The 70,939-nt window shown below is 43.6% G+C and overlaps 2 protein-coding genes across 7 annotated transcripts; one reads left to right on the top strand and one right to left on the bottom strand.

Moving 5' to 3' along the window:
• Window positions 1-273: 273 nt before the first annotated feature.
• Window positions 274-44,980, top strand: SESN3 (sestrin 3). Of its 5 annotated transcripts, none has more exons than XM_058853091.1 (11): window positions 274-499; window positions 23,482-23,547; window positions 25,862-26,059; window positions 26,740-26,922; window positions 27,303-27,539; window positions 29,120-29,267; window positions 31,507-31,622; window positions 33,986-34,176; window positions 35,408-35,552; window positions 36,459-36,582; window positions 36,910-44,980. In XM_058853091.1, the coding sequence occupies exons 1-10, from the start codon at window positions 398-400 to the stop codon at window positions 36,543-36,545; spliced, it is 1,473 nt and encodes a 490-aa protein (XP_058709074.1). In that variant the 5' UTR covers window positions 274-397; the 3' UTR covers window positions 36,546-36,582; window positions 36,910-44,980. The 5 variants fall into 5 exon arrangements, with proteins under 5 accessions (XP_058709074.1, XP_058709082.1, XP_058709064.1 ...); XM_058853099.1 differs by having other exon boundaries at window positions 38,265-44,980; XM_058853105.1 differs by adding an exon at window positions 7,496-7,629 and having other exon boundaries at window positions 391-499; window positions 36,459-44,980.
• Window positions 44,981-48,107: 3,127 nt separating this feature from the next.
• Window positions 48,108-60,134, bottom strand: ENDOD1 (endonuclease domain containing 1). 2 transcript variants are annotated; one of them, XR_009276254.1, is made up of 3 exons: window positions 59,449-60,134; window positions 52,397-53,833; window positions 48,108-49,206 (listed from the first exon to the last, which is right to left on the bottom strand). XR_009276254.1 is itself a non-coding variant. In XM_058828032.1 (2 exons), the coding sequence occupies exons 1-2, from the start codon at window positions 59,740-59,742 to the stop codon at window positions 52,700-52,702; spliced, it is 1,428 nt and encodes a 475-aa protein (XP_058684015.1). In that variant the 5' UTR covers window positions 59,743-60,134; the 3' UTR covers window positions 49,508-52,699. The 2 variants fall into 2 exon arrangements, 1 of the variants encoding a protein (XP_058684015.1); XM_058828032.1 differs by lacking the exon at window positions 48,108-49,206 and having other exon boundaries at window positions 49,508-53,833.
• Between the last annotated feature and the right edge of the window lie 10,805 nt (window positions 60,135-70,939).

A 70,939-nucleotide genomic window follows, 5' to 3' on the forward strand; every position in this document is an offset into this window, starting at 1 on the left:
CTATTGGCCAGCGAAAGGCACGCGCCGAGGCGCCGGCCCCGCCCTTCTCTGCCCAAGGCTGCCCAGAGACGCCACCGGCCCCGCCCCTCCGCGGAGCTGGCCCCGCCCCTCGCCCCGCCCCCTCCCGCAGGCTGCCCGGAGATGGGAGCCGGAGCGGGCGCTGCCCATTGGCCGGCGGCGGGCGGCGCGCCGCGATTGGCCGGCGGCGGCGGCGGCGGGCGGGGCGGGCGGCGCGGATTGGTGGGGCCCGCGGGGGTGTGCGCGGGGGGCGGCGGCGCGGAGCGGGCGCTGGGGCCGCGGCCGGGGATGGGGGCGGCCGGCGGTGCGGGCAGCTGAGCGGCGCGGAGCGTCCTGGGCCTCCCTGTCCCGCCCGGCCGTCGCCGCCATCCCCACCACCATGAACCGCCTCGGCTCCGGACCCGTGGGCAGCGCCGCCGCAGCTGCCGCCGCCGCCGGGCAGTACCGGGTGTGCGGCAATTGCCGGAAGGTGCCGAGACAGGTACCGGGGGGCGCCCGCACAGAGGCGACGGGAGCTGCGGGAGAGGCTTGCGGGGGGTGCTGGGGGAGCGAGGGGCAGCGGGATAGAGACTTGGCGGGTGGGACACGTACGGCCACAGTGGCGTGAGCTGATGGAAATGGGCAATAGGGCAGCCGCGGGGCGGAGGGAGGCGGTGGGGTGGGGGCTTTCCAGGAGGTGAGTGCCTGGGGAGTACGGGCTGGGCGGTGCTAGAGGGGTGCGGGGCGAGGGGAACCCAGGGGGTGCCGAGAGGTGCCAAGTCCCGCGCCCCCATCGCCCCTGTCCCCCTTTAGGACGGCTGTCACTTGCCCTTGTCCCAGGCTGCCCCCGCATCCCGAGGGTTGGGGGGCACTCGGCCGCCCCGATGGCGTCGGGGCGGGGGGCTTGACTTGGGGCGGCGCTCATAAAGTTTAATATCCACATATTTCACCGGCGAAATTCATCGCCGCGGTCTCCGTCAAGTCTTTGTGCGGGCGGGGGAGTCTGAGATCAGAGCTTTAAAAATGTAAGAAAAGCAGCAAAGACTTGTCAGCCCCCCGCCCCCCAGTCCGCCAAACCACATCCCTGCAGTGCCCGGCCGCTTCCCGGCGGATCCCCCGTGCCCCCGGAGGGGTGCGGCGGCTGCACCCCCTGCTCCCGACATCTGCCTCACGGGGAGCATTAGTGGAGGTGCTTTTTTGTTTGTCCAGTGCAAATGAATTAAAATTGCTGAGCTGTTCAAATGCGCCGAGTCTCCGAGCGCTCAAGATGAACGCGATGCCGGTTTTGGTTTTATTTTAATTCAATCTCTCCCAACACATTTTTCTCCAGGTCGGTTCTTGCAAATGCTAAGAAAGCCTGTAAGTCAATGAGCTCAAATATTTGCGCTCTTTGTCCAAAAACTGTTTTTCTTCCTCTGTGGGTCAGGCCAAGTGCCAATCAAAGTTGTTTTTCAAGCCTCTCTTCCCTGCAGTAGGACTGCTTTTTTTCTTTCTTCCCTTTTTTTTTTTTTTTTTTTTTTTTTGGGTTTGGTTTTTGGAGAGGAGGTGTGTATTTAGGGGAGGGGGAGGAGAAACGTTAACAATCGGTCAGAGAGAGAAACAGATCTTAAAAATCGTGTTTCTTGAATATTTTAATGGAAACAAAATCTTATTAAATGTGCATGCTTGGTATGTGCAGTTATTTTTTCCATAAACTCTTGGATCATATTACAGTTGATACTTGGTGCTCAGCTCTTAGCTCAGCTTGCGAGAAATGTAATGGATCAGAGAAGCACACATCAGCAGAGTCTGACTTTTAACCATTTCATTGCAGGACCAAATCCCTTCTTGGCTTTAGCTTGCTGCTGTTCCCACTTTAAGAAAAAACAAGTACTTAAAACAGAGAAGTTCTGCAGGGTTAAAGCCTGAAACAGCTTCAGACTTGACATATGTCTAAAGACATACAAATTAACCAGTGCCAAATATGTCTGTAGAACAAGCAGGGAGGGAGCTTGCTTTGTTCTGCCAAATAATCAAAATGTTTTGTTGACAAATAAAGTGGTGCTTGGCAGCACTTGTAGATCTAAAATTAAATTTAAGTTACTGAATTTTTTTGAAGCAATATTCCCATCCTGCTGGGTAAGACTTTTTTTGTATACCACTTTAATATCAGTGGGAGGTAGGTGGGGACAGGGTTAGATGGTACTTTTCTGGTAACGGGAAACTTGCTGGATTTGATTTATTGTTGTATTTTTATTTTATTTTAAAGTGGTTTAGGGATGGTGGTGAAACATAGGAACACATTTGGGTCTGTTGAGGAAGGCAACTTAGTACTGCTCTGCTTTGGCTGTGGTCATTTCAGCCATATAAAATTGGGGAAGAATAAAGAAACTGAGTGACAGCCCATGAAACCCTCTTGAAACACAGGTGATCTGTGCTTTCAGTGGTGGTACTGGGACATCATCGTTCCATCTCTGTTGTAGGCTAGACAATAAAAATAGAAGTGCAAAGCTTCTGACAGTATCTGTCATTATTAAAAAGTTGATGTAATAAAAATCACTGTAAATTTTAACCTTTTGCACCTCATTGACAAGCATGCAAGTAGAAAACATGGGGGAAAAAAAAAAAAAAGAGAACGCTTGATAAAAACAAGATGCAAATTGGACCTGAGTCTCAGAGTAATAATCTTCAGATACGTGCTGCCTCATCTGTTCTTTTGATGGTAGTGGTTTCTGTTGGGTTTTTTTTAATGTTCATGTGATAATATACTGGAAAAAATGATTGTCCTTGAAACATGTCGAATCTCTTCTGCCCTCCTCTGTTTTAAGTCTTTATTTGAAATCATTTGAATGCTCACTGTTTAAGTAGAGCTGCTGTCAAAATCATAAGGGGTAAAGCTTTCAACTCAGTGGCATATAATGAAATTTGAAATAGTCTAGCAGGTTTTGGATTCTCATGGGTGAAGGTAAGTTTCTCTTTCAGCTGGGAAACAGGAAAAGCTAGATGCAGCATTTTATGCTTCATCTGATTTCAGATTAATCAAAGTTATGTTTTGTTATGGAAAGTTCTATGAGGGCAGCACTGAGAATCTTGCTAAGGATTCATGGGTTGAATTTGCCTATGAAGAAGGTTTCTCCTATTAAAAGGATACAATTTCCAGTTGGGTTTATTGTTATGGTACTCTTTAGATTATCAGATCTACTCGCAGAACAATTGCTGCTAATCAGAAGGGCTTAGACAGTCATAGATGCAACAACTGCATCATTATTTGACTTAGGAGAAAACAAAAAAGGGCAACCAGTAATAGGTGATGCTGTCTTGGGTTTGGTGAGTGAGCTTGTTGAACAGACAACCAAGGCTAATGCTTTTAATCAGTTTAAAATAAATGGAAGAATGCCCAAAACAAGATGAGTAGCTCTGGTTCATGGGATGGATGGGCAGCCTCTGTAACAAAACTGTGGCATACCGGTGGGGAAGAGTGCTTAACAGGACATAGGAGTGCTGTTGCCAGGTCTTTCCTGGAGGTGGCTGAGAGTTGCTGCCACTTCAGTAACCAGGACAGCTCCAGCTCTCCCCTTTGAAAATGCAACATATAGGGGAGTCCCTGGGCAGGGGAGCTCCAGGGTGTTATCCTGGAGCCTGATGGAAACCCAGGGTTCTGCTGCCTAAACAAAATCAATATCCCAAGCAAGAAAGAATATTATATAGGAAGAGCTCAGTATTTCTTTGGATAAATAACTGCTTCAGGAGGGCTTTTAGGAATAAGGAAAAAGGGATAGAAAAATCCTGATACGTCAGAAAATGTAGGAACAGAGAGGACTTGCCAACTGTTCAAGTTTGGTTGCAAATTGCAAAGCATATGAAGTAAAAGGTTCTTTTACATGTACATACAAGTTGGTAGGAGAGAAAAGTACAAACGTGGTTCCAGGATTAACTATTTGGTTTGTGTTAGATTTCAGTGAGGGAGATGGAAGGGCAGTGGCAAGATGGATGATGGGGGAGTGTGGTTTAAAAGCAGCCTTCAGTGTTGGCAAGGTGGAAGTGGACTCAGCTTAGCTGATCCTCCTGGCTTGAACCAGTGTCTGTGCTGGAGTGAAACGTAAAGGCATATGAAATTCAGGACTTTCCTGATATTTATAGACCTACCCATCCAGGGTGATCATGTGAGAGGGGAAATACCCATAAAAATGATGGACATAATTTGCTCCTCATCCTCCCACGCCTGTCTTCTTCTTTAGTACAACTCTCAATACCATACAAAGTTACTAAAGCAAATATGAAAAAAATATGTATGACATTATATCACCAGAAGTAGGTCATACTAGACTAATGTAGTGGTCTTCTATTGATAAGACAGCTGCTAGAGTGTCCTCTTCCAAAAGCTTTGGACTAAAACTGCACTGTAGTCATTAAATGTCTGAAGTAACATCAAAGGTTGAATTTGACACTGCAAGTCAATGCAAATTAAATGTTTGTATTTACTAACATCAAATGTTCTATATATCAAAAAGTTTAACTAGGTTTGAAAACTACTTGGGCAAATTCATAACAGAAAAATTAAACAGCACATGTAAATATGAAATAGCATCACCTTTCAGTATAATTTCTGTATGCGTTCCTTGCTGTTACATGTATCCTATTGTCCCCTGGCAGTGACAGGTTACTGCGCAGGAGGGACCTTTGATCTGACACAGTTTGTCTATTTTTCTGCTACTTTTAATTACAGTGATTGGGAACTGATGAGAATGGGAATTATGGTGGGCCATGCTGGAAGGAGAAATCACGGTGCTGAGAGGACAACACAAGTGATAAACGTTGTTGGTCCAGGGAGAGAAGGACATTTCATGGAGAGCTGGGAGATCTTGAGCACTGGCATAGTTAAAGTGGTGTGATATGTGAGAGTTACAGGCTTGGCTGTTTGCTGTGGATTACTTTTAATAAGAACAGCTCCTTGGAAGGAGCAGGGAGAAGGATGTCGATTCAGGAGGCCCAACACCTTACTGTCACCCTGCAGGGCTGGGGTGTTGAAGAGGAGGGAAGCTGGGAAGGATAGGCCCTAATTAAACAGGCACAGAGAGGAGCTGGCTGGGTGCAGGGAGAAAGGGCGTACTGGTTTTGCAGAAGGAAACAAAAAAAATTTTTTTTTTAATCCAGCAGAAACAAAGGCTGTGAGGGGATATGATCAGTGTCTATAAATACGTCTCATGGTAAGAGCAAGTGAGGAGAAATTAGCTCAAGAGTAGATGGATGTAATATGGTCATAAATACATTTAGGCTGGAAAATTGAAGTGTCCACAGGTACGAGGATCTGGAAGAGTTTGTTCTAGGTCTGATGCTGCCAAAAAAAGCACCGGCTTTTAAGACAGAAAAATGTGTGAACGTCATTAAATGATGCCCTGCTTACAATAGCACTAGCCTAAGCTCAGGGAGTTGAAGTCATATCCAAAAAAAAAAAGAAAAAAAAAAAGACACACTTTCATTCACATTATTGTTCTGTGTGGGTGAGTGAGAAAGTAGCCCAAAAGTGAACCAAAAATAGTTTAATGTCAGGTCTCATAAGCCTGTGTAAGCTAAAATATGTGTGTCACTATGAGTCATGAAGATGCATGGAGATGCTGTTACCTGCACTGTAAAAATCAAGAGGCCTTTCAAGGATATCTCAGCTATTTTGAGGGAAGTAACCTGGTTCAATCTATTCTTAGTATAGGCAAATCAAAGTTTCTATGCCTTTGCTTGGAAAACACCCTGGGTTTTCCACAATGCAGCATCTCTTTTTTTTGTTGCTGTTGAGTTGCATAGTCTAGTTGGCTTTGGAAATCTCATCAACAAACCTTGGCTGTCACAGAGAATCTTAATTTGTAAAATCAAATTATGTCTTCTACAGTTTGATGCCTCTTAATAATAATCTCCCTTCACATTGTAAGGGATGTGAGGAGCTGCCTGGATGGCTTTAAATCTCCAGTGTGTTTTTTCCTAAAGGAGTTCTCAAAATTATTTGCAAAGTCTGTCATGAAAAATCAACTCTGTTTGCATTGGTTCTAATTTTAGCAACATTCTGTTGTGTAAAGCATTGTGTCTGCCTTCAGTGTTTGTGTCTTCCAGTCCCCTGGAGCACTGGTGAAACATGGTGAAACCAGCTCAGGTCACTCCTCCAACTAATCCTGCATGCACACCTGAAGGGACAAGATGGAATTTTTAGGATCCAAAAATGTAAAGCTATAAACCAATAGCAACAAACCAAACTTTTGAAGGCAGTTGAAGTTGACACCAACAGGCCCCTCACTCTCATAATTCATTCTTTCTTTTTCTTGAAAGATTTGATAAAAAACTCCCAACAAACTAAGAACAAGGTTCTTTCCTGTGAAATAAATGCAGTGAAAATCCAGAGTTGACTGGTTACTCTCCTTCCCCATCCTCAGGAGTGTTTCAATGATTTGTATCTTTTCAGAATCTGATCCATTTAACTGATGGTTCTCCCATCCCCCGTGTAGAGTGTTGGTGTCCTGAAATCAAAGGGCTGTATTGCTCTTTGCACATGTATGCTGGTCCTGAGGCTGCCTGGGTTCTCCTATTTTTGCCTTAAAAACTTGTGTTTTCCTAGTTTTACTGGCTGAAAATGAGATGGCAGAACTATTAAATTTTCATTAGACCTGTAATGAGAGTGGCATGAGTGAAATGAACCTCTGGTGCATGACGCTGTTTTGCAATGAAAAGCTGTAAGAGGTGGCCTTGTAGCAACCATGCTCATTTAGAACAGTCATTCTATCTAAAAAATCAAAAGCAAAAACACAGTCTTCCCTGAATTACAGGGAGGGAATGAAGGTAAGAAAGGAGAGAAAGTGGGCAGGAGGATTTTCTTCAAAAGAAACTTTGAGGTTTAGTGTTGGGAGTGGGTTAGCCAAGTGTGGAGGTTGTCCTCTGCTAAGACTTACTTCTGTTGGTGGGAGCGGAGCATTGCATTAGCCAAATCACAGGCTGTGGTTTGGAGATGTGGACTCTGTGAACATTTGCTTTAAATTTATGCATATTACTTAATTAGGGCTTCAAATCTCACATCTCTTTAAATGGCAGTGTTTTGAAATCTGAAAAAAATAATATGGTTCATTAAGCATCCTTGGTTTTTCCTCTCTCCCACATTGGGGAGGGAGCTGCTAATACTCATTTAGTTCTTTATTTGAACCGTTTTTTTCTGTCTAGGGAGATTTGAGAGAGAGAAGATAGTGGTATAATTCTCCCCTGGCTGTGCATAGCTGGGGTCTGGAGATTTTATTATCAGATTTCCATTTACAGGGCTGGAGAATAATGAGGGATCTCAAGCATAGTTTGCGTGTCCAGGCTGAATATTGGCTTTTGTCTAAGTGGGTCAGGATGGACCGGGGGGAAATGGGGCATTTTCCATAGAAAAAAAATTTGTATTGTCAGGAGGGAGACCTCAGTTAATGAGAAATTGCACCTCATCATCTTTGGAACAACCTGTATGGAAATAATTTATGCTGTTTAATTTCTCTGTTCTTTGCAGGTGTTCCTGTTTGTATGCAGAGGTGCTTCCCATTGTTGTCTCTGCAGCCCAGCCTGGTAGTCTTTGTGCTCTGAGTAGAAGCTATAGGGAACGTAATGCAGATGAGTCAAATTGTGAAATGCCATTACAGGGAGGTAGGGATATTCTCCACAAACAAATTTTTTCTGATTGTTTGCCTATCAGTCAGTCTATGAAACATATTACAGATCGTTCAAGAAATTTTATGCTGTTCTTGTTATGCCATCCTGGGCAGACCAGTGTTACTGATAATAGGGGAGGCCATGACCAAGGGGTATTAATTTTAAATGTCTTTCTTAATCACTAGTTTTAAATTTTTATTATAGGATGCTTCTTGCATATCAAACATTAGATAACTATCACTTGGGGCAAAATACTGGTATAGATGGTAGTTAATAGTATGTTTATGAAGTTGGAAAACTATTTTTTTCCTGTTACAGACCATATCAACCACTGATTTATTCAAATGTCTTCATTCTCGCATCTTTCTTAAATTGAGAGGAAGGTGTTTGAAGCATGGTTTTTTTTCTTGTAGGTCATAATCTTTGTGGCAGTCATGGACTTAAGTTAGGCAGAGGGTGAACTGGGTGTAAGTGATGGTGCTCAGGGTAAGAGACAGAAGTCTGTTCTTAATTTAAGAAGATATCTTAATTCTTTCCTGAATGTGCCTGGTTACCTGAACTAGGGTAAGATAAATAAACAGATACAACCTCCTGATTAAACACCTTTTGTTGCTGTTAATGACTCATATTACTCTTAAGGTAAGCACTTTGTTTTGTTAAACTAGCAGTGGATTTCTAATGCATACTGAGCTCAGTCCCCAACCTCTTGAACTTGGTAATAGTGTGAGGCTACCTGCAGTCCCCTTCCTCAGGGGATTAGGTGGTAAAAAATAATAATTGAGTGGAATATGAAGTATTCCTGGCTTCATATGTTGGGAGTAGGCTGGAACAGAAGTAATAAGACTTTATCACAAGGGAATATGGCATGGCCAGTGTGTGGACCACCCTTTGGCTGTGGTTTAGGTCTTCCAACATACACAAATGTTAGGTTAATGTGTATGAAAGCCAGGAGGGATCGCATTCATGAGAATTCTTTGGAGTCATAGATCTCTGTTTCCTCTGCGAGTGCAAAAGACATTTGGAAGAAAAGTAAAAGGTAACTTGAAAATCAAGTTTTCATCTATTCAAAAGGAGCAATAAAGTCATAAATACAGTCAATATGTCTCAATTGTTGCAGTTTGAAATAAAACCGTGTAATTTTGTTTCTGTTTTAAAGCATATTAAATTATGAATCAGTTTTGTCGTGAAACTGAAGAGAAATGTAAATTCTTTCAGAGTCATTTGACACCTTATAGGATAGATTAAAATTGTTCCTTAGAAAGGAGGAATGGTTGCAAGAATGACTCCTCACTTAACATTTTCAAATAAAAAATTCATGCTTCTGAGCAATTGCACATAACGTCAGTAAAACAAAGTTATTTTCATGACAGTGAAGGAATATAAGCTGTCTTGGTGTAAACCATTCTAGAGCAGTACACAGCTGCTTACTCAAAATCATCATTTATTTGTCTCTGGGCAGTTTATTATTGCATTGGATTTGCTCTGGCTGATACTAACAAAACAATTGAAAGCTAGCATATGTTCTCTCCTCCATATGAATTCTGCAGTTAAAAACTGTTTAATAAGACAGTGTCTTAATAGTGTTGAACCTAATTTAATAGCACATGCTTGTAAATATGTTTAATATCTCCTGCTGTAGTGTGTGGTAAAGGGAATATAGTTACATTATTGTCTAAATGTATCTGGAGGGGTTTTGGCCATATGGTTCTAAATCTGTTTTAAAGTAATTATGCCTATTAACTAAAAAAATAAAAAATATTCCCCTCTGAGTTGATTGACATTCCTCTCAGTAAAGCACCCTCATTGCTGATTAGAGGTGTGGAAATAGTAATTTGTTCTAGCATTTAGAAATTTGATTAGACCTCTAATGAAATGGAGCGCCTACATGCTGTCTAAATATTCTACCTGACACCAGCTGGATCTCATCCAGTGTGGAAGAACACTTGAAATGTTGCTTTACTACAATATGTTTTGTGTCTTGAAGTCAACGTGCTGCCTGCATGCAAATACCCATTGGCTATTCAGCAGGCAGAGCAAACCTTGTGCTTCCCTGGAAATCAGCATCAGGATGTGATTATTCCAGTGAGCACTGATTGCCTGACTGCAATATCTGGCTTAGAGTTAGAAAATTAAGGCAGCTGTTTATAGAGAAGCACCCATACTACTAACTCTGTAAGCTGGACTTCAGGTGGTTGTGCACGTGTTCTACACAAGTTAATGTGTATATGAGGTAGAAACATGCTGAAGTTCCCAATTTGTCCCTGTTGTTGTCTAGTAATAAGGTGACAACAACACACTATAAATAAGAATTTAAAGTTGAAGCACCACATTTCTCTCCCCATTATGAACGGGCTGGGTCAGTCCCCTCCAAAAGCTGAGTGCAACACCCATTTCACCCATTGCAGTGGCAGCTGTTTGAGCACCCATGTTTTTTATGTCCTCTTTAACTCAGTTGTAGCCATTTTCACTCTAGAAATGGCTAGATTTTCTATGGCTAGATGGCTAATTTTCTATGGGTAGAAAACCTTAAACTGGGACTCTGTGGTGGAAATTAACAGTCCCTAGTGGTAGGAGACATATCAAAATACTTTAGGAGCATTTGAGATGCTTGGTGTTCATTAGCCAACAGTTCATTTTGACTGGTTGCCTTCTCCCTATGAAATGCATCTCGCTAGAATCAGACATGGCCTTTTGTGTTCTTTTTTGTGTTTTGTTTTTTGGTTGTTTTTTTCAGTTCTGTTTCTCCACCATATTTAATATTTCTATATTTTGCAGTTGCCACATTTAAACAAATGCAGTGAAAAGGTTGAACCAGAAAAATTCCTGGCTAGATTATACCATATTAATGCTTCAGAAAATATTTTCATCTTCTTTTCCCTCCAGAAAACCCAAACAAACTGTTCAATTACATTAATATTTTAAGTTTTGTGTTACTGGGGAAAGACTGGATGAGGCAGTAACATTGGGGGTTATTCAAGTAGAATCTGCATTGAAATGAGTGACTTTTACTCCAGCAATTTAAAACTTGTCTCACTTCTGTGCTGGTGCTTGACAAGTAGTTAGGAGGAAAGGTGTGTTGGTTGAAAAGGTGAACTTAACGTAATTAAAGGTTGAAGGAGCCTGCAGCCAGCATTGTTGTTCTTCAGAAGAAATGGAGCTCGGTGCCTCTTCCACCAGGGCAGAGGCCAAGTGGAAGGAAAGCAGGCTGCAGCCATGGAGGGTGTGCTGGAAACATCTTTCACACATGGCTTAGAAAAGGAAGAGGGGAATCAAGGTGGAAGCAGGGTCTCCCTCCATGCCCCTGCTCCTTAGGCCACTTATGCAAAAGGTATTAGATAAAGGTATTTACTTGACCTATTTATCCAACAGAAACTTGCCATACAAGCAAAAGCAGTTTGACTATCCAGTGCTGTTGCTGTTTTGTATGGGACACTCCTTTGAGTTAAGCTGTGCCTCATGAATACATAGAGGCAGCATCCAGCCATCCAAAATTATTAATTTGTCTTGTTTGAGAAGGTAGGTCTATGGCGTCAGTTCTTGTTTCCCAGAAAAGTTGGACAAAAAATTGCATGGTCACATCTCATATAGAGGTAAGGCTGGTGCAAGTAAGGGCTGTGAATGTGTCTCTTAGGAGCTGGGCTTGCTCTGTTGAAAAGGTCTCAGTTTGGGTTTGGTGACTTCATTAAGAAAAAGGGCAAGTCAACTGGAGGGCAGTGGAGAACCTTATTCGGCAGTGTGTGTTAATCACTCTTCCATAGCTACAGAAGTCTTTATTCAAGCAGGGTATAAAATAAGTGAGCTTGTTATTTCCTTGTTACTTTCTGGTTGGGTTTTTTTTTGGGTTTTTTTTGTTTTTTTGTTTGTTTTTTTTTTTGGTAGAGTTGTTAAATCACCAAACTATAGTGAAAGCTCTCAGTAAAAGTGTAGGCAGTACTCTGAGAAAAACAGTAGCACCTGCCAGCAGAGGCTGGAGGTAAATTTTAACTTCTGTCAATCTGCTGGCCTGGGTGGCTGGAGAGAGCAGGAGTAGCTGATCTCTGGACAAGTCCTGTATTTACATGCAATAAATCTTCTCTAACAGTTAGGAGTCTTCATTTTTGAAAATCAGCATATCTTTTAAGCTCCATCATGAAAATACATTTGTATCTTAGGTCTTTGCTGCCACCAGCTCAGCTACATTAAGTCAGTGTGTTTTGGAGATTGTATCTCACTAATGACTCACTTTGGTAAGATGTAGCTTAAGATGCAAAATGTTCTTAAAAAAACAAGAAGAAAAGGGAAGAAGAAACTGCCTGACTGCAAGAATTCTTATGGTTATTCCAGCAACTCAGTGGCTTGTGAATGTGCTACTGAGATGATGCCTTTTCCCTGTCTGTCTCTTACCCAGACTTTCCCAGACTAATCAAATGTAAAACAGCACGTCAGCTCCCTGCTCATTGTAAAACAGTCTCCTGCCTTTGCAAACAAGACTCCTTGGAGAAATAATTTGTTCTAATTGGGTGACTATTTTTGGATTTCCTATCGGGTGAAAAATCAAAAGGGCTCACCCATGGTTTTCCATCTGTGGCCCTAGCACCTGTAAGATTCTTCTGGACTTCCTTCAGGGAGACTGTGTAAGAAGACTTGCTTCAGTAAACTCAGAGGCATGGGGTGGATGCCACCTCCTTCTGAAAAATGCTTACAAGTCAACTAATCAAAAGAGGCTTAAACTCCTGGCTTAGACAGCAAGGCGCTTGCTCTTGGAAATTGTACCTTTAGGCTAGAGGTAAAGCGTGTTAGTCAGGGAGATTTTATTTTCGTCTGGCACATTCTCTCTGTTTGAGTCATCAGCCAAAGAAAGATGGCAAAAAAAAGGTGCTTCTCTTAAAGCAGGAGGATATTGCTCCTTTTGGATGTCCAGGAGGGCTATCCCTTCCCAGGCAGAGTGAGGAGCATCAGGGTGCCTTACATTATTTGAACTGTTGCAAAGATGGTCAGTGATCATCAGTTGTACATAAGCATATGTCCAAGAAACTTGTGCCAAGGGGGCTTCTCATTTTCTTTTAAAAGCTTTTCAATGGATTAACTTAAAATTTTAAGGAACATCAGCCACAAATTTTGCTATAAATTAGAAACCTTATAACTGGCTCATGTTTTAATATTTTGATGTTGTCATGAATGTTAATCAAACAGCTTAGTTAAAGTTCTTCATGGTGAGGTAGCATAGCCAATGTGTGCTTATATTTCTTCAGTACCATCTGTCTAAACAAACTGAAATGTAATGTACTTCAGATTCTGAGGTAAATTATTTGATACCACTGGTGCTGAACAGGCAGTGTAGGAATGTGCTCACCCAGGCACTAAGGAGCTGCGTAACATGGCCTGCATCATCTACACTGGATTAGCACCATGCTTATTTCTGCAATGGTCTGGTTTAGCTAAAATGCCTCCTTGTTTGGGTGGTGCCTATTCCTATCTCTATTAGAAAATAGGTTCTGTTTTTTAATAGGACTTAAAGAGTAAGCAATATTTTTCAACCAATCTCTTGCAGATATATGATAGCATTAGGGCAGATACAATGGGTCAGATTGAAACTCAGACTCCAGTCTCTGACAGTGGCTAAGGGAAGATATTGAAGAGAGGAGACACAAAATGAAACAGTTTGTTATGCACTCCCACAGCACTATCTCCCAGGCTCCATGTATTTGCCATTTGAAAACTTCCTGAGCTGGAGGTGAATTTTACATATTTAATAACCGTTCTTGTATTTCTCTTCCATGAACTTGAACACTTCACATTGAAACACACTCCATAGCATCTTACAGCAAGGATTTCCACAGCTTAGCTGCACGTTGTGGGAAAGGCTAAGTACCTCTCCTTGAGTTTGTTGCCTGCTGGTTGATTCATAATCTTTTTATTGGAGGTGGCAGAAGCACACTATGCATAGACTGTGACAGGAAGGAGGCAATCAATTAAAATTATTTGACATGCTTGTGACAGCAACATCAGCAGTTCAGAGCTGCTGTTTCCAAGGCTCAAAATACTGTGTTTCACAATCCTGCATGAAAAAGATGGCAGAAAACTAGCTGGGGGAGCTCCAGTGCTGAGCAGAGCACATTTCCCTCTTTAATCTGTGTGAGGGGATTTTGTTTTCTGAATTTTGGTGAGTTACTTCCATGATACTTAAGATAGTTTCTGTACAAAGATTCAAAATAACTGCTGTGATCATTTGGTACAAAAAAGGTATGGAAAAAGCAGTTTGAAAGCCCATGCTTATGCCATTTGCTTGACTTTCTTATGTCTCTGAATAGAATTTGGTTTTATGTAGTACTTGGTTAGTCAAAGGTGCTTGGGAGTGTATGTCTGCAGCAGCATTTAGTACTGAGCAAAGAGATGGTGTCCTAGAAATTTGTATCGAGCTGAAAACACTACAAGGACACAGACTTATCAAAAGGGAGTGTTGGCAGGTACACATGCTAAGTTCATTTCTAGAGTGTGGGGCTTCTGCTCATGTACCTATTCCCTGAAATGCAACAATGAAGCACCTGTGATACGCCCCAGATAGCAAAATGTGTCTCTGCACTGAGTTTGCTGCTCTTCTGATAAAATTCAGACTTCCCACTTGTATGTCCTCCTTCAGTGGCCAATCAGGGGAGAAGGCAGAGTGCACCTCCTACTGAATTTCAAAAGAACTACAAGAGGAGTAAGCTGTACAGTGACATTGCAGGGTGAAAAGTAGTGGCAATGCCTGGGAAGCTGGATTGTGTGATCTAAAATCTCATAGTTACAGGTCAAACAGGTTTTCACACTGAAAAGGTCCTCAGCCTTTGAGGACTTGCCTTCTAGAGTTAAATTCTGTGGTCGATTTCCACCACACTTAGTTTGTGAAGACTTTTCAGTGTTTGGTAGTCTGTAAACATGAACTGTTTGACATTAGTCACGAACATTGCTTGAATAACACCTCAGGCAGCAAAATACTTTGTGGTGTGCAAAACTGTGGCTAGGAGACCAGTGCAGGAGACCTTGCTGCTTTTGATTGTCTATCATGCAGGTAAGTTGAAGCTGGGAAGTAAACTATTTTAGTGAGCTGGTGCAGAGGTCAGAGCCCAGCTTCCTCCCCTGCAGCTATGGGGGACTGAGATGCTAATCAGGGGAGGATATTGTTATTATTTTTTCCATTAAAGTGCAAAGGTAGGACTCCATACTTGCTTTGAGCAGATCTCCTTATGTTCACTCCAACCTGTCAAGCTTCATCCTTTCAACTGGAAATGCAGCAGTGGCTGACTTAACGTTTGTCTGGATTCTCAAGCCTGTTGTGCAGCAGAGCTTCATGTGCCTGCCTGACTTAGGAACTGTTAACCAAGGACTTCTTCAAAGCCAGTGAAGCCAGGAACTTCTTTAAAGCTGACTTGTAGAAAAGCAGCAGTTGTGCTAGCAACTGCAGTGTGGGCATAACCTCAAGAGTCTCACCTAGGTACAAATTGAAATCCTAATGTTTTAGGGTACACTGTGCCTAAAATGTCTCTCTCTCTGCTCTTTGTCATAATGAATGCAACACCAGTAACAAAGAAGAGAGATGAGGGAATGCAGCCTTGATGATGGTCCCTAGTTAAAAATTCACCCAGTCTGTTTTTATAGTTACATGCTGCTAAATACATTTTCTTTTCTATAAACCCTTGGTGATGATGGTCTCTGCTGAAACACTGTAGCACTTAAGGATTTTCTAGCATGAATTGCAATGGAGTCCTTTCAAGACTTTCCTTAAAAAATTGTCCGAGTGCTGTGTAGTGTACTGCCCTTATATTAATTTACTGTTTCAATCATTTAGCGTCTTTGAAATACTTGGAAAAGCCAAAACCAAACAAAAAACCACCACACCCTGGGCCACTTTCTTAACAGTAGGAGTATGCCAATATGCTTTTACAGTATGGATGAACACCATTCTCTTTTGCTGGCTTACAAGGCATGTCTTTTTAGACAATACTTCTATTAAAAATTTGGTAGAGCATTCTTGGGAGACAGTTCTGCCAGAGATACATGATGGATTTGCATAACCCCAGGGGTCTTTCTCTCTTTTTGTTTTTTAATCTCTAGTTGGCAGTATGCCCAAGAAATCAAATGTGTGTGTGTTTATGAATTGAAGTATTTAACCATTCAATTACTATATTGTAAAGAGGCTGTGCTCTCAGTTGTTAATTTAGGTATTAACTCAGGCCTGTCAAAGCAGCTGCTGCTCTATCTGCACTTTCTAGCAAGCGTTAGTTGTACCTGTTGGCAGTGTTCTGCTGCATGGATCCAACAGGGAAGTGGATCCGGTCTCTCTGTAAGAGGATGGAGGCCATACATGTGACCACCATCTCTGCCCTTGCCCACACTGAGCCTGCAGCCTCCTGAGCACATGGGACCCTTCTGGCAGAGCAAAACCAGGCGTGGTTAGATGGGCTGTGCTCAGGCAGGACAAGGCAGCCCTCTGCATGGAGGCAGGGAATTAAAAGATATGCTGTGCTGCTTCAGAGAGCCTTTCCTAACACGCAGCACTCCTGTCCTGGCTGATGAGGAGGCAGATTAACTCAGTGCAGTTTTGCCAACTCAATGGCTAAAGGCTATGTTCTCCAAACTAGACAATACTGGTCTGTCTCAGTATGTCAGATGTGGACTGAACCTGAAGGTGGAAGGGAGCCAAGGTACAGATGAAACAAGTCCCAGCTAAAACCACTGAAGTTTTCTAACTTTTGCTCTTAATATCTGGTGCTGTTGAAACACAGAAAATGCTCTTCTGCTGTGCTTGTAGTGTATTGAGTCATCTAAACATTCACTCAAAAGATCTTCTGTCCTGAGGGCAGTTCTCGAGGAGCACACAAACTCCAGTGTTACTGCTGGGTGTGCAGGGAGGGAAGGAGGTGAAGTTCTCCATGGATGGATGAGACAAACATTGTTCCTCCGTTTTTCTATTTTCCCCATAATTTTGGTTTTGGTTTTTTGAGTGGTTTTTTGAAGGCTGAAGTAGACCAGAAGACCATTTGTTGTCTGCTGGTGATGTGTGTTTTACTGGTCTTCAGACCAATACCTGGTTAGTCCTGAAGACCTGTTAGTCTGTGGTGGAAATTCAAGGTTTTCCATAGCACAGTTGTTCTCATCCTGAGTCAGAGATGACCTTCCTTTTTTCGTTTTAACCAGCAGGCAGCTGGCTAGCTCTGATTTGGGTGCCTGTGTTTGGTCAGTCAAGTTTCATCATTGGTATCTGAGAATGATTGGGGCATGAATAAGAAGTCAGATTTTGAGGTTTGGCTTACATTAAATGGAAGTGATTCTCAAACAACAAGGAAGTAGGAAAAGTAGCTGTTTGTCTCTCACCCTTTTCAGGTGTTAATAATCAATGCTTAGGTTTGACTTGGCACCATTAGTTGAGCAAATTTTCTTGTGAAGGTCCTTCCATTTTTCTGTTTAGGAGCCTCAGACTTACTTACACAACTAGATGTACTCTGAACTTCAGTCAATATTAAGGTACAGGTGTGTGTTTAACTTGATAAATTTAGATCTATTCTGACCAAAAAAAATTTGCGAAATACAGTTCAGGTTTCTTAAATAAAAAAGTGTTTTTCAGCATACTTCTTACTCTGACATTTGACTTGCAGTCCTTGTCTGCTCCCAGTTGCAGCTGGAGGTTGGTTTGGGTTCATAGATCTGATCTGCAGGACAAGGAGAGAGATACAGCAGTAGGAGCAGTAAGAATGCAGGTATAGGCTTGCTTTATGGAAAAGGTGATAGGCTTTTCTGCCAGTAACTTCACCTTCACTGCTGAGTTTTTCTCCCGTGGGCCAAGTGTACCAGATATCTTTCAAAGAGCAAGGAACCATTGTGGAACTTCTCCTGCCTGACCATCCATCTTGGGTTGGGTAGAAATTGCTGACCTTTGGTTTCTAATTAGTGTGGATTGTGTTCTTAATAGCTGGTAGAGGGATGGGAACTTGGGATAGGCTTCCTTTCATTGTGTGAAATCCAAAGGGGCTGTAACCTGTTACCAGAGCAAAAGCTCTCCATCAATTGTACTACATTGGCTCTCTTCCCAGCTCTTTGCACCACTTCATCAGCTGGGAGGCACAAAGATGCCAGATTCTTAATGTTAAAAGTTACTGGTTTGAGTATTTTGAAATGCTGTTCCATTTAAGAAAAGATTTCCTGCTGTTTTACTTCCTCTGCTAATTTTCATCTTTATGGCTTAGTTTGCATTTTTGGAGTTGGACAGACTGTTAAGAGGAAGAAACTGTTGCAAAATCACTTGAAATACCCCTAACAAATGACCGTAGCCTAAGGCTTTTGCTTTGTGAACTCTCAACATTTTGACATTGTTTGTTCTGAACATTTCTTTTATTGCTTCTGGAGTTATATCCTGGGTTTGATTATAGGAATGGGTCAGCTGTTAAGGAGGAGTTCTGCACTGTCAGCAAATAAAGTGTTACGTGTCATTTAAATCATTGCTTTTCACATTTTTGGCTTTTGGCTTTTCTTTTTCTACAGAAATTGTTTTGAATAACAGGACACCAAGGTTTGCCTTCCAAACGTATATCTAAATTTTTGAAGTTGCAGTGCAAGCTTCATGTGAGATGAATAGTAGATATGTTCTGAAGCTATAAAGCTCCCAATTTTATTACATTAGATGCCATAAACATTTTTTTCTTTAAAGAATGATGCATCAATAAACTGTTGTCAATAAGTGTCAAAATTTCACAGCTTTGCTGAATACACTTTTTTTTTCTTGTCAGTCAGAGTCTCGAAAGAGAACTGGCATGTGAAGACAGGTAAACTGTGACTATTGAATTTTCATTTTAGTCAGCAAGACTATGTGTAGTTTTAACTATTAATCCTCTGCAAATTTACAACAAATAAGAAAGTTACCACCTAAAATGAATTGGATGCATCCTAAACTTCTGCCACATTTCTAAACTGCTCTTCCTCTGCCAAAGTTGGGTGGCTAAATTAAAATGCAACTTGGCATGTGCAGAAATAAACAAAATCCCTCCTGAATCCTAAGGAAGAGTTTGAATAAAAGTAGATGCTAAGACACAACCAGTGTTCAGATAGTTTGGTTTTTTTTAATGCTTCCTTCTGTTTTCAGTGAGGATGGAATAAGCAGATGGTCCAGTATGACTGTATGACTAAAATTGTCTTACAATTTACTGAAAATCAGAGTATTTGACTGTAATTAGAGTCTACCAGTTGAGGCAGACCCTGGATCCAAGAACCAAAAGTGAAAATGTGCTCAGTAAAAACAGTGGGAGTAGGAAAAACCAGTTTGTAGGTAGGGTTTTAACCAGAAGCAGCAGCAAATAATGCTGCTTTTAATGTGAACTAAAATCCAAGGCATTTGTGTCTGTCAGCTGAAAACCAAATATGGGCTCCATAACATGAAGTCTGTGAGATTGAACTGGTGTATATTGATTTTGAAGAACTGTAAGATAAAGCTGAGACTGGGTAAAAACCAAACAATTCCTTTGGGAAGATTCAGCCCCAGAGAGGGAATCTGAAATCCAGTTCTCCACTCCCACCCAGTGACAGACTTGACTCAGATTATTGCTGCAGATGATAATGAGTATTTTAAAGAGCTAGACCACCGAATTTAAATAACAAAGATCCGTACAAATGCTAGATGGTAGCAAAGTTGCTTGTAGATTATAATACAAGAAAAGGTGTAGTAAATAATAAGTTACTCATTCCTTTTCCCCCAAAAAAACATTTCTGCATGTTTAGGAGAAAGAGTTTGTTCCTCAGGAGAAACTAATTTTGGAATGCCCTTAGGATTTATGTTTGATCTGGTATTGTTTATTATCCTGATATTTTGACAGTGGTGGCAGGTGTTGTGAGAGTGGAGGCTCTGAGCCCCTTCATGAGTGTTTCCTGGACACTTCCACTGCTCTGGGAGTTTACAGGGACACAAGTGGCAGTGTTGCCATGGCTCACAAAATTCCCTCTTGACTGTTTTTCTTCCTTGTGATTCCCCTCCCGTGTCCCCCATCCCATTGAAGCATGACCAGCTTGATGTCAGGTGCAGGATGGATGAGATTTTACATGCCATGTGTGTAAGAAGGCCCCATGCACCCATAGCAGTGCAACCACTTGCCTCTTGCCCTGTTTTCTGAATACGTAGATATTCAGAAGTACTTCCTAAAGCAGTTGTTTGATCAGCCCCACCAGCTAGCACTTCCATTCTCAAACAAAACCGCCTCTTTTTACAGCTTGCTAAAAATAGCCATTCTTTAAAGCCTGAGGACACGGTGATTCATGTGGTGGTGAAGAGGAAGAAAGGTTATTTCTTTCACTTTGGGCTTGGAGAGGAAAGCTGCTGTGCTATCCCAGTGCCAGCTGGGCTCATGCTTGCTCCCCTTGGCCTTCATGGCCACATCCCCAATCCCAGTGGCTCTGGCACTCCTTGCTCTGCCATCACAGCCTGGCAGCTATTTGAGATGCAGGTGCCACATCCCAGTGCCCTCCTTGGCTCTGGACTGCACTGGTGTGCAGTTACTGCCATAACTGAAAATAAACCCATGAGGTGACAAGCTGCAGATTTGTGTCGGTGGGTTTGTGCAGAGCTCACCCGAGGATGAAGGTATTTCTCATGGTTTATAGCTGGGCAGAGGGGAAATGCTCTTCCTTTGTCACCATTCAGTTTCCTGATGAAGTTCCTGACACCATTGCAAGTGCAGTTTAAATCAGAAGTCACATGTAGAGTTTACATAGGATTTTTCATGGATTCTGCGTCAGCTCTCCCGTGCTCCGCAGAGGTCTCATTCTGCTGTCTGACACCGCAGTGTGACAGTGACACTGCTGCTAAACCTGCTCCGAGGCTCTGCCTTGCAGCAGCCCCTCTTTCAGGCACGCTTTTTTCTGCTTTGGAGCCCTTCATCATCTCATTCCTTCTGAGGAAGCAGCCCTCAAAAAGGTACTAGTCTTAACGTAAGTGGAAATTGTTCTTACTCCAGCGATGTATTCCTGGAGGATCATGAAGCAGAAAATGACTGGTAGATGTGCAGGCAGCATTTTAGTTGCTGAGCAACCTGTTTCTTGCTTCAGCCTCTTAGCAAAAGAATCCAATTTCAGATAAGATATTTGGGACCCTGGCTGACTTAGTGATAGTTAGTGTAACCTGCAAAGACTACTTGGACAGGAAAACAAAATGGCTTTCTTGGAAAACAAGAAGCTTTGCAAGATTTTTCACCATAAAGGACCATATATCTGGACTGTTGCTTTCTAATTCCCATATACCATTTTTTATGTTTGGACCTTAAATCATTGTTCTAGATAAAGAATGCCCAGAAGCAGTGGTTCTTATCTACAGCTCATTATCTTTCTCACTGCTTGTGAATTTCACATGTTTTTATTAATAGCATCCTGAGAACTTGTGCAACCAGATGATGTTTGCTCCTTTTCTCCTCACGAGCTTGTTTTAACCAGTTTTAATAAAATAAAAGCTTTGGCAAGAAGGCAAAATAATCTTTCTTGTTGATAGAAGGGAAGAATATATGCTTCTAATATTAAAAAAAACCCATCTCCTTGTATGTGTCTAGTGATAAGACTTGTCAACTTGAATGATCATGTTCGGGATTTGGGAGTTTTGTTCTTGTTTTGGTTGTTTGTCTTTTTTTTTCCCCAGGCTTGGTTTTTTTTAGAATTGCCATTACCCAAAAGGAGTTGGATTTTGTTCTTTTTGTAGTAGATTAACCCACATTTTTCTTGTCTGACTGTCTCCTGGATTTTCTGTCATCGTTCACAGGAAATAACTGTTGATACTTGCCTATATTCATCCACCCAAGTAGTATTTCCTCCTTTCCTCAGCAGTAGCTTATCTGCAGGCTCAAAGGAGTAATAGCAGTCACACTGAATGGGAAAACAGGAGAATGGACCCCAGATCCTGCTTGAAGCAACAAAGGGATTTTTTTTTGCCATTTTTTTTTGGTACAGACCAGAGAGCAGGATGGAGAACGTTTAGCTCTGGTTTAGACCTGCGTTCCAGTGAGAGCTGACAGTGTGCAGGTATCCAAGTTGTGTCACTCACAAAAGATGCTTCCTCCAGATTATTTAGTGTGAAATAAAGGTTTTAAACTGATTTCTGGATACCCTTCTTAAAACAAGTAAAATCCAAGCTTGTATCCAGTCTTGGAAAGCATTTATTTTTTTCAATGTTGGCAGTAATGACTGGCTGCTGGCAAGACTGTGTATTTGAGAGCAGAAGATGTCTTCCTGTGCCTTGTGTAACTGTGTGAGGAAGGGGTTGCATGTGCAGATACCAGGTCTCTCTTCACCCTTTCTTCATATTTCAGATTGAGTACTTTTTATACATGAGATGTATTTTACAGGATTTTTGGGGCTGTGACAGTAGGCAGCAGATGGAGGAAGTTGTCTCCTGGCTGCTGGGCTTCATGCGGTTGATCCAGTTTATTTCTGCATCTTTTAGCAGCTAATTGTTCCAAAGTCACAAACTCAATTGTCCTGCGAGAGTTTGCTTTGGAACATCTTTCCTGAATAATCATTGCTGATTTTTGCATGTTATTTCTTAATCTAATTTAGAAAGGACAGGATGTTTTTAAGGATCAGGACAATAGTTACGCAGCTCCAGTGGCTTAATTTTCCTGTGTGGAAATCAGTGGCACATTCATTATGGGACTGGAGCTGCTGTTTGTGCACACAGCAGTTAAGCTTAAAGCCCCCCTGGTAGAGGTATTTAAGAGTCATTTGTTATGGAAAACTTCAGACTTTCATGTTAGGGGCACGAAATACTTAGTATGCAAATCCCATACTGCTGTTTATGGATAACATATTAAGAGTCACCAACACTGTGGTTGCAATTAGGGACTTGAGACAAGTGTGCAGCCAGCCAGATAGGTGGAAAATAACCATGAAGAAGAAAAGAAGAAAAGACAAGCAACTGCTTTAAATTATTGCAAGGGAAATTCAGATTAGACATCAGGAAAACTTTAACAGTCTGAGGAGTTAGTTAGTCACTGAAATAAATGACCCACAGAGAGGAAGGGACCTCCAGGAGAATTGGACCGACACTGGTCAGGAATCACATGGACAGTGTTGGTCCTGCCCTTGATGAGTTGGAGGAGCAGGCAGCCTCCCCAGGTCCCCTTCACTCCTCTGGCTGGCAGCATAGTTTATCTTAGTCCAGTTTCTTATCTCTAATAAATCAAAAAAGTCCTCTGGCTCTTATTACACTATCAGCTTGTTCTGTACTAAATATATCCTCCTGCCTTGTAGCTGGGGTTTGCACACCAAGGCTCCTGCTGCGTGCGGTGTGCTCCAGGCTCTGCACTGAGCAAGGTGGCCTTTTCATTAGGTTTCTAGAAAATGCATGTAACTGGGTCTTGCTGGTTTGCTTTTCTTGCCAATATTTGGCACGTGAAGATCTTAGGCTCTTCACAACGTTAAAGATCTCATCAGATGCTGATATTGAAAAAAACCAGCATCTTTCTTATAATTTCCTGAGTGTGGGGTTTGGGGTTTTTTCCCCTCCGTTATCAAACTTCTATTCAATCCAGTAAAATGGCTAATTTTAGCATCATGCCAGATGTTTTGTTGCTGTGGTCTATGTATCTTAAAACTGGTCTGTAAACCAACTGGGATTAGATTTTTGGGGTTTGTTTCTGCCTTACCCCTGCTCGAAATTGGTGCTGTTCCTTGCCTAAACGAATGCCATTCCTTCATGCAAAGTACAGGGGATGCAAAGCTGAGCTAATGTGGTGCCCATACATCCTCAGTGAACACCCAGGGGGCTTTGAGAAGAGAATTGAATCCAGACCTTGAAGATCTCATCCTGTGTGGTGAATATGTAATTCTTGACAGTGACTGAACTATGTGACTGTTTTTCAGGAAAAGAGAGTACAAGTGTCCCCACCGTTGACAAGAGGACCAAGTGCCTTTATACCAGAGAATGAAGTAAGTTTGCAGTTGGCTGGGCTGGGTGATAGTTTTGAAAATAATGACACTGAAGGGTGATTCTTTGACCCTGCTTATTCCACAGTACCTGGATGAGCTCCCTGGAAAGCAAAAGCAATAGTTTCACTGGAGCAGGTTCCAGTGGGTAAGGCACACCGATCCTTTCACACAAGTGGTACTGTTTGACATCTTTTCTGTCACCAGCATTCCCAGAGACAGCCATGAGTGACAGCTCTGCTCTTGTGGGGTGGGGGTGAACACATTATTTATAATGCCAGACTTGAGGGGAGGCCAGTCCTGTATTGCAGCAATGTGATTATGTAGCTCTCAGAGCAGTGCCTGACCTTCAATTTGAGAGAAGCTGCAAATATGACTTCACTCCTTAGACTGTAGCTGTGTCTCTTGAAAGAATTTATGGTTGAAAGGTAAAAGTGGATTTCAGACTTGAGATTTCTACCATGACAAATGCCAACTGTGGTTTGTTAAATAAACCTTTCTCCCCCATTCCTTGTCATGAAACAGTAGAGTGACTAGAGAGGGCTTAGTGATAGAATAGTAACACACTGAAGTGATGATAACACTACTGGTGTCAAAGGCTGCTTTATTGTTGCAATAGAAAGAATACGGGCAGAGAAATAATGACTTAATTGTAAAGGTTCCTGTTAACATGCCACAAGGCTTTGAAAGAAGAATTTAAAAAAAACATGTCTGTGGATGGAAATAAATCAGGAGGAAGTACATGCACAGTATGAAGAGGATAGTAATAGAGATGGAGATAAAGCTTAGAAATAATCATATGGCATATTGCTATGCCTAACATAGCAACAGCACAGTCCTTCAGGATTATATTTTGATTCTGTCAGCAGAATTTTTTTCTATAACTTGCACTGTTACAAGGAAAATTCCTGACAAGCTGGGGAAGATTAGAAACCTTACGAGAGACACAAAAAATACTATTTCCCCAAGAAACCACTAAAACAGACAAGAATCTCTTAAATACATGAGAGATACACTTGCTGAAGGATAAGAGGGACTCCTAGGAGTGGAGTGAGGTATATACAGGGAGATAAAACGGTCTCTAATGTCTGAATAAAATTCTGGTGGTAAAAACTTTAATAAAGACAACTGAGAAGGCATCGATTTGGGTGTAAAGCATAGAAAAGCTGCCATAGTGAAGATACACATGTAAAAATGATGGAGCTGCCTGTGTAGCTGCTTCTTCCATTTCTTTCTGGGCCCACAAATTAAACTAGGAAAGTACAGTGAGAAATTAAAATGTAGTATTGTTTGTGTTTCTCTGTATGTAACTTATCTATATGAGATCTGATAGAAAAATATTTGAGACATGGTCCACTCATCAGCACATCATAAAGAAGAAAACATATTTTAAATAGAATATTTCAGCAAAAGCATTGTGCTTCCTGGGTTTGGGCATTTCTAGCTTCATGTGCAGTAAAACAGCTAAAATATGTTCTCATTTCATGGTGTTTGCAATAGTATGCTGGCTGGTTTATTACTGCACAGTGTCAGAATAAATACTGGGTATTCTAGTCTTGTGCTTATAACTTCAGTGGTGAACATGTTGAGAATGGCTGTTCCTGGTGATAAACACTGAGTAATAGCACTCATACTGTGTCAGGGCTTGCAATGCAAGAGCTACTTACTGTTCTGCTGTTTCATTTCATCTTGTGCCCAAGGTTTGGATTGGTTGGAATAATTAAAGAACAGCTTTTGTTTAAAGAAAGCATTAAATTCCCACTCTAAATAATACCTGAATGTTATGGACAAATTAGCATTTGATCTCCTCTTCAATTATACAAGCACAGAAGGGGTAGATTGCCAGGCTGTCTCTGTAATTTGGTTACATAATCCAGTTCCTCTCCATTAATTTTGAAATTGATTTTGGGGCTGAGTACTCAGGTAGTGTGTGTCTATACAGGTTGTCTTCCATAAAGAATTTACTTCCCATTTAGCTCTTACTTACTTCCAGCTCTCTGTGCAGGTTTGATTTCAGCATTTGGGACTTCTTCTGCTTCAAGAAGATGTACAGAAAAATGGTCTTGGGTTTTTTAATATAAAAAATAGCACAGGTTCAGCGTAAAATGCTCTTCAGTTCTCAGTACACAAGTAGGATCTGTGTATGTGTATTTGCATTCATGCAGGCATGTATGTTTGCAAATGCACACCCAGAGCTCCATCATTGTCTTTATGTCTGGGCACGGATAATCTTTTCATTCCACAGTGTGTTTCTGCCCAAGGCTAAAGCTGGAGAAAATCTCTCCCTCTGTTAATATTTCTCCATCTTATTTTCAAGGTTATGCAAGCAAATGGTTTGGATGAACGTACCAATCTTCTTGTGGAAGAATATTCTACGTCTGGTCGCCTGGACAACATCACACAGGTCATGAGTATCCACACTCAGTACCTGGAGTCCTTCCTCCGCAGCCAGTTCTATATGCTGCGCATGGATGGACCCCTTCCTCTGCCCTACAGGCACTACATTGCTATCATGGTACGTACCAATGGGCTGTGTATCTTCTCCTGCAACTCTCACTTCTGTATTTTAAAATAGAAGGAAAAAAGGGAAGAATTCAGAAAGGAGAAATTAGTGGTATTTTGACAGAGGCTGGATTTTTGTTATAGATTTTTATCACAATAAAGCAAACCTAGCCAGAAGGTTTTCAGTGAGAAGGGAGAATTGGCAACCTACATCATTCAGTTTCCCACAGTGATGCACCTCTCACATGCCCACATCACTGTGCAGCAGTAGGATGAGATGTAGTAAACTCAAGTCACAAGAAATTCCAGATGGACACTAGGAAAGCAATTGTCTGTATGAAGATGTTGAGACATTGCAGCAGGAACCAAGAAAGGTTCTGTGATCTCCAAGGGGGAAGATCTTGTCTGGACAAGGCTCCAAGCAGCAAGTTCTAAGTCAGCCCTGTGAGTGGAGGGTTATCTTCTAGTGATCACTTCCAACCTAAATTATATTTTGCAATCCGGAGTAATCAAATGTATTTTTATTGGAGAATCCTCCATACTGTATAGAAATGCATTGCAATGCATTTGCACAAGGTCTTTTGGAATGACATTGTACTTTTGTTTTGTGTTATTAACCTGTCTCCCACCCGCAGCAAAACCAGATTACGCACTAATGTGCTGCACCGTTCACTCTGTGTTTAATTATTCCAGGCTGCTGCCAGACATCAGTGTTCCTACCTAATAAATATGCACGTTGATGAGTTTCTGAAGACTGGCGGGATTGCAGAGTGGTTGAATGGTTTAGAATACATTCCCCAAAGACTGAAAAACCTGAACGAAATAAACAAACTTCTTGCACACCGGCCCTGGCTGATTACGAAAGAGCACATCCAGGTACCTCTTCAGTCATGCCCTGTAAATACCAGTAAATGTCTGGTAAAAAGGACTGCCAAGAACTGTGCAAGTGCCTGGTTAGGCTTCATTACCCTGAGTAAAGTTCAGGGAAGTACTAGTGCACCAAACAGGCTGATTCTCCTGTGTGACAAAGCCAGTAGGATTTTCTTTTTAGGAATAGCATTGGCTAAGATAGCCCAAAAGAAAAAAAAGTAATATATTAGGTGTCTCTTTTTTTATCCAGTGAGAGTTTGTGTGCTAGGGGAATATGGTATTACTGGAAGAAAGAATTGATCCCTTTTTGAAATGTGTAGTGTTTTATAGAAAAGCTGGGTACCAAAAGAAATTTTATATTTACACTTTTTGTATTCTCATTTCAGAAACTTGTCAAGACTGGGGAAAATAATTGGTCTCTTCCTGAACTGGTGCATGCTGTTGTCCTGTTGGCACATTATCATGCCTTGGCAAGTTTTGTATTTGGTAGTGGCATTAACCCAGAGAGAGATCCGGATACATCTAATGGAGTCAGACTTATAGCAGTCAACAACTTCTGTGTCTGTGATCTTGCCAATGACAACAACATAGAAAATGCATCCCTCACAAGTAGCAACTTCGGGGTTAGTGCTGCAAGAAAATTCTTTTGCTTGCCTCTGTTTTGCATTAGAAAACTTTCTTCCATTCTTTCCTGTTTAAATATTAGTTTGAAATTTGTTTACTTTACAGGAATGCTTGAGTCTGGTAATTCTTACATACACTCTGGCAATTTCCAGTGTAACCTGTTGAAAACCACACTGTAACAGTGGATGGTAGTCAGAGCAATGTGATTTTGATAGTTAATCTCAGCATCCATCAGGCAAGACTAAAATGTAGCTTTCAGCAGAAAGCTTAAAGGCCCATTTTCTTTAGACAGTGTGGCATTGGCTGGAGCATTGTCTATCCATGTTCCTAACACAAGGAGTGGAAAGAAAAATGGAAAAAAGTAGAAGTAGTAGTAGTAGTAGTAGTAGTAGTAATAATAATAATAATAATAATAATAATAACAGTTTTTACTTCAAGGCCTACAGTCACATTGGAAGTTTAAAACACTTCTGTGTAGATGGGAGGAAATGTCTGAAATAAAATTATTTAATTCTTCATGCTGGTGTTCCAGTCTTGAAGCAACAGAGAACTTTGATTACTAGCTAATTAACTTGATTAATTTGATTACTAGTTAATTAACTGGGCATTTTTTCCTGAAAGTTGCTCTAGAATGCTTTTGAAGGCATGCCTTTGAATTAATGCTGACAGATGAATTAGCCTCACTGCCTTTGATGAAAAATCAGGATTATGAGCAGAGTTGCTAGATACAATTTTTACAATTAGCAGTAGAATGTAAGCATGTCATCACTCAGTTCAATCACTGTGTCTTAAATTTCTGGGTTGTAAAACATGCCAGCTCATGCCATGGAGGTGCCTTACTCCCCATTTGTAGTGGGCAGAGCGTTGCTGCTGACTGTGCTTACTGCTAGGCTTAGCTTATTGCTAAGGAGTCTGCTGGAAACAATTGTAACTATGGGCAAAATAACAGACTCAAAAAGATGGAAAAGAAAAACCAAATAATTTGTCTTATGAAAAATCTGAATGACAGGTACAGGGCATCCAAAATTTTGATGTATTTCTAGTAAAAAGAGGTCTTTTTTCCTCACAAAAGTAAGGAAAAGGGACAACATAATGGCTATTTTGGTCAAACATAATGAAAGAAAAGTACTGACTTGTCATCTCAGGTTGTGTTTCTCTAAGGCAGTGTTGCACTGCATCTCTTCAGAAACATATTTTGCATTACAGTGGGCTGAATGTAGTTACCTTAGTATGAAAAGTTGTTTTACAAGAGACATAGGGCATGCAGATAGATTTTCCTGAGGTATTTACGTGGTGGAATATGCGTGACTGTGGTTTCCACACTCAAACACCACCTCTTTCCTGTTAATTTGAAGTAAATTAATGCAGCAAGCTACATTAACACTTCCCAGCTCCTGTCTTACTGCTGTCTGAAAAGCTGTTTGTCTGTGCTGTATGTGGCGAAATGCATTCTGGCTTGAGTTTTTGTGTTTGCTTCTGCTGTCTGGTTTTGAGAACATTTGCTGTCGAGCATGAATTGTGAAGATGACACATGTTGTCTATCTTCTAATTTTTTCAGAATGTCATGGTGTTTTTGCAGATTGCAGATTCTTTAAGTGAGCTGGAGGCCCTGATGGAAAGGATGAAGAGACTACAAGAAGATAAAGAGGATGAAGAAGCCTCTCAGGAAGAAATGGCAACTCGCTTTGAGAAGGAGAAGAAGGAGAGTCTGCTAGTAATTAGTGGAGGTATTTGTGCTTTTCCAGTTCAGTTCTGTTTGTGCTTTTTAAGAAATAAATGCTTGAGGCTAGTTCAGTGATTGAACCTTTTTCTGTCCATTTCTTTATTCTCTTCATCTAGGAGGAGTGTAGTAAGGGTGCTCTTACCTTCTGCTTCATCACCTTAGGATTTCTTGATTGACAAATAACATCATCCTTTTTACTACTTGAAATTTAGCTTTTGTATATTAAAAAAAGAAAAAAAAGACCTGTAGGCTTCCTTAAAAAGTAGGATGTACATTTCCCTTTCTTTATATGTTCTGTATCATCAAAATAATTAATTTATTAATTATATTTAATAAATTAGTAATACATATTTGGTAATATTTCACAGGTGTAGGTTCTGTAGTGCTTAGAACTTCAGTAGCTTTCAGATATGACATTTAGTTTAGGAATTAAATGATGAGACTAAACTACTTTACCATTTACTGCCCACCTGGAAAGGACATTTCCAACTTGCTGCTCTGAGTGATCATACTGCTGTGCTGTTCCACTGCCTATCTTGTGATAGAGATTGATAGCCTTTTATTTACTCTTGAATGATTTTCCAAATTTTGAGCTGAAACCTTCTTTTCCCATATTCTTCATATGCTCTGGAGTCCTTCATCTTTGACAAACTACAGAATTAAGTCTGCCTCATACAGACAGGAAGGTGGGTTTTTTTCCCAAAGAAAGTGTTAGAAGAAAGAACATTATTACAACAATCAGAATCTTTAGCTATTTCCTCATAGTAGAAGCTACTTGATTGCTTGCTTGGTCTTTTTAAAAAGTGACCACTAAAATGCTTGACATTTTACTGCACTGTTCTTAGCAAATTTTGGTCTCCGCAGCTTCAGACCAAACATGTTTGAAAGAATCAACAGGTTTGTGCAAAGACCCCAAAATGGAGGAAGAATGTACTGAGGATCATCAGCAGAGATTGTTTTGTGGCTCTTTAGGAACATGGAAGAATCTCTGAAAGAAGACACATCCAGCAACCTTAAGCTGGATTTTTTTAAATGGACATTGTAAATTCTTGCTGTATTTTCCTTTGGTGAGGCAGTATCAGCAGTGAAGATAAATGGACACTCATTGCAGTTTTATTATCAAAACAGGACTTCCATGACTCTATGTCACTTCAAGTGTTTAAGGAAAGGGGTCATTCAAGACAGGAGGGAGTTTTGGATGGGGTTGTTGATAGTTTTGTTGACTTTCTTTCCTCTTGACCATTTACTGATTTCAGTTGAGGAGTCTGCATGTGTTGAGCCTTTACCCTTTCATGAAACCCAGTCCTTGTCAGGGCAGAGGAGTGTATGTGTACAGGTTTTTTATTCTTCACTGAGAATTTTCTGTAGCAGATGTTGTCCAAGCCTCTTCCTACACAGCTATGTTTTGATTGTTTAATGAGGCAAAGAGGAGATAAAGCACTTCTGCAATTCTTAGATTAACTGACTTTTCAAGGTGCTAACAGTGGACATATGGCAACTGTTCTGTCAATGCATGTGGAAGCAAGCCACGATTTTAACATCAGGGTCAAATGCAGTCAGCTATGCAGTAGTCAACTTCTGCAGAGGTAGTTACACAATCAAGCCACCTGTTTATTCGGGAGGGAAAGATTGATTCCTGATAGAGAACCTGCGTGTGCTTAACGATATGTTTTGGAGCTCTTCGAAGATGCTTAGTTACTACAGCTTCTGGCAGAATTTCACCCTGATGTACTGTAGAGCTCTTTGCTTTCATATAATCTTCAGCTGATACTTGCCAGTGGAGTGTTGTGTTGCTTCCTGGTGCTCATATTCCAGTTTACAGTGTGATTCCTGACACAGAGTCTGCTCAGTACAACAATCCTGCTATCAAGGATCCATTTTTTGTTTCTTATGCTAACCCAGTGAATTTGCTAATGATGTTCATCTTCCTGACTTAAGATAACTAGTGTCCCTCAGAAGTCAACAGAGGGAAAAGGAAACCTCCAGACAGAAGTGTAGTCCAACTCTCTCTTTTTGTAGAAGTACATTAGATGTCTGGTATAGGCTGACTTTAATGGGCTCAATGAAAGCAATGTATCCAATAAAAGCAGATGAGAATTGAAATGTTTCTTTCCTTTGTACCACTATTCTCCTATGCATAACTTCTAAAATTGTCCTCTAGTGCTGTAGTAGAGTGTTAGTTGGAAGTCGACATTAACTCATGTTCTTGCCTAAAGCAAAGCATTTTCCTGTCTTATTCCCAGCATTTGATGATGAAATAGTTTCTACGGATGTCTCCCGTTATGTTGAAGATCCTGGGTTTGGGTACAAAGACTTTGCAAGGCGAGGAGAAGACCACCTGCCAACATTCAGAGCTCAGGTACCATCTCTTTAGAGCACATTCACTCAAAGAATGTGTGCATATATCACTACAGAGCATCAAGTGTTTATTGTGGGGCATGTTTGTTGCAAGCTCCTTTTCTTGTCGTGGTTCATTAATCACAATCTTGTATAAGTCTCCTGAGATGGAATCTTTCACTGTTTGTCAATATTTGGCAAGGCAATAGTTGGCTTTCCTTTTTGCTTCAGTTATTACTGAAACATTACTAGCATTAATGTTTGAAAACTGTAAAGCATATCTGAAATAAAAGGGAAAGGTAGAAAAGCAAGAATTTCTTTCCCATCCCTCGAGATGTTGTAGAAAAAAAATCCACTGGAGCAACTCTGTATTCCTGTCATTTTACTAAGTACTCTCTGTCCAGTGGCTATCAATACCTGGATGCATATAGGTCTGTGAGAGTGATTTGAGGAGTATTGTTCTCATATGTGCACCAAATCTCTGCACTTGGAATGCTGTGAAAGAAAAGGAATTCCTAAATATGATTATTGAAGATTTTGCTGTATTTTAATGCATTTTTCTCTGTGCTATTGGAAGAACAGAATATACATTTTACCTGTACATTGTCTTATATATTGACATCCTTTGCCATGACCAGAATCATGAACTTCATATTATATGTAACAGGAGGGACATCCTAGGTGGTTCTGTTCTATCTTACCGAGCACATTCATAAGCAGGCTCGAAGTAAATGGAAAGCAAGGAAGAAATCTTCAACCAAATGAATTAAAATGACAGTGGGTGCAGGAAAACTCTGTGGTCAGAAGATGTATCTAAGACTGTAAAATAAAGAATCCACAATTGCTCTCAGGAAATGTATTTAGCTTTATAGCAGTCTCTACTGAACTGGATAATTTATTCTGTGGTCTTTATATGAGCCTGAAGTAGGTTATTACTGCCAAAAAGAATAAGGCATAGTCAGTGCCTATAAATCAAACAATCTGCCTAACTACTTTAGGAGAAGCAGGCTCCCTTGGAAAAAAGCTCCAAAGAAATTGAAATTGGAAGTGAAACATCTCTCCTCTTAAATAAACAGGACAGCTTCTGGCTTACATTCAAAGGAGTCACCTTGATAATTTAACTTTATTATGTCCTACTCTTAACAGTTGGATGTATATAACCACAGCATACCAAATTCTTTGCTATTAATGATACTTAAATTGCAGTAGCATCCCAAACACCTGCAATAAGTCTAATCCTTACTCTGATAAAACAAATCTGCATTTGTCTCTATGGTTTTAAATTTATAAATAGAAAAATGGTATTCTGTACACAGCAGAATGCCTTCAAACTTGTTTTTGGGGGGAAGGTTTCACTGATAATAGGGATCAATTGCTGTTAGTCAACAGCATTTTCCCCTCTCTGAGCCTTCTGGCTCTCAGAGGCTTTTGTGATGTCCTGGACACCTTTCCAGGGCTCTATAGGTATGGCATATTTCTCACAAGCCTTAGTCTTTTGTGCTGGCAGCCAGAGACCAAACATGATGTTGTGACATGTTTTAGATGTCACTGATGCCTCCATGAGACAACGGAGCCCTGTTCAGCTCTTCCCTGCTGCCCTACTCAGGGGAACAGGACAGAAGACATGCTTCAAGGTGCCTAGTGAGCACCCTGGCCTGGCAGTACCTTTGGAAAACAGCCAGAAACAGGAAGGACATGGAGATGATGCCCTCAATTGTAAAGATGCCATCAGTGATGGGATGATAGAGCACTTGACAAGGATGTGAGCACACTCTCACCTTCTGTGTGATAGTATTGTGAAGCTCTGGAGCATCTGCCCTTGCTCTGGAGCAGGATAGTTCTTCCTGCTGTGCAACTATTCTACAATGATTTCCCACTCCTGATATAAGCAGTCAGGCTTTTATCTTGCAATCCAGGTGCTTGTCTAAGACCAAAACAGCCTGGATTTTATCAGGTTTTTCAGGGATGGTTCAGCACTTAACCAATGATTGTACATCCTGGCTGGAAGTAAAGGCTCGATCTCTGCTTGGAGATAAGCACCAAAGCCTCCAAGAGGGGCAGGTTTTAAACTTCAAGGCCAATCCCACATGGAATGATACTGGTCAGAGTGGCAAAGCAGAAGTAGATTCCCTAAGCACTTCAGGAGAAGCTCGGGGTTTTTTCTCCTGTAGGCTAATGATATCCAGGGTTGGAGTGTGGCAACATGATATTCATTGCCAAGAATTCTGGGGGAACAGAGCAGGTGGATGAAGGATTCAAAATGCAAACTTTTAGAAGAGAATAAAGTCATAACTATCAGACAACAGAAACTGTTGAGTTGTAGAGAAGATAACATAGGGAATTCTCTTAATTTGTGCTTTTATATATTTTCTTCTCTTCCTGCAGGACTATACTTGGGAAAATCATGGCTTTTCCCTTGTAAACAGGCTTTATTCTGATATTGGACATCTCCTGGATGAGAAGTTTCGGATGGTGTATAACCTCACATATAACACTATGGCAACACATGAAGATGTTGATACAACTACACTAAGAAGAGCTTTATTTAACTATGTCCACTGTATGTATGGAATCAGGTATGGACAAAAATTCCCTGGCTTAGGAGTACATTTTCAAACTATGTAAGCGGAAAAATAAACCATGTGTAAAGCATCATTTTAGACTGGGTGTTTAAAGTGGAGATGGTACCTCTGTCTGGAAGTTAGAGTGGTTTTGCTGGCATATCAGTATAATTTTTCCCACCAGTACAGAAAATGAGTAAGGATGGAACTCTGAAGCCAGCCTGTATCCTTCATTCAGGAAAGACAACATCCCTAGGTAAGTTCACAGACACCACCAAGTTGGGCAGGAGTGTTGATGTACTGGAAGGAGGTAGGAAGGTCCTACAGAGGGCTATGGACAGGCTGGATCAGTGGGCCAAGGCCAGTTCTGTGAGGTTCAGTGATGCCAAGTGCCGAGTCCTGCATTTGGGCCACAACAGCCCCCTGCAGTGCTACAGGCTGGGGGCAGTGCCAGGGAAGCTGCTCATTGAAAAAGGCCCTGGGAGTGCTGGTCCATAGCAGCTAAACATGATGCAGGGTGTGCCCAGGTGGCCAAGAAGGCCAGTGGCATCCTGGCCTGGATCAGCAGTGGTGTGGCCAGCAGGAGCAGGGCAGTGACCGTCCCCCTGGACTCGGCACTGCTGAGGCCACACCTCAAATGCTGTGCTCAGTTCTGGGCCCCTCAGTGCAAGAAAGACATTGAGGGGCTGGAGCGTGTCCAGAGAAGGGCAGCGGAGCTGGGGAAGGGTCTGGGGCACAAGTGCTGTGAGGAGCAGCTGAGGGAGCTGGGGGTGTTTAGTCTCAGAGGCTCAGGGGGGACCTTATCACTGTTTACAACAACCTGAGATGAGATTGGGGAGGGTCAGCCTCTTCTCCCAGGTAACAAGTGACAGGATGAGAACAAAGGGCTTCAAGTAGCAGCAGGGCAGGTTTAGTTTGGATATTGGGGAAAATTTCTTCACAGAAAGATTTGTAAAGCATTGGAACAGCTCACAGAAGTGGGAGAGCTGGAAATGGTGGATAGGGCACATGGTTTAATGGTGGCCATGATGGTGTTTAGGGTTAACCATTGGATTCAATGATCTTAAAGGTCTTTTCCAACCTTATAAATTCTATGATCCTACTAAGCCTTTCAGATCCTGTTTTAACACGTGGTTTTTGGTAATGTATGATAAATGTTCCAGTTCCCAGGCTTAAGAATATAATGCTGCAAATGCAATGTTTTTAGAAACTTATGTCCAACAGAATGATTGCTTGTGTTATGTAGGTATGATGACTATGATTATGGAGAAGTTAATCAGCTACTTGAACGCAGCCTGAAGGTTTACATAAAGACAGTGACCTGCTACCCAGAGAGAACTACCAAGCGCATGTACGATAGTTACTGGCGCCAGTTCAAGCACTCAGAGAAGGTATGTGCTCCAAAGCCAAAGTGGCTTCACAGAGACCCCTGTGCTGTTTGAAAATTAAAATATGGGGACTCCGAAAAGGGCAGCATCTGTCAAATGAACTGGTTTAAATCAGAGAAAAACAAATGAGAATCATTCCATGAGTGTTAGATACCAATTTGACAAAAATACCTCTTAGCGTGCTGGAAATACTTTTTAAATAGTAATAATAATGATGATGATGGTGATGATAATGATGGTGATGATGATGAGGAGGAGGAGGAGGAGGAGTCACTTGTCCATAAAATTTAATGGACAACTGTAAAAGAAAAGTGGATAAACTTGAGAATGCTGAAGTGGTCAACCATGCCAATACTTGGGATTTGGATATCAAGAAATACCTAAACTCACGTGTGTGTGTGTGTGTGTGTGTGTGTGTGTGTGTATATATATTTTATGGTGTTTTTCAGCAATAAAAATGTCAATGTGCCTTCATATATCACATTAAATGCTTCCTGAGAAGGGTTCAGTGGTTCAGTACACGTGTGCCTGCTAACCTATCTGGCATGGAAACTGTTCCTTATTCTGTGCTCCTATATGATGGTCACAGGTAGTAGTAAAGAACACCAAATATAATTTAGAAAGATCTACTGCCTTTAGGACACAAAGAAATGTTTAAAGGTGGCTTCTCAGATGGAAGATTGCTTAAAGCAGCAGTTGAGGGTAGTTGTTTGCAGTCCTGGGATGTTGTCCATATTGGCATTACTGCACAGCTGTCTCTAGAGGAACTGTAGTCCTGTAGCAGGGTACAGGGAGAAGAGACAAAGTTTCCTTGCAGCGATGCTTTACTAAAGGATAGAAATTTCAGCCTGAATGAATAAACCATGTTGCATTCAGAGTGAGCTAAATGGCTGATGTACTTTTTTACAGGTTCATGTCAATCTACTTCTGATGGAAGCTCGGATGCAAGCTGAACTTCTGTATGCCCTTCGTGCCATAACTCGTCACTTAACCTGAAGCACTCGCTGGCCAGGAGTACAGGGGCTTCTACTGAGTATGTAAAGACCTTTCAAAATAGATACACACCAGAAGCTGTTTGTGATGTAGCATCAGGTTATTCAATTCTCTAGTGTCAAAGTTTAGCCGTGCTTCTTGGCGGCTGTAATGTGCAATGACGTGTTTTATTTTCTTGATGCTTAACATTACTAATGATAACAAAAGTAACACTGAGGAGCGCTATTCTGCATTGTTTCCGGCTGGATTTCTGCACAGTGGTCAGGATCCTGAAACTGGTTTTATTGTATCAAATCCTAGCGCTTTGTTCTTTAAGCACTGGAGTGAAGTGCTTAGAGACTTCTTTTTCCAAGCAATCATTTTTCAGATGAGTGGAGTCCAGCAGAAGATCAGTTCGGCCTGTCCTGAGAACGTCCCATCACGTCGTGACTCGCGACAGAGACGCGGGGGCTGTTCCACATCAAATTGCCCACTGGATTCTCCTGTGTGTCCTGGAGACTGCTGCCAGTCACTGTCTTACTACAGCAATTGGAGGTGATGCGAGATGTGGATGCAAGCATCGAGCACACTTTAATGTGAAATTAATCTTGGTAAATCCTACAGCATGCTACTGAAGTGCAAAATTCATCTGCTTTGTCGTGCCCCTTCACAAAGAGAAGAGGCCTCACAGTTTGCCATTTCAGCCACACTTACTGTGTTTCAATCATGCATAGTCTTGTTTTACTGACAGTCACCCTCAGTTGTCCTGACAATATCCATGCTCATCACGTGTTGCAATTTGTTTAGTTGGCACCTATAAAATTAATACACAGGCTGACCAAAAATAGGATTGTGGGGTTTTTTGCACTCTCTTCTTTATCAATGTTTTAACTAAGGAAAGTAAAGGAAGGCTAGTATATCTATTCTTTCATATTGGATGTATAAAAATTATTTCCCATAACTTTTTCATAGCATGAAATTGTAATATTCAAAGTTTTAAAAGTTTCTATGCATTAGTGTGAGTGAACAAAAGAAAAGTGCAATATTTAGAAAGAAAGCAAGCTTTTTTCCCTGACATGCCACTGCTAAAGTGTCCTTCTTATATAGCCATAAAGAAATTTTAAAACCAAATTTCTTTATTGTCTAGCAGTTTTGTTTTAGCTTTTACAGCTTAAGACAACCTGATACTGAGATGCCAAAGCATCCCCAAAACAAAGCATTTTTGGACAACCAGTAATATTGGGGAAGGGAAGAAATAAGCTGCCAAAAATGTCACACTTTTGTGCTGTTTTCTGTTGCTTTTGACTAATTTTTGAGAGCACAAAATGTTGATATTTATAGCTTTATTTTGTATTGCATTTAATGAACCAGTGAAGTGCCTAAAGAGATGCTTAAACTTACCCAGTAGAACACAAGTTAACTGCTTCAACTTTTGTCTGTTGGTTTGAACTTTTCATATTTCTTTTGAGGAGGGTGACTTTTATTTCTGTGATATATATTCAAAACTAACCAGACAGGTTTATTTTTAATGTTCTGTTGGATTGTAGAAGTTAATGCAGGACTTTTTTTCATCGGTGATTGCAGAACAGTTAGAAAAAAATACTACCAGTCATATTTTGACACTTTTCATTTACAAAACGATGGACCAGTACTCTACTAAAGTTATTTTCTCTTTTCTTCCCTCTTCCTGATCCATGCTTTGACTTTGCATGTTGGTTTTTCTGCTTTATCTGTCCGTTTCAGATTGGAAAGCCTGATGATTGTACACTTTTCTGCACTTTCAGACTGCAGACTCTGCATGTGAAAGCCTTTTGAGGAAGAAATCAGTAACTATTTTTTTTTAAGTGTCATTTGGCTATTTAGAAAACTACCCAACAGACAGCACTGGTCTGTCTTGTAGAAAGCATCGGGTAGAACATCAGATTTATTTATCTTGTGTAGCTAACTGCAAAGATTTCTCAGAACTACTGAGATGCTCATATAAGTGAACTTAGATTTGCTTTCTAAATTGTTATGATCCTTCCCCCCTGCTTCTTGTGATTGCAGTGGCCATACCTAATGGCTTCTGCTGAGAGAAGTTTTCATGCAATACTTTTGTTTTTCAGAGTGATGGGAACTGTTCAGTACTGCTTTAAATTTCTTTGCATTGAAAAGTCAAGTAGTTTTCAAGAAGCACAGTTGAGCTCTGGAAAGGAGGTGAAATTAGATTTGGGTAACTAATATGATGGCTTGGTTTCCCCTCAGAAATGCAAAGACTTCCGGAGTAGGTTGAGTTTTACATTTGGAAACATGAGTGCCTTTACTTCTTTCCTTATGAAATATACTTGCCAGCTCAAATGCCTTCATGAGCAAAGTACATGAGCAGATTTGAAATACAGAAACCATAAATGGACTGCTTCACAAAACTTGTAGTAAACCAGTGTTTTGTTTTGGTTTTTTAAGTGCCATATCAAGTCCCATATGGCCTGCAAGACATTCCATCATAGGAAATGTCATTGTACAACTAGTTTGCTATTTCTCTTTTTTTTTCCTTTAATATTAAATGCAAACTTGAAACATCTGGAAGTGTTTTCCACGTGGCATTTTTTTTCAAAGTATTGCATTTATAGTGCAACAATTTATAGCCTAGTTTTTATACACAAATTTGGGATTTTTAATAGATGTTTGTTCAGAATAGGTGTTTAAAGTCAGACAACACTACCATACACTTTATGCACGCTTTAGGTTCACACTGTGCCAACTTTTAATGTGCAAGTGTTCTTGGATTTTTTTTGCATTTTTAAAGCACACATGAATGTGAATCTTCACACTTTTTTCATTAATATTTTGCTTAAGAGTACCAGAATCACTGGAAGTGTAGATCCTCTCCCTTTGTGTTCCTTTATTGGAATTGGTAATTACCAGCATTCATGTTAGTCTACAAAATCCCAGCCGTGACCAACACAAAAATAAAATGTACAGTCTCCTGTCTACTGAAGAGAAAGCTTGATAGGTACAAATTATCCAGCTAGCACAGGGAGCATTGTGAGTAGGGAACAGAGCTTTTGAACATGAACAGCTTCTTATCATTGCAGAGTCACTTGAAATGTGTGTTGCTGTAGAGTATGTCCTTGCTGAGATTGCTCTATTTTTTTTGGTAATGAAGAGAAGTGAAAAAGGTGCCAACTGGAGAAAGCATTTGCATTTCCCAGAACATTCTACCCACAGCCGAACTTCATGAGAGTATCATCATACAAGAACAGAAATAATTGTTAAAACAGAAATAATGATTTTAAATTTTGGTGCAGCTTGTGCAGATGGCTACTACAGCTAGTGCTGTGGTGTCCTATGAGAATTTTGGTGAGCTGTAGAAGGATTTATTTTCATCAAGGCTGAATTGAAACATATATCCTTTGTCCTAAAGCCTTCACTAAAATGAAAATCACAGAATCATAGAATTTGCTAAGTTGGAAGAGGTCCACAAGAATCATCAATTCCAACTCCTGACCCTGCACAGGACAGGTCCGAAAGTGATACCATGTGCTTGAGAGCACTGTCCAAATGCTTGTTGAACCCTGTCAGGCTTCCCTGGGGAGCCTGTTCCAGTGCCCAACCACCCTCTGGGTGAAGGGCCTTTTTCTAACATCCAACCTAAACCTCCCCTGACTCAACTTCAGGCCATTCCCTAGAGTACCATCACTGGTCACCACAGAGAAGGGATCAGTGCCTGCCCCTGCTTCTCACAAGGAAGCTGTAACTGCAGTGGGCTCTCCCCTCAGTCTCCTCCAAGCAGAACAGAGCAGGTGACCTCAGCCACTCCTCATACGCCTTCCCCTCAAGGCCCTTCACCATCCTTGTAGTCCTTCTTTGGACACTCTCCAATAGTTTCATGTCTTTCTTATATTGTAGTGCCTAAAGCAGCACACAGGACTTGAGGTGAGGCTGCCCCAGTGCAGAGCAGAGCAGGACGATCCCCTCCCTTGATCCTTGAAAAGGATGTATTTCAGCTGTAAGAGTTAAAGAATCTCCACTATCAGCTCTTCCTATGTATTAAAAAATATTTAAGGACAGAAAAATCAGTACATTTGTAAACAATTACAAATATAAGTATAAATTTAGAACAGATCAGAAGAGAACAAAAAACATTTTGTTGCTCTTTTACTTGAGTGCAAAAAGTCAAAGCACCAGATTCTTCAAGTGTATTTTTGTTTGTAGTGATACTGATATTTTCATGGGATTTGGAAAAAGCAGCTTGCTGACTAAATTTCAATGGGGATTTAAGCACCCAGGCACTCAGCAAAATCCTAGAAGATGCCCACTTGAATGTTTGAGTCAGATTTTTAAAGAAACTGAGTCACCTAAATAAAATAGAATAAAATTAATTTCCATAGAGACTAAAAGAATAATATGTACCAGGTCCATGTGATTTGCAGTGATTGTTAATGAAATGAGTTGTTTTGGGGACTTAATGTAGACTTAGAGAAATCTCTCCTAAAGCAGTTAAACTGTAAGCCACTGCTCTTGCAGAACAGGTTCCCAACCTTTCTCATGCATGTGTGTTTTCCATGAACATAGGCATGCATTTCAGGCTCATGATTCAGAATCTGGACTCCTTTCAGAAGAGCTGGGTTATTTAACCTCTACTTGCAGAAAACATTCATTGATGGTAGTAAGTGGATAGCGTGTGCCTGAACTAAAAATTTTTGGATCAAAAGAAATACTCCAGATCTTCTTGATCTCAAGTGATGTTCTTTCAGTTACTTTGTGTAGATGTTTGGATCCTTCTCCCATAAATAAGGGGTGATGTTGCACAAAACAAAGGAAGGGAGGAGTGGATTCATTGTAAATGAACTTTCCCAGAGCAGATCTGACTATAGAGCTGTAAGAATCAGTTGCTGTTAGCAATCATTCCAAGAGCTGGACAAAATGTCAGTTTTCATTACCTGAACTTCAGATTTACTGTTCCTCATGTCCCCCAGCACGATGTTTGTCTGAAGAGATGCATCCACCAACGTTTCTATATTTAGGAATTGTAAGTGAAACGTTTTATCTCCAAATAAAAATATAATATTTCATACCTACTGCATAGATTACAGATGTGAGAGATGGAGAGAGCACAGTAGTATGAAGAAACTTCAGGAGCATCTTGATCAGTGTTAATTTATTCCATAGAGCACATTTCCTGGCAGGTAGTCGTGCTGCTGCTCCCCCAATATGCATCAGGTCTCTTTTGCAGATATTTAATCCTTTGCTGCTCATCAGGGGAAAAATTGTCATTTTCCAACCTGCCACCACCCCTGTCCTGCATCAAGTGCTTCCTGTCTTCCCAGTTCCCAACCCTGAGCAGCCTCCCAGCTGCAGGGACAACCCCCCAGCCTTAACCTTGAAAACAAGGTTCCTCTATCACTGCTTGTTGTTAAGTGCAGAGGCTCTTTCTCACCTTTAGAAACACTTAATTGTAGTAGATTGTTTCTGGACAGGAAAATGTTAAAAGTGGTTCAAAAGGATGAAACTCAGTATTTGCTTAGTAGTGTCAAAGCCTATCTCTGGAGTTACAGTAAAAATCCAGTGGATCCACTAAGGAAATGCTTTCTTTGGTGAAATGCCCCATGCTTGAGCTATTCAGCTGTGCAGGTTTCTCAGAGGAACATCTGACAGGGAATTTGAGGTCCCCTTCTGCCAGGCAGGCTTACAGGGCATCAGGTCGGCAGCCCCTCAGGTGCCTTGCAGCCAGGCAGGCTGCATCCAGCCTCTGAAACAAGTGGATTTGGGTTTTTCATTTATCTATGAGAAAAAAATCCAAATGCACATTGTAGAGTAGCTGCTGGAGGCAGAGTTGGGTGTTCCTAGGGTACTGAGTATCATCAAGGCTTGTGGAAAATAGAAACCTTGTTCCTGACAGTAGTTAGAGGTATTGGGGATCCCAATTGTTACAGTAATTGTGGGGAGCAAGCCCTGTTGTCGGCATCAGGCTGCACGGACCACAGGCACTCCCAAGGGGATACGGCCAGCACAGGAGGAGTTGAGGTATTGGTCAGCTGAAGAAATGGCACTGAAGAGTCTGAGAGGTTCTTTTGTGTGCCTGTGCATAGGGGAGGTGGTGGAGGATGCCTGAGGATGCCTCCTTCCAAGGTGTCCAGAGGGCTTCTTTGGGAACAGAGCTGGAGCCTTTTCCTTACTCCAGAGATGGACCAGGGGAAGGAAACCATTCTGCCCAAGAAAAACTTGCTGCTGTTGAATTGCATTTTCTCTTCTCCGCCAGCCCTTTGAAGGGAGTTTAAAGGCAAAATAGGTCAATCACTAAGTGTTGTGTCTCTAGGTGAGGAGTCTGGGGGGGGGCAGCAACAGCAGCAGCTCCAAATACCAACAGTCCAAAACTGTGTCTCATTCCTCACTTCATGCTCATGTTGTGCCACCAAGACCCAAACCTCTTCACTCCAGCCCAGCAGCCATATGCCCAGGTGGCTGCAAGAGCAGCCCACTCATGGTGGTGGGTGATGTGGCCACTTTTAGGGGGAAAATAATAATATTTAGGCTACAGCCCTTGGACTCTGCGAGGCAGTGCAGTCAGAGGTCTTTTCACGACTGTGACCAGAACTGGATATTAACTGTAGCTTAGAAAAATAGGAACTTTGTAAACTTGAAATCTCTCGGTTTTACCCTTTTCTCCTTTTGCTGGAAAGCCACACGATGAATGTATATGCTTTATCTTTCTATCAGACATAACTGAAAATCAGACTGCCAACTCCTTGTTTTGTATTAGCCTTTTTTTTAAAACAAAAAAAGAAAAGTTTGTGAGCAATATATGTAGCATGCTGTGAACGTCTGTTTTGATCTTTATAGTTACTCTTTAATCCATCAGTATTAACACCAGTTCTTTTTTGTGTTCCCCTTGGTACTTTGTATGCAGTGTAAGCAGAAGCTGTGATCGGCTTTGCAGTCCTGTGCCATGTTACTGTAACTCCTTGATTTTTTAGGAAGCACCTGACTGTGGGCCACCCTGGGGCAGGTAGCGTGCCCGTACACGACTGCCACTTTTTGGTCTCTTGTACTATGTATAGTTCCAAGTAGAATAAGCTTTTTAACAGAATATTGATGCGGTTTATGAGTCACGCAGGCTGCAAGTGTCTGGTGTGTGAGAGTCTTTGTATTTATAGTTGTTGGGGTTTGGTTTTTTGTTTTGTTGTTTCGTTTTTTTTTAATTCATAAAGTAGCAAACTTGATAAACATAGCCACTTTAAACTGCTCTTGCTAAACAGACCCTGCTGTAGATAAAATACCACTGTAGATACAGGGAGAAGCACCAGCTGACCTCTCTCGACTGTGGGTGAGCTGAGCCCTTCTTGGCACAAAGCACAGTCCGAGCCACAGCTACGTGTGTCCACACGTAGACCCAAACACAGCGAAGTCTGTTTCAGCCCCCTGTGCCCATAAGCCTGCTGCTGGCTGCCTCCCACACTCTGCTCACCAGTGCATGGGGCAAGCATGAGAGGGATGGACAGACCAGCTGCTGGACCACAAACGTGGTCACAGCACTTCTGCAGCCAAAAAGCTTCCAAGCCTCTCTCAAGTGCGAAAACTAGCCCTTGATTTGCTGACAGCAGGGCCTGGCACACTGGGGTAAGAAGCAGCATTGGCTCCCTGTTGGCAGCCATGGGTCTGAGCCTCCTTGGCTGGGGCAGCAGGCAGGGCAGTGCCGTGCCCAGAGAGGGGCATTTCATTGCATCTCCCCCCTCTGACCCTCTGGACAGGGGGTAAATTGTACCCAGCCCAGCCCAGCAGCTGTCAGCTCACGGCCTCCTTGCACTATGGCCAGGCAGGTGTTTTGGGACGGAGGGTTAAGGACAAAGCTCTGACACTGCAGCTCCCTCCCACCACCAGGAAGTGAGGAAGTGTGGTAGCTCTGTGGGTCCCATAGTCCCTACAGCATCCTGTGGGCAGGTGACACATCTCCTGTCCTGCCTCCCAGGTCACCACCTGTCCTGAGCTCCAGAGACAGGCCATGGGCTCCATGCTTTCACAGGAGGTTTGCCTGCAAGGTGAGGCAGCTGTGAGGAGCTCACTGTGGGTTACCACAGCAGCTTTTATCATTTCTTTCCTATTGTTGCTGGTTGGGTTTGTTTTGTTTTGTTTGTTTTTTTTTTGAAAGGACAGACTGACCTAGTGGGATGGAATTTTTTGTGTGTGACTTTTGTTAGTTTTTTAAGTTACCCGACTTGAATTTATCTGAACAGATGCAGAAGGAACTTTCTTTTTTTGTGAGTTAAGAGACAAAAACTCATTTTTAAACAAAGGAATCACGTATTAACATTTTAACAGCAATTCATAAATCTGCACTTTTTATGAGGTTTTGAAAAATCTATTTATAGGTACGGAACAATGGGGTTTGTTTAAAACTGTATCGCATTTATACTTGCTGAAATTACTTTCATTGTTATCAGTAGGAATTTCATTGGTTAAATAAAACGGATAAAACCTGACTCCTGTTTGAGCCATCATTTGCCACATGCTGGGGAACACATCTCTAGAGCAGAACATCCTGTGTTTTGGGACAAATCGCGTCCTTGAAGTGTCCTTCCTCACCATGCCTTTGTAGTGGGTTTTAATTTATGTATCATTCAATACAGAGATTATTTAATCCCTCTTCCAGGGAGACCTGGGCAAACCCCAGAGCAGAAGTGGGTGAGAGCCATAAAAACAGGAAGAGCATGCAAAGGCAAGAGGAAATGTGTGCTGAGTGTGCTGGCTTAGGGCAGTGCCAAGCTTACCCAGCAGTAAAATTGCCCCCCCAAGTCCCCAGATCCTCTGCCCCATCCATCCCCAGAGAAAGCTGACTTAGTGCTGAGGAATCACCAGGGAAGTTTGTGATGGGGAAGATGATTGTTTCCCCTCAGAAAGACTAAACTAGTTAACACAACCTGCAGACCTGGGATGTTTCAGGTGTAACTTTATCTCCAGCTGCAGGATTCACAGATCACAATAAAATAAATACATGTATGTATATAAATATCTGCACATATATAAAGTGCTTATTTATTTGCTTTCAGTGGGAGTTCCAAAACACTGAAAATATCTTAGGTCATCTTAGGTCCAGGCCCCTTGGTACAGGTGGTGTGGCTGTCACCTCCAGTCGCCAGAGCAGCTCGGGACTGGGAAGGTGACCATGTCACCAGCAACAGTGTGAAAAAGGTAAAAATCCTTCAGTATTACTCAAATCCAAGGGCTGCTGTGGAATTCCTGCTTTAACCCCTAGAGGTCTCAGAGCATGGGTGATCAGCAGAGCAGGACAGTGCCACCCTCAAGTGAGCCCTGCCCTGATTGTGGTCCCTGCTCACACCCAGTATGTGGTGTGAGTGCTCAGATGAGGGTACCCAGCACAGGCAGAAGACAGCCCTGCTCCCTCACACCCCATCCTCACCTCTCCAGCTGGTTCCCCACAGGAAATTCAAAGCCAAAAGCATTTGTGTGCTGGTGATTCAGCACCCAGGACCTCCTTGACCATCCTCCCAGGCCACCACTCTGCTGCCATCTATCCCCTGCCCCCTGCGCCCATGCTGGAGACCAAAGGGTGGTGGCAGACCAGGGATCACACCACAGGGATGGTCATGTGCCCACACTGAGTGGCTGCAGGACAATCTCCCTGCAGCCCATTGGTGACCACTGTGGGATGTCCCTGGGACCTGGCAAAGGGCCATGGCCGAGAAAAAGGTAGGGAGCCCTGCATGGGTTGGGAATGGGGACATGATCCCAAGTATTACAGCATCTGGGGATGGACAAAATTACCCTACATCACTGGAGCCTGAGAGCCTGTTCACTTGTCCTCGATCACAGGTGAAAATTTATTGTAGCCAGGTGCAGGTCAGTCTCTTCTCCCAGGTAGCAAGGGACAGGACAAGAAGAAATGGCCCCAGGTTGCACCAGGGGATGTTTAGTTTGGAGATTAAGAAAAATTTGTTTACTGAAAGGATGGAGCAGACTGCCTGGGGAGCTGGTGAATCACCACCTTGGAAGAGTGCAAGGAGCATGTGAATGTGACACTTAGGGGCACAGTTTAGCAGAGCATTTGGTAGTGCTGTGTCAATGGCAGGGCTTGATATTAGACGTCTCTTCCAACCTTAATGATTCCATCTGAGTAGTTGTCCTCAACTGCTGTGGTGATGAGCCTCAGATTTGCACCCCTCTGACACCAGGACAGCCACTGTTACTGTTCAAGCCTCTTCTGCAGCCATGGGCTCTGTGCCTTCACAGATCCTTGAGAAGGCAGCCCCTGCATCAGAAACTCATTTCAGTTTTGCAGACTGTAGTGCTGTTTTCAAGTGCAGGCTGTCACCTGCTGTGCAAAGGTGTACAGTTACCTCCTGCAGATGCCTGAGGGTGAGGGCTGAACTCACCCACTCCACAAATGCACATGTTTTCCATGAGTTCAAAAAATGTGGGCCAAGTTCTTTGGGAGCTGGATTCATTCCACACAGGAGAGGTCAACCCGTGTGGCTGAGGTGCACACAGTGGTTAATCCCCTGTTTCAACCAGGCCACACACAACCCCCACCATCACCTAAACGTGGCTGTGAGCACTGCAGGTCATGGCCAGCAGCGCTGAGGAGGCATCAGACCCTGGTATTAGTCCTACCTGCATGGAAGGATTTAGTGACCCAAGAGTCTTCCAAGAGGCTGTGGGAAAGGCCATCCCACCTGCACCATCATCTGCGTGAACCATGTCAATGGACACCTCAAGGGTCTTCAAGGGTGGGACAAACCCCATCAGCCAGCAACCCCAGCTAAGCTTCATTGGTCCCAGCTTTAGGCACCCAGCTGAGGTGCCCAGATGAACACAGGGACCCCTCTGTGCCTGCAGAGAAGAAATTTTAGATGCCTACATTTAGATGGAATAAATCCAGAAAGTGATGCCTCCATGAGTCTAATGTATCATCCCTCTGGAGCTGCTTCACTCACATCAGCAGCTTTTGGTGTCAGGACCAAGCAGAGACCATTTCTCAGCCCTTACTGTTCACTGTTTAGCTACTGACCACTTGGTTTTACAGAATCATAGAATTCTTGGGTTGGAAGGGACCTTTAAAGACCACATAGTTCAACCTGGGACATCTTCAACCTGATCAGGTTGCTCAGAGTCCCATCCAGCCCAACCTTGAATGTTTCCAGCCCTGGGGCACGTACTGTCTCTCTGGACAACTTGTACCAGGGTTTTACTCACCTTTAAATTACCTTAAACAAAGGTAATTTACCTTCATTTTAAAAGAAATTTCTTCCTTTTATTTAGTCTGATGTTCTTCTCCCACATTTCCTCCCTTGCCCACCAGCAGGGTCTTTCCCACCTGCTGCAGCTCCTGGCACTGGTCCATAGCCATCTTCCACCAGCAGGTATTGGGGATTTGGAAAAGTCATATAGTAACATCTGCTCCAGATGTCCATTCTTCACCATGTTAAATTAGATTAAAACATCAACTTATTAATAAAGATGATACTGCAAAAGAATTTGAAGCCTCTGCTTCAGTTTTGCAGGCAATTTTGCTGCTGGCTCAGTAGAAAATGGCTTCTACATCCCAGGAATACTGTCACAATTTCAGTATTTTTGGAAAGGAGACAGGTTTTTTCACCCTTAAAAATGGAAGAAAATCACACATGTGCTAAGATGGGCCATGGCTGAAGGATATGCCTCTGAGGCAGAAAGAGCCACGTTCACTTGCCAAACCTGCTGTTAGGCAGGAGTGGGTGCTGAATGTCCACATCCAAACTGCTAATCCAGACCCTGGGCTGCTCTTGGATGTTTCCTGTCCTTGTTCCAACCTGGACTTGAAAAATATTTTCCACTAAAAATGGTAAATTGCCATGAAAATAACCCTGTATGATAAATCACCCCATTCTGACAGAATATAATTCCTTGGAGATTTTCCAACCAGCTGTAACACTAACACCACTGGAAAGTCTTTAGGCGTTTCTGCTTGGCTGGAAACACCAGTTCTGTGGAAATCAACAGCAGATGTTACCCAGTGTGAGATCCACTGAAGTCCAACAGCCCAGGAGTCTGTGCAGCAAAGAGAAATCATCCCATGCCAAACCCACAGTATCGCAACCTCACTAATACACACACACCCTGGACACACCTCACACTCCTTGCTCCCAGACAATCTCTCCTGGCCAAACGAGTTACACTGGTATTTATTTCCCAATACCTTTCCATTTTCTGGCACTGACTATGCTGGAGAGACAACCTGTGAGCGAGCATGGCTCAATTCCCTGTTCAACAGGAGCAGCTCCCTGACCAGAGGGAGGGATAGAGCTGCTGATGGAGCTCCATGCAAGGTGAGCAGCTCCAAAACGTGAGATGGTAGCAGAGGTGTGACCCAGAGGGCCTGAGATTGAGGGGCTGTCCTGCAGGGTTACTGAGTCCCTCTGCCATTATAGGTGCCCAGCCTCAGGGTATATGCAGCAGAGACAAGGGTCGCCCCGAGGTGCAGAGACCCCAGTGTCAAAGCTTGGGGTGATCTGGTTAAGGCAGGGACGCCTTACACTCACTACACCACATTGATCAAAGCCCCATCCAGCCTGCCAACTTGGCCTTGACCATTTCCAGTGATGGGGCACCCACACCTTCTCCAGGGAACCTGTACCAGTGCTTCACCAGTTCCTGCAGACTTGAGACAGATGCAGGCTCAGCTGCAGGGGTTCATCTGCCCAAAGAGAGGTACCTGCAAAACAGAGGTGCCAACATCTGGTTTACTCATCACTGGACCTCTATACTTTCAGTGGACTATAATTATTCCTGTCAGGGAAGGTAAGGAAGTTGTGACAAAGCCAGTCCAGGGACCAGCACTGCACAAGAGGGAGTTTCTACCTGTGAGCTGTGAAGAACTGTGCTGCTGTGTTGTGATTTCTGTGTGAAAACTGGCTATCATGCTGCACTCCAGCTGCATCTCACTGCATCTCACAAGAATAAAACAGTCCCCTCTCCTGGCACACACAAGAGTCATATTCACTGCCTGCAACACCTCAGCTTTTACCAATTTATTCTGCAGCTTAATCAATTGAATCTTAGAGTGCTTTGAGAAAGGAAAGGTATTTAAAAAGCACAAAAGAGCCATTAATATCAGATGTCAAGCTGTTACAAGGAAAAACTGTGCTGCTGGTGTTTTCTTGATTAGTCAGGACACCCTAGGTTGTATTATCTCATTTGCAACTGTGACAGAAAGTGATACCAGCCTCTCTTAGGAAAAGTCATTTTATTCTGTTGAAGCCATACGTTTCCAAGGAGAAAGTAAAGCTCAGGAGCCATAAATCATGCCTAGATAAGAAGAATCTCAAACAGTGTTTTTTTTGCAGGATGTTTCTTGTGATAATTGCTCGATGTTCAAGGCAGATTTCCCACTGCCTGCTCAGACATGCAGCACAGAAGAGAAATGCCCCATGCCAGTTACTGTTCTTAGCATTTAAAATCTGAGCATGTTAAGACAATTTTAATAATACTGTTGCACATGTGCCCAAATCCAATAGAGCTGCTATGCCTTAGATTTCAAGGACTGTACACTTGCTGTGAGAAGTCATGGCTGCAGCAGAGACATGCTGGCCCAAGCTAGGAGGAGTAGCAACAGTGGTGGCAAATTGACAATGCAGACCTCCTGAGGTGCCTCAGCTTTGCTGCCTATCAGCACGTGAGCTCCCACATCACTGCATCTGCAGAGCTGCACAGGAGATGCTGGTGGACCTGGGATGCAGGAGTTCAGGTGCAGGGAAGCTGCTCTGGGTACAGAGCCTCAGCAAGTGCATGGCTGGCTGCTGTGCAGTGCCACACGGCTAAGATGGGTCATAAATAAGGCCACACAGAAGGTGCAAGACAGCTGTGGGGGCAGCTACCCCTTCTCCCCAGTGCTCGGGCTGCACTTGAGAGCTGCTGCCACCACACGTGCCTTCAGAGGCTGCTGGGGATCCTGGGGCCCCCAGACTGGGGCCCCTCTCACCCCATCCTAGCATCCCCTAGGGCTTGAGCTGGCTTCTTTCCTGCCTTGACAGCTGCCACGTAGCCCTAGAGGAGTACCAGGATTGAGACAGGGTCTCATGAAGGAGTGAGAAATCAGCTCCACAGCTGTCTTAATAGCAGATCAGGCATGTTTGAGTGCAGACATGCAAAGTTCAGTTTAGAGAGCAGCCACTGGCTGCTCTCTGCCTGTTAGGAGCAGTGACCTTGCCCCTTGTACTCAGCATTCCTATAGCAAAACACCACTGACTTTACCCAACTACAACCCATACTGGCACACAAAAGCTGCCTTTCCTTTTGAGCAAAGCCAGTTCTGCTTGCAGACAGCCTCTCTTTCTCCATAAACCAGCGGTAGCCCATGAAGGGTGAGACAAGGAATCATCCTCTCTTTCCACTCATGCCACTGCTTCCCCACTTCGTCACCATCATTGGCATCCCCAGCTTTCCATTTGCATCACTGCTGAACAGGGTGCCACCAGGCCAAGGTGTGCTGGGCTGGCACACACATCTGGTTACACTGAACACAGCCCCTGAACTAAAGAAACACCTCTGTCCCATCATGAACCAGCCAAATCTCCTTTTCCCTCTAAATCTATCCATGCCAGCTCAGCCTTGCTGCAGGATACATGATGCAGGGAGGCAAAACTGCCATGTTAGTAACTGAGTTTTCTTCAACCCAGGACAGGCCACCACCAACATAGCACTGGGATGGCAGCACCAGCTTGCTCACTCCTGGCACTCATTATGGGATGCTATGGTAGATTAGGGGTCCACACCAATCTGGCACTGGAGGGAGAGACACAGATGGGTGTGAAAGGAAGCAACCATGTATGAAGGACTCCCAAATGCCTCTTGGAGTCCAGCCAAAGTAAATCCTGCTGAGACAGGAAGCCTCCCTCCTGCAGTCAACTGCACCAAGAGATCCAAAGGCCCTTGCTGAGCCAAGCCCTAGGGAAGGGCAGCACTCCTGTGCTCTTCTCCAGCAGTGGCAGATGTCTCTGTCCCCCTCATCTGGCTGCAAACACTTGCTGGTCCCCTGCAAAGCCCTGATGTGTGCCCAAGCTCCAGTGTCGCAGATGCTGGGGGACATGGTTCATGCTGGCAGAGGGAAGAAGAGGTGAAGAGTGAGCAGAGAGGATGAGCAGTACAGAAGAGGAGCTGGTTCCACCTCTGACATTAAGGTGTCTGTGTGTAGGCTCACCAGGCAGGTCTTCCTACAGCAAAACAAGCGCTGCAGCCCAGGATCCCTTCTGCCTCTCCTCCCACCTGACAGTCCATGGTCCCCTGCATGCTTCAGGAGCAGTCAGCTCTCAAGGGAGACAAGGCAGGTGGCAACAGATTTGAATCCAAAAGTGTGGCTCCCAGATCTGCTGAGCATTGTGAACAGACAGGAGGGCTTCAGGGCTAAGACATTCATGGGCTTAGACCTTCAGGGATTACCACATCTTGAAGACTCAGGGTTCAGACCTTCAGTGGTCACCAGACAGCAAGGAAGGGTTGGGGGAAGATGACCTTGGTATGGCTAAGGAAAAATGCCTTCCCATCATGCAAAAAAATGGGCAGTGGGTCCTTCTTTGAAGCAAGATCCATGCAATTTCAGATGTCTGGAAAGGCCTGAAGACTATGAGATATACCCAGCTGCATCCCCTCTACCAGTGGGAGACCAAAGAAATGAGCAATGCAGCCAACAGCAGGACCTTGCCCCCATTCCACCCTACTCCCTGCTGTTTTCCAGCCCCAAGTCCTTGCACTCTTGCCTCCTTCTCCTTTCATCAAGTCCCAGTAACCCTCTGTAACTCCTGTCCTCCCCCTAACCACCACCATCTGCTCCTTGGAAGGGATAGGCTTCTGCAGAACTCACTGCCACTGCCTAAGTCTCAGTGTCATCACAGCCAAAAAGAAATTACCTCGTACCACATTTAGTGTGCATTTTCCAGAAGAAGCATCTTGACACCTGCAAATCACAGAAACTTTGTGGCCTGCACCGATAAAACCCAAACATTTTACAACAGACAGAACTCGAGTTACAGTGGTGGTGGTCCCGAGTGGCATTGCCTTGGGCCTCCTAGTTATTCCCCAGTCAGTTCATTTTTCTTAATGTCACTACAATAAATACCAGAATGAAATTGACAGCATTTGGCCACGTATCTTAAAGCATTGCTCCACTCCTCCTTCATTCCATGTATCTGCAGCCTTGGTTTCTGTCCCTATCAGTCATCAGAAGAGCCTTTAGGGACAAACCGTTTGACGATGTGACCAGCTAGGTAATAAAAGCCATGCAGAACCGCGGCTGTGGCATCGATGACCAGCAAGAAGGTGCCCCCGATCCCAGTGGCCATGTCTTTAAGGACAGAGGGAATGGCACAGATGGAGTGGTAAGGGAAAGCAGCAAGGTGAAGGACGAACCCCACAGGGATGCTCAGGATCCTGTAGGTGAGGGACACCACATCTTGAACAATCTGGAGGAAGCCCAGAAATATGTTGATGATGACTCTCCCAACATCATAGGGGATGCTGATGAGCACCATACTGATGGCTTTAAGGTAGGACACCATCCCATTCCACAGGCTGTAGACTCCATCCAGAATTGTACCAACAACTTGCTTTACAACAAGCCACAGAAAATAAAACACAAATTTCACCAGCTCCACAAAGATGTAGATGAGGAGTTCCAGAAGTTTGATGAAAGGGGTAGCAATGATGCCAGCCACTCTTCTCACCCAACCACTGTCTTTGGTCTCCTGGTTGTTACTTGCTCCTACTTGCTCTCCAGAACGGATCTCACTGACAACTTGCAATACTGCTTCTCTTTTCTCCTGGCTTTGTTTGTTTTCCCCACAGTTGCCCTTGAACAAGTGAACTCCTGGTAGAAGCTGCTTCTCCAGCTCTCTCACTGTGAGGTCTTCCAAGCTGTTTTCATCATTGATTTTTTTCACTAGTCCCAGGGACCATCCCTCTGGAGCATCACAGCAGGCTGCCAGCCAGAGGCTCTCTGGCACTGACACCTTGCCATTAACTTGGACACTGGAAGGAATTGCACCTGCAAGGAGATATAGATGATCCATCTTGGAACAGTGAGGGGTCAGAGCTTGCTCCACTACCTTCCCAATGTCTCTGTGCCAGCTTTTGCTCAGAGCTGGGCTCAGAGGGACAGCGTTCGTGAGTGTGTAAGTGGCCACCTGGAAATCCTCCTCATTAAGCAAACTGGGATTGAGAAGGCCTCTCTCATAGTCAGAGCCCTTGTAGTCTGAGGTCAGGGCTTGATTTGCACCAAGGTTGGCCACAGTGCCACCAATATCAGCTTCATGCACCATTTCATGCAAGTCGTTTTCCGGATCATCTATCTGAAAGAGTAGAGAGAAGTGTTACTGCATGCAATTCACCTTCCTAGAAAACAATGTGTAAAATGGGCCTTGATGTATACTTTTCATTAGGACTACTAGTACACGCTGTGCCTTGGATTATATCCTTACTTTCCTTGAAGTTCTTCAGAGGAATGCATTCTCTACTTAACTTCTCTGCCAAACACATTGGTTTAGGCTCCAAAGGATATTTGCAACTCTCCAGTCTGGTACACAGCACACCACAGACTTCAAAATCTCACCAGACATCATATACCAAGCCTCTAACTTTTAATTTGCCCTAGAAGAGATTTTTAAGACCAATTGATGGCTAGATTTAGGGTCATGTTTTCACCTCCTACTGTGGTGGTAACTGCAGGCCATTTAAGAACTTAACCATGCCATCTTAAGCCCCTCTGAACTATCAAATTCAAGCCATGGGGAAAGAAAATAAACCAAAAAAGCCAAGGTGGATAAGATGTCTAGAGCAGACATTTACCTCTCCCTACTTATTGTGTAAGAAGCAAGAATGAAGCCAGACATCATGTCAGGTGACCTGAACTACCCCTCCTGAACAGGAGACCCAGCAGTGAGCCCCTAGGGCTATTGCAGGGCTAGTCATCAGTATCCTCCTGTCATTAACAGTCTGAACCTCATCCTTAATGACCACACAGCTCCTGGCATAACATGGGTGAGGGTGCCATCCCCAAAAGTCCTCAATGCAATCTGTGCTACCTGCTTATGTCTGCGGTTCCCATGCAGTGGAGCCAGAGGTAGCAATTACTGCAGCAGGAATTTGTCCTGGAGCCACACAGGGAAGGGGCAGGCAGAGGTGGTAAAGAGCAGTGGGAGGAGACAAAATATCAGGGTCTTTCTCAGGTGACCACAAGTCTGTCTGATCCATAGTTATTCTGTCAGACACTGCCTGCAGCCGCTCCAGAGGGCTCTGCCAAATTGTCATTTTGTTCCTCAGATTAGAGGGTGAACATATTGGCAGAAGTTCAGGGGTGGCAGACGATCTCTGGCAGTCACTGCCTTCTGTAGTCTCTGCTTCAGAAGGTGTTGCCCTTCAGTCCCAGCACTGTGCTGTCCCGATTAAACCCTCTGCCTTTGCCCTGGCCTATAAATTGTTTACTGCAGTATCTAATGTGCACTTTGGAGACATCTATGGCAGACAGTTCATGGTCTACATTGAATCATTGACAGGTCATCCATCCTTGTCTCTTGACCACCCTGCAGTGTACTTGGACAGATATCCAATTATGTCCTTGCAACCTTACACAGAGTTTGCATCCTCTTAGTGCCACATCACCTCCTCACAGTTCCTCACCAGCCTGTGCTGAGAGTCAGGGTGGAAGGGGCAGTGTCAGCAACTGTCCATCACCCTCACCTGGGAACCAAGCTCTGGCTGGCCTCCTGCATCAGCCAAACCCCTGCAGTCAAGGCACAGAGCTCCCACTGCACCAAGCCTGGTCGCAGTGCCAAGCTTGGCTATTGCAGAGGGCTGCATCACCCCACCTCCTGCTAAGGAGTTTTCATACTGGTTTTTTTTAAGCATCTGGTCCTTATTGCTTCAGGACTGGGAGGACCATAGCGATGCCCATGTGCTGATGCACAAGTCACAGCTTCTTCTAAATGCACTGCTTAAAAAAGACTTATTCTGCTTCTCTTCCTCAGTCACCCCAAAAAACAGGCTGCAGCTGGCTGATGAAGCCAGACATTTTGCATTCCACAAAACTGCTGTCTCTTCCTGTCCCCCTTCCCTTGCCATTCTCCCCTTCCGATGAGATGATGGTGTGTCACGGGACAAGGGATGCACCCAGTGTGTTTAATCCCATGGAAGTGGTAAGGGGGATTGGACACAGCTGTGAGGCTGTGCCCAGGAACTCTCCTCAGTGCTATGACCCTTTGGAGTTTTACATCCTCTCAGAGACTCACCCATCTCACTCCCTTGGTGACTACCACCATACTACAAGGATACATAGAGCTACGATTGATCAGCTCTGCCTCCTAGCAGAAGCTGACAACCTACACAAAGCAGAATAAACGTAATTTCTCTCTCCCTATGAGCTGCTGCATGCAAACCTTGAGGAGCCTATCAAGAAAATATGTCCCTGGTTACCTGTCCAATGCAGGCCTTTGCACATACCATTGAGATTATTTGGGTGCAATAAAAAAAGAATATGATAAAAATGCAGCTGTGTGCTGTTCATGTGTAAGACTCTGACATCACCTAATTATGCTTATAATAACTCCTATTATGGTTTGTAATAACTAATGTGTACCTGAGATTTTCATGCCTCCTCCAGCTCAGTCCCAAAGGCAGGCCGTCTCAGCACTGCATCTAATCTGCACTGCAAGATACCTTTCATCCCTGCTTCAAAAAGCTTCTGGCTTGTGTCACCCCCAAACAAATCTGTGTCCATGGAGTCAACCATGAAGCCACCTGTCCAAACAGCTCAGGGCAAAATCCAAGCAGACAGGTAAACTCCTTATCATGGAATGGAGATTTAAAAATAACTTATGTGCCTGAAGCCTGTAGTGATGTTAACACATAACAATACTGATGTGTGTCATTAAGTGGAGGGTGTAGTTTCACAGATGGGACAGAGGCAGAGGGGGATTAAAAGTGTGGCAACACACAGTTCTTAGGGCAGGCAACTTCCATTGAGTTTGGTCATTTAACAAGGCAGGACACTGCCACCCCCTACCTTCCCTGCCCTGGTATGTAGGATCCCCAAACTTCAGCTTCCCTCTCCCACCGCTACTTCCTCAGGCACCCTTATAACTTTGATTGCAGTGGAAATGTTTGGTCCAGCCTTAGTTTGGGATTCATACCTCAGGGAAGAGGCACAATGCATCCTATGCTGAAGTTTCTGTAGTGGGCCATTCTCGAGTGGCTCTAGAAAAGCCTGTTCTGACACTTTACCAAGAGAGATTGCAAGAGCAACTCAGAGGTAGCTGCACTATAGCTGGGCAAGAATCCCACCTTGGTCATCTGCCTGGTGGTAGCCATTAGCCAAATGAAAACACAAGGTAATTCATCCAGCCCCTCATAAATTAGGCTAGAAAAAGCAACTCCGGAGTTTTCCATCACTGTCTAAGCTACAGAAAGAATCAAACACAGAGATTTTCAGACAACCAAAATGGAATGAGGTAGAAGACACCTAAGTGACTTGCTCTCAACCCCTAGGAATTCTGTAGCAGAGCAGGTTTTCAGACCTTCGCCTGGGGGAGTCCCATCAGTACCCTGCTCATCAGCCTACCCTTCCTGCTCTCTAATTTTTCACTAATTGCTGAATTAATTCATTCTTTCCAGCTGTCAATCTGCAGCGGGTGGCACTGACATTCCTCACACTTCTCACCCAATTACGGGCTATCTGCTACATTTGGCACTTGTTTCTCAGGCAGACATTCCTGAGGAAGGAGCAAGATGTTGCCCTCACCACTTACATCATTATCCCCCCAAAAAAGCACATGACAACCTTGAGGCCCTCACTGGAGTGCTGAGAGTGTTTTTATAGTGATTTATTTCCCTTTGCTGTGTGTCTGCATCTCCATGTGCAAGCACATGCCACGGTGCAGCTGAGCCAGCTCATACCCAGCTATCCCTGTCTTGGCAAGGAAATTACCCAGAAAATTGGTGATATGAGCTCACTGGGCTATGCTGCAGAGCAGGTGTTGCTAAGGGTTCACTTCAGCAGCCATCTAGCTTTGGTAGAACATACATAATGGGTGTGAAAGCTCTTCCCCACTCTCTCCTCCAAGTGGCAGTGTCTGAGAGAGGGCTATGTGCACTTATTTCTTGAGTAATGGCAATTTTTCATATTCTTGATTTCTTTCCCTTATATATTCTTCTGCAGGTTGTTTTTTTTTTTGGTCCTAGTACTTTTCTGTCTCAGTCAGAGGTTCCTCCAGGGAACTGCAGAGTTGCTAACTCCAGCCTCTGAGACATGTGCATTTCACTAGCAGATGAAGGAGGCCCATTAGTGTCAAATAAGAACTATTGTCAACCTGTGAGGCTGCTCTGGAGAAGCCAGAGCAAATAAAGGTAGCACCTGTCCTATTATTTCTGAGGCTGCAAAAGGTTTTGGTGGCAGAACACACAAGGTTGGGGACTCTGGAGCGCTGGCAGGAACCAAGACAAGGGGTCAAAAGGGATGGAGCAGGAAGGGCAGAGAAGCCAGCTAAAGGGAGGTCCAGGGGAATTGAAGTTACTGGGTGAAGGGGAAGGAGGCTACCCACTGCTCCATGGCAGGGACAGCTTCTGAGCCTACCTATGGAGGTTGGGAGAGCTGGACCACAAGAAGCAGGAGGAGATATGAGGGCTTGAGGTGATGAAGGGTGCCCTGGTCAAGGCAAATGGGAAAGGATCTCATCTCTGCTGCTTTACCTTGCTGCCTCCATGGCACTGATCAAAGATTCTTGCCAGCCTAGGTCCCCTGTACGCTTTAAATATTTGCCACCCTTCCAACAAGTCAGTAATGACAGAGTCTGCAAAAAGTTTCCTCTGTTTTAAAAGGGCAAGCTCCCACAGCTTGCCTGTCAAGTGCAAGGAGCTCAGATCAAAAGGCCCTTAGAAACTCCTGTAACTCAAAACACAGCCCAGAGAGACAGAACACAGTCTAGGCTGAAGATAACTACTTAATATCGCCTGTCTTCAATGCCTGTGGCCTTGTGGCCTTAGTATCTCATCACCACACACGAGAAAAGTAAGCACAGCATTCTCCTGGCAGAGGGGTGAGCTTTGATTGTGGCAATATCCAGTAGCTGAGGGCCACACTCCTAACACACTGCTCTGAAACTGCATTCCTGCCCTAAAAAAGCACCCTTGCACACTGAACATCTTCCCTGAGCTCAAATGGGGTAGCCTGATGTTGCTACAATATTCCTCATTATCACTGCTGAAAAACCTAAAGCATGGGGGTGGAAAAAAGGAGAGCTAAAGTTGTCTTAGGGCACCACCATTTTTTTAAGGATTTCCTTTAAATTGAACAGTCTGAAGGCCTTGCTTAAACATGCCAAGTGTCAGGGGAGACAAAAACCACTGAGGCTCTGGCAAAATTCATTTTATACTGCATACTTCTGACCTGACTGAAGCCTGCATGCCCCAGGATACAGCAACTCATTTTCCTACCTCAGTCTACAGCACTGGGACACACTGAAAACCTGCAGCATCAACTTGGTGAACCACAAATGGATGCTTTATCTCTGCCCAGTGAAGCTAAAGAACCCCTATCAACACTGTGATCATACTGGCAAGAACAAACTTGAACTAGACACTGCGATGTTTAACCCACCACCAGTGCTCCCTGCCCACAAGAGCTGGCTGGGCAGGACAAACACATCACTGGTGTCAGAAAGGGCTTTCCTCTCCCCTGGCACTGCACGTTCATGCAGCAGCCTCTCAGTTTTCATTATAAGCTCCCTGGGACAAGAAACTATTTGTTTGCTCAATTCCAAGCACAAAAATAGGTTCTGCTCATGCTAAATTCACACAAAAAGAAGTTCAACAAGCAGAGTTCCTGCCTCCTTTGCAAAATTCTAGCCCCAGCTTCACCCCAAAAGAAATGTTCTCCAGGAACAGTTGCATTACAGCGAAGAAAAAGCTGCCTTACCTGCGGTTCAACCAGCCAGTTCTCCTCCTCACTTTGAGCTGGCTTTGTAAACTTAAAAGCTGAATAAAGAGGGATTTTGTCCTTAGTACTGTAGAGGGTTGCAAAGCGTGGCTCTTTGTTGTACTGCTGACAGATTTTCACATGGAACGGCTCCGTAAATCCTTCGGGTGGGACTTGTCCAGGGAAGAACACGTTACACTCGGCAAAACCAGTTTCATCCTCTCTAACAACTCTGCCCTGGGAAAAGCCTGGGAAAACTGAGATGCAAAGCAAGAATACAATTGACGTCTTCATGGTCCACTCCCTGGAGCCGAGGGAAGCCCCGTCTGCCTCCGCTGGGTACGGCAAAGGACTTACGCACAGAGTCCATGCAGCAGCGAAGCCAGAAAGCGTCTGGAATTCGGGTGTAGCGTGCGAGGGAAATGAAATCCGAAACCACAGCCGATCCCGTCGGGGAGGCAGCGCGATCTGCAGGCAGCACGTTGCTCGTTGGAAAGCGAACGTGCGCCAGGCTGCTCTGACACACGCTGCGGACGCCAACTGCCCGCAGGAGACGATGCCAAGCAACCTGAAATCATCCGGCCTCGCTGGGAAGAGGAGGAGGGACGCCTATGGCAGCGGCAGGGCTGGAGCAGAGCAGCACCGGCTGTCCGGGCTGGGGCTCAGCGCCGGCGGGGGTGTGGTGTGCTGCATTGCAGCAGTCCCCGGCAGGAATTTTGGCTGACACAGCCAGAAATGTTCCTGAGGCTGTCAAAGGGGATGCTGCAAAGTCAGATTCACCACCCCAAAGAAGGTATTAGCTGTCCTCTCCAGCTGTGAGCCTGGCCAAAGGAGAAGGAGAGAAAGAAGAGAGGTGGCAACACTGGAACTGCTGGGAGCCCCCTTTTGTCCCTTTTTGGGGTGTCTGTCATCACTGCTGCTGCCAGCCACATGCTGCTTAGATGCTTGGGAACGGCATTCACCTCCCATCTCTCCTGGCACTGTATGGGGAATTCAAAACCCTCCAGTATCACCTCATCTTGGGAGACCCTTTCTCAGAAGAGATTAACAACAGGCAGGAGGATGAACACCCTCGGATCACATACCCCTAATCAGCATCCACCACAGGACATTTTGGCCAAACCTGTGGAACTGGCCAAAAAACAGGAAATGAAGCTGCTCCTTTGAGTTTATGTTCAGCAAAAAAACCATCAACCCAATAAATAGCTGCCTATGATACCTTGGCTACTGCTGGGTAAAAACAGTATTCCTTTAGTGACTGGGAAAATCAGTGTTTTTCAAAATAGAGGAGATGGAAAGGAGATTACAGAGCAGTACCTTGGAGTCAAGAAAAGGCAGCATTTTCCCACCCAAGAAGTGAGATGTGATCATCTGTGTTGAAAACAATTTTAAAAAATCCTAGATGCCAATAGGGCACAAGTCCCTTTTATAATACAATTTCCAAGCAAAAAACCTCCCAAGTGCTACCATCCCACAAGTACTTTGCAGACATGGTAGGATTATGTCCATATTAAAAATTATGAAGTGGGACAGCGAGTGGTTAAAGTGCCTGCCCAAAGACAGAGAAGGAGTCTATGAAAGGCTAAAAATAGACTGCACTGTATGACTATCATTCTTCTACTCAGGGATGACTTCTGGAAGCATCAAGACAAGGAAATACGTCAACACCTCTTGGTGTGGTGATATCAGCTAGGGGAGACAGAGGCAGGCTGAAAAGGCTGGGGAACAACAGGAAATGCAGTAAGTGGACTTGGGGTTGGTCCAGGCAGATGACTGGTCACCCAGTCCTGACAGAAAGAGTTAGTCATGTTCAGGAAAGGTGGTGGAAAGGAAAACACAGACATAAAATTTCATTTTCCTGAATGTAAAAAGGATCCTGGAAAATCAAGAACTGAAGCTGAACCTTTGCTGTTAGGTGCTTTTCTGATCCCAGACTTGTGATTACCTGGGCAGCAGAAGAAAATATTTTCATAAGAACAGTAAGCCCTTCTACTCAGGCAAAGCTAGGTCAGACAATGAATTTAAACACTCCATTTCATGGCTGACATGAATTACCTCAGGATGGGCATGGTCCTAATACAATGAAAAGGCAGCATGAGGTGTCTCGAGATGTGCATGACAGCAGGCACTAGCACGCTAAGTAGATCAATGATTTCCACCAGGAAACATCCTGCCTCTGTCCTGGACCTGTGAATCAACTTCCTGCCTCAAAGCAGCACCTCTGTCGCATCAGATGTACAGCCCCAAGTTGTCTTCTAAGCCTCAAGGGCCTTTATGGGCTTTTGGGAAACTCTGAGGAGTTCTTTCAGGGTGTGAGGCTGGGGTCTGTCTTCCAATTTAGCTCTGCATTTACCAGCAAACAGATAAACCTGACTCATTCTGAAAAGCAGGAGCTTCAGATTCTCACCTCCCATGAGGAGTATCAGTTGATAGTCAGCACAGAGTTCCACTCCTCTGCTCCCAGTTTGATTTTCTGTCCAAGCAAAGTGCCTTTCCAGTTTCTATCTAATTTAGTATAGCTGTTGTGACCCTTTGAACACAGAGCTGTGTATTTTTTTCTCTTGCTAACATCACTAAGGGGACTAGTGTCATCATCATGCTGTGGCACTCACCATGCTGAAAAGATGAAAATAAAAGGACTGCTCTACCCAGGGAAGGTTACCTCCTCAGCCAAGGGACCACAGACAGAGGACTCAAACACAGTGAAACAGAGTTGGCCAGAGGTTTTGATGACTCGGTGCTGCAGTAGCTGTCTGCTATCAGATGCTTTTACAGGCATCACAGGGAGTGATGCCCATAGGCAGTGATAGGGAGTGATGCCTACAGGGGCTAATGCCAAAAGGAGTATTAAGATCAGATTCAAAACAGCCCTAAGGCTGTTGATGTGAGCAGAAGGGCTCTGGCAAAATACACATTGGGTTGGCAATGGACAGTGTTAGCTGGTGGTGTCAGCATGAACTGTGCCAGCTGTATGGCCTCACGGGACCTGGGGCTGCCTTCTCCAAACCCATCAAGGGATGACAGTGCAATAAGCTGAGCAGTGTCAGCAGTGCGGGCAAGAACCTGATGTTTCATGTGATGGAGCAGAGCGAACCTAGGGAGGATGCAGAGTGACGTGGCCAAAGGGACACATGAGAAAAGTGACCATAGAATTACAGAATATCCCAAGTTGGAATGGACACGAGGATCATTGAGTCAGCTCCTGGCCCTGCACAGGACATCCCCAAGAGTCACACCATGTGCCCAAGAGTGTTGTCCAAACTCTGTCAGGCCGTTGCTGTGATCACTGCTCTGGGGAGCCTGTTGCAGTGCCCAGCCACCTGATACCCAACAAAACCTCCCCTGACTCACCTTCAGGCCATTCCCTTTGGTTCTGTCAATGGTAACCACAGAGAAGTGCCTGCTCCTCCACTTCCCCCCATGAGGAAGCTGATCACTCAGTGGCAGGCAGAGGTGTGTGGGAGACAGGAGAGGCTGTAGACAACAAACTGCATAGACACAAGTTTGCAAGCCATGACAGAGGTAAAGCATGTTGAGGAAAATTAAGAGAGGCTGGAGAGAAGGAAGGGCAAGAAAAGAGGTAAGGACCCAGAATATGGTACTGAGCAGCAGGAAGAGGAAGATATTAGGCAAAAATTAGAGTTGAGGAGGATCTGCATTCCTGAAAATCTGGGGTGCTAAGAAAAGGTGAAGAAGGAAAACAAATGGAAATAGGTGTGAGGAAACTCAGGAGGCAGGTTGTGACAGGTCAAGTGAGATGAGAGAAATCTGAGGAAAGTCTCTTGTGATAAGAAAATGAGTTGAAAATACAAAGAGGAATAGGGGGAAAGGAGAATGAAAGGTTTACATCCATCTTCATTGACCTGACATAGATGATCGGTCCTCCTGTTCTCTGAGGGTCACAAACATCAAAAACAATGTCTCAAAAGGAGGAATACAAAACAACCTGCAAAACAACCTGAAAAGCATGTCAGCATCCAAACTCTAGCCATTAAGAAGTTGCCAGACTTGTCTGTCTGCTTTCCCACACTGCTTCTCCAGCCCTGTCTCTGTTCACACGACTGACACTGGATTTGCTACAAATAGAAAATCTATCCCCTCACATGCTTGACCCCTCTACCCTAATCTTTCAAAATATTCTTGACTCCAAATATTTTTCCAGGCTCAATCTCCAGTCTCCTCTCATGGCCTCTGTGAGACTCTAGTGTTGTATGTGATTGTTTCTTTCTCCTAAGAAAAGGAAGAAGATAGTGTCACCAAGGACAAGTAGTCTTATGAGAAAGACACCATTTATTTCAGTAGGCATACCAAACTTGGACTTGGAGCACAACAGTGCCAGCAGACATGCCATGGCATGTCAGAGAGCACATCTGCCTCCTCACTGTCTCATGGGGAAACAGTCTCTTTTTAAAATCAGTTGAAAAACTTGCTCTGGGAAGGGAGCCCAGTGCTGAGCTACAGGGAAAAGCAAGAGTGAAACAATTTTCCTATTGTAACTAAGAGATTCAAGGGCAAGGGGAGGGGGTGGGCAGAAGGACAACAGACTCTTTAGGGAAGAGCTTGAAAACACATTTTTGGGATTTTGATTCCCACCTAAAATGAGGTTTTGATGCCAATCTCTGCTGCCTTCTGTCTTCACACCTTCCCCACGGTGATGGTGAGGAATGGCCCTCCACTGGCAGTGCTGCTTTGTTGCTCAGCTGTACCATGATGCTCACTAGCAAGGGTGGCCTGTCAGAGACCATGAATTGCCTCAGACTGCCAGGGATGCTGATTTGGCTCCTCTGCTTCTTGCATTTTCTCCTGTCCAGACTCAGTGTCCACCCACAGCAGACAGTGGATGCCCTGAAGTGGCATCACAGCTGAAATCAGAAGAGAAAAAAAGCATGAAGTTTTAAACGAAGAATTATAGTGGACATTGTCCATGGTGTACAATTGAAGGAACAGGGTGGCTACTGGGAAGAGTGAAGCACACAAGCTGCTCTATGGATGGTAACACCATTAGGACAGAGACATATTCTCATTTTGTACAAAAACTGCACAGTGAAGTCTGACAGGCACCTTGTAAACCATAAAGTATAAATGCTTTGCATAAATACTGAATAAAATTAATAAAATCCAAATGCTGCTTCCTTTGGCATTTTATCATAGCCTTCATAACCCATACTAACTTCATAACTTCATAATCATTTTATCATAACCCAGGAGATCCCAGTTAATCTTCAGACTATTCAAAAGAAGCACAATGACAATCCCATGCTAGACAGCAAAAACAGGATGGATATAGAGTAGCAGTATAAGGCAATGTTTTTAAGGCTTCCAAACTACCACAATAGTGTAAATGATTATCTGTCAAAATGAGCTATTTAGAGGTGTGCTGAAAGCTCCAGTACTTCCCTTCTTTGAATTAGGAGGTGCTTTTTAACATGATAAAAACTGAGGGGGAAAAAAAAAAAAAAGAGTTGATGTTTCAACCATGCCCTTGTTTTACAGATTGTCAATTAGTCAGAGCCACAACAGTTCTTACACACCTTAAATCTGTTTTGGACAGGGAAGTTATCCACTTACGTGCTTTTCTTCTGGGTATTAATCTTGAATTTTTTGTATTTATTTTATTTTATATTTTCAAAAGTGTGGAGTGATTCAGTCAATGCTGAGAGCTTGCTATGCTACAAGCTGCCCAAAACAAGGCGTGAGACAGCCCCTTCAAATGAATGACAGTCTGCATTGACAAAAGACTGGTGAGTGGGAAGAAAATTAGAGGTATAGGCTTGTTAGGCTTGCATCATCTTCAGAAGAGGGAAGGAGAAAGCCATAAACCTTGAGAAAGCTAAACCTGTTGGCGGGATCCAGAACCTCTAATCAAGAAGCAAGATAGTAGCCACACCCAGGACTGCCTGTCTCCAGGAACACCACTGTGTTTTGGAACCAATGAGTTCCAGGAGTGAGATGTTCTGCATTAAAGGTTTGTCCAGACCTAATAGATGGATATGAGGTTCCAGCTGCTCCCCAGCTCCAGAGCCCTCTGTGCCACTCAGATTGGCAGTGGAGATGCTCCTATGGAGCTCTGTCATCCCAACAAAGTAGAGAGGCAGGCACCAAAAGGTTCTGACTTGCATCATCCTACATGGCCAGGCAAGGATGAGATGGCATTTTCCAGATGTGCCTCTGTCTCTGCACCAGCTTTAAAGTGAACCCAGGATGTCCACAGCCGATCAGACAAAACTGAGGCAGGATCTAACGTATTCCTGCCACCACAGAAACTTAGCCCATGAAAAATAAAGTGTGTTTGCTGTGCAAGAGAAGAGTGAGCAGCTCTTTCTCCATTCTCATTTCAAGCCTTGGCTTGCTACTGAAATACATATTGCAACTGCTCTAGGCATAAATGTAATATCATATTTTCCACATGTGTTGCTTCTTGGCCAGTACTGCCTAGGGAAAAATTCAGATGTGAAAAACACAATCATCAGTCCCAGGATCCTGTCACTACCGTAAGTATAGGGCTGAGATTCTGCCCTTAGAGTTCACAGAATAGCATCAGTACATGACAGCCAGGACAGGGTATTTCCTCTAAAATAAAAAAGCAGCAGTGCTTATAGTCACACTGACAGCAGGGTGGAAGGAAGTACTCGCTTCAAATTAGACCTCTAAACAAACAGGTGGCTGTTGAGATTGCAGGTTAAATTACAAGTGCAAAACCCAAAGCCCCTGAGGAAAGGTAACTTTGTCTCTCTCTCAAGCTCAGTTCAGCATCTAGGAAGTTGAGGTTTAGATCTTATCTCATCAGGAGGCAGAAGAGGTTTGGCCTCAACTGTCTCATGCCTGTAAGAGCCAGTGACAGGAGTCACTGTTCTGCTGCCCTGGGCTGCTTGCCACTGAACTTTGCACAAATGATCAGAAGGAGAATCACCTTCTGCCCTTTAATTCTGTAGTGAAAGCACAAGTCTTGCTGTCCAGCCTGGACCACTCTGCTTACAGTCCCTCTGAGCAGCAGCCCCTGTGCCTGTGCCAAGACATGGTACTCTCAATCTCCTCAGTGCAGCAGCCAAAGGAACCAGAACTCCTTTGAGAGCACCACAGCCTTCTAACCTCCCTTCAACACAAGGCCTGTGTAAACATTCCACGTGTTCCTAATTGAGCATCCTTACACCTGATGGGAAGTGCTTTTAAGTCTACCAAGCATGGACTACAAAGCTCATAGCTGTTAAAGGCTGCAGGAGCTGGAGTTGGTGGAGTAGGCAGGCTCCAGCACAGTGAAAACTTGAAGGGGGGGGAGAGATGTAAATAGTAAGGCACATTCATCACACGCCAAACATTCCTATGCAAGCCCTACCCCCACAGCTCTATCGGTGTTCCCTCCACAGCTGCTCCTGAACTGCTGTGCTCTGGTGGGTAGAACTCCCCACCAGTGGGATGCAGCACCTTGCACAGGACCAGGATTCCTCCCTCTATTCCTGCTTAAATTTTTACCTCCAAGGATAGCAAAGCCAAGTTACTAGGGTCACAGTAAGATAGTACTGGATAGGAGCAATGAGGTCAAGCTGCTCAATGTGCGTGTTTTTGCAGGGACAAACGTGAGATGTGGCTGCTTTCACCATTCTCATGACAGGCAACTGGACAAGGAGAACAGGAAAAGGGAGGGAAACGCAAAGCTTGGATGCAATTACTAATCCTCAATAGCAATGATACAGAAACAGGCAGTGTCTTGCCAAGATGAGGCACATCTGCAGAGGCGTTTGCAGCACACACACCTTCTTGGTGTGCCCCAAGTCTTCAGGAAAGCATACGCAATGCTCCGTTCAAAAGGCCTCCTCCACACCCACGGTGGAGATCCATGTCATGTCAAGCCAGTCCATGTTCAGCTGAAGGAACCAGCCACCAGAAATCCTGAATCAACCAATTTTACTAATTGTGTTTTTATACTTCTAACCAGCATTAACCACTTCAACTGAATCTCCCCTGTCATTCTGCACAAATCACAGAACAGAGATTAAAACCCAGGAAGGGAACAAATTTTGCCAGACTGGTGTCATCCGTAAGTGGCTTCAGTCAGGGTCACTGATCTTGTAGGAGAAGCCTGCTTTACCCTGAGTCCGAGTCCCACAACAGGACCCAGTTTACAAGTCTTGCTCAAACAGAGGTGATGGTTCTGATGGCAAAATTAAGTGTCAAAGCCCTAGGGGCTTTGTAATATAGGAAATCAAATTTCAGAGACTCCTCTTAAATGGGGCATTACATCTACAAGTTGCAGAGCAAAAGCCTTTGGTCCATTAGTGGGAAATGCACAAGATTTGGGGAGAGGGGGTGACTTTGTCAAGGTCCCCTAGCTAGTGGCAGTGCTCGGAAGAAAATAAGTTTGCTGAGTGCAAGCCCTCTACACTGACATAGTTCCACAAAAGCAAAAGGCTCCCTTAAGGCCTCAGCAGCTAAAATACTGTGAATTTACAATCAAGAACTAAAAGAAACAACCTGGTTGATCCCATGTGTGGGGATTTCATTGTTTTTCAAGCTCTTGTTCTTTGTTTCCATCTGAATCAGAATTAACTCACTTCTGCCCATGTCTGAAAGAAACAATGTGGCTGGTTAAAACTCTTCCAAAGTCCGAGTGGCCTTATTACTGGGCAAACCCTTTGCACAGTGTGCTAGTTCAGTAAATAAAGGATAACTAAGGATAACAGAAGGTTATACAGTGGTTAAGAGAACTCACTGCTGGCTGATACCAGCTAAAATCCTCTTAGGCAGAAACACATGTTATATTCATGTGGAATCATTGTAGGTAGCAGAAACTGATCCTATGGGTGACCTTCTTATCAATAGGTTTGAGGACTGTACTACTGAGATGTTGCTGAAAAGGAACCTGAATTGTGTTTTAACTTGGTCAGGATAACATACAGCTGTTTTACTTTTCTTATAAACTCTTCCTTGTATTCCTGGTTTAGAGACTGGAAATAAATTAGGATATTCTGTGCTTCCACTCTGGGTTCTCTATTCCTTAGAGCCATATTTACAAAAAGTACTTACCTGCATCTTGAAGGTTTCAGTAACTGAAATTTTAAAGCCAGAAGGATCTCTTAAATCTGAAGGACCTCATCTTTGGAACATAACTACTTACATAGTTTTACCTTGTAAACTCCACATCTTCTGCTTGCCTTTGTAAATTACTAATGAAATATGGAGCAGGATTTTCTGGGATTACTCAATCGAGGGAATCACCTCCCAGAGGAACCTGTCACTCTCCACTGAACAGATAAAGGGCCCTAAAGATTTGCCTAGACTAGACACCTCATTTACCTGGAGCTGTATGAGAATAATCCTGAAGCTAAGGGAGAGATGCATGTAAACTGAGGACTAATTCAGACAGAAAATAATGATAAAAGCATTAAAACATTAAAAAACTTACAGAGAAATACGTGTACCACCTCCTGATGTTATTGCTAAAATTATAGCTGCAGCTGACTCTTGCAGAGACAAGAACATCTCCACCCTGCCTGACAAACTCACTTGTGGAATACTTCACTGGTTTCTTTATTCCACATCTACATAAAGAGGGAGGTAAAGTGAACTGCTCTAAAGCCAGAGCCACTGTGGTACGTGGACAGCCAGCCCTTCTCTCCATATAACACAGGTTTTCAAAATCTGGGCACCATGCTACTGAGACTCCTCCCAGCCAGACTGAGTCATCGTCAGCCAGCATTAAGGAAAGGATAAAATTAGCTTGGCTATTAGAAATGTTTGGTTAATAAATAAAACAGTAGGACAGTTTTGCTTAACAGTGGATGCAGCCACAGACAGAGGTATGTCCTGGCTGCTTGCCTGGATGTAAATAGTGCATGGCTAAAATTATTTGTTTTGTCCAAGCTCAAAAAAAATCCCTTCAGCCGAAACAAGAGAGCTTCCAAGACTGAGTCCAGGAAGCATTAGCTGTGTGTCTTGGGGCGCCACTCCTTCCTGCAGCACCCTCCCTTCCCCAACTCCCCGAGTGCCTTTTGGCTGACATCACATCTCATGTTGGAAAAGCACTGGGATCTCAGCTGAGAGCTGAGCATGTGTGGAAGCAAACAGAGAAGGACACAATTAACAGAAGATGTATTCAAAACCAGTGTGTTGGACCTGCAGCACTGGTCTAGCTCGTTTAATGGCTGGCTGAGGAACCACAGTCTGCAGTGCCTGATGAAGGTCAACACTGCCTCAAGGAGGATCCAGATCAGCTACTCATCCTGAGTCTTTTCTTCCAGGGAATTCCTACTCATTCCTGGGATTTTTTGTTGGTGAATAGGTCACAATCTGTCTCTGTTGCTGCAAATCAAGAGTTTGCAGCTGCTAAATACACCCATGACTGGAGTACTGAAGGCACACAAATCCCAGCAGCCCAGGGAATGGAATGGAGCACAGAAGCAGAAAGTTGGAGAGACGGTGCAGTGGGAGGTGTCAGGGCAGAGGTTATGGGCTGGAATGACTCTTCCAGCAAAGAGAAGCAGCAGTAAATGGCATTTACTGTCCCATGGCAGGCAGCAGGGAAGGTGTGACGGAAAGCAAAAGAACACAAGATGGCCTCATCAGAAAGCAGCCCCTGCTGACTCACTGGTTGAGTCACAGCCTTGCCCAGCTTCTATTCTTCTTCCAATCAAGGAAACAGCAACTTCCCACAAACTTCTTTTAAGGCTGGTTTGGATGCTGAGCATTCCTGCACCAAGTTTCCACTCTTGACAATCCCCTGTGCCTTTCTATATCTGTTTCCCAGCAGAAGGCACAATCCTTCAAAGCACTCAGCGTCCTGAGGGAGGAAATGGCACTGTGGCCGCTCCAAAGCAAACACAGGATTTACAATTTACTGCTGATCAGCCGTGCAAGCTGTACTTCAGATGGCCAAAGACAGGTTCTCGCAAGAAGTGGAAGGCAAGGGGAAAATTCAAGCTGGGAGATTTCCATTCTGGCACTGAACCTCTGCCCTGCTGGGGAAAATGCTCACCTTCAGAGAACTGCGTTGAAAGAGGAGATTGCACATTGTCCTGCTGTACTTCAATGGTGGGAAGAAGACAGCATACAGTGGGAGATATGAAAATTCAGGAATTACAATTGCTATGAGAAAATTCCTTTCTGGATTCAGAAAAAAAATCAGTGAAAATCAGTAAGTAAGAGTAATGCTAGAGATGGAAGAAAGGGGAACCAAAACCCAAAGAATATACGTTGAAAGATTTCAATAACAGAAAAATTACACGGGAAACAGGAAAAAAATCTCTACACTGGCAAGGCTAAAAGGGAGCTTTTAAAGTCCATTAGAAACATAAGCAATCTTCATAACACTACAGGCCAAGAAGTAGATGAGAAAAACATAAACAAGGCTCAAAAAAGGCACAAGGTTTTTAGAAATGTTTTTGTTCTCGTTCAGGACACGTCTTTTGCAGTCTTGCCATGATCTCAGAGAAGGATCAGTACTTTGGTGAGACCTACATCCTAAAGAACTGGGATAACCAAAGAATGTTGGTTTCCT

This window comes from Poecile atricapillus, chromosome 1 (genome assembly GCF_030490865.1).
Source record: "Poecile atricapillus isolate bPoeAtr1 chromosome 1, bPoeAtr1.hap1, whole genome shotgun sequence".
Lineage (NCBI taxonomy): Eukaryota > Metazoa > Chordata > Aves > Passeriformes > Paridae > Poecile > Poecile atricapillus.

Excerpts from the sequence above, each read along its gene's own strand:
- SESN3 (XM_058853081.1), top strand. The coding sequence starts at position 398 with ATGAACCGCCTCGGCTCCGGACCCGTGGGCAGCGCCGCCGCAGCTGCC. Across the intron at positions 500-23,481 it reads GCCGGAAGGTGCCGAGACAG|GAAAAGAGAGTACAAGTGTC; the intron begins GTACCGGGGGGC and ends ACTGTTTTTCAG. Across the intron at positions 26,923-27,302 it reads TTACGAAAGAGCACATCCAG|AAACTTGTCAAGACTGGGGA; the intron begins GTACCTCTTCAG and ends TTCTCATTTCAG.
- ENDOD1 (XM_058828032.1), bottom strand. The coding sequence starts at position 59,742 with ATGAAGACGTCAATTGTATTCTTGCTTTGCATCTCAGTTTTCCCAGGC. Across the intron at positions 53,834-59,448 it reads ACTGGCTGGTTGAACCGCAG|ATAGATGATCCGGAAAACGA; the intron begins GTAAGGCAGCTT and ends CTACTCTTTCAG.